At 38.2% G+C, this 72089-nt stretch overlaps 1 pseudogene; it reads left to right on the top strand.

Annotated features, from left to right (window-relative positions):
• The first annotated feature begins 22024 nt into the window (after window positions 1–22024).
• On the top strand, window positions 22025–22834 carry LOC147626302 (eukaryotic initiation factor 4A-6 pseudogene; annotated as a pseudogene).
• Window positions 22835–72089: the final 49255 nt, after the last annotated feature.

Genomic DNA, 72089 nt, shown 5'->3' on the forward strand with positions numbered 1-72089 from the left:
GTTAAAGGATCCACAACACTCCCACAATCAATGGAGGCCTAGCATGAATCACTTCTACATCGCATAACACTTTCCAAACTACCTAAATAAGATGTCTAACATTGTTATTCAAAGCTTCCCATCACCTTGCCCTATATTTGGTTGTCAATTAGTTGCAAACTATACCACTTAACCTCGGTCCTCACTAACTCCCTAGCGTATCCTGGACCATTCACTTTCTAGTAGCTTCACCACCATTAACTTGGGTGATGCGAGGATGTGGTACCATTAGGAAGGGGGCTACGTTAACCACTCTATTGGTTAACATGGTTTCACCATCCCATTTACCGTAAGTCACTTTACCATCTTACCTGTTAAAACAGACACTTAACTTTTGTAAGATGGTGCTGGAACATATAAAGCAGCCTTAATGTGAAATAGGGAAAGTACGGACTTAGTATACATAATTGCAAGACTAGTTTAAATAAAGGTCCAACCATTTTTAAGTGTCGTTGACCTAGTGTAAAAAATAGTTTGTGACACACGAAGGTAGGGGTTTCCCTTATGTAAATGTTTTCCTTTCATCTATTTGTTGTGGCTTTACATAGTTATACGGATCACAAACAACCACTTTCTCTTAACCTATGTCCTGGCCCAACTTATGGGATGAGACCATAGGGGTTGAATGAACATGTTTGGATGGCCCACATATATGAGTGTTCTTATGCATGGTTTATTTTGATAAATTGTGATTAAGTTATTAATGACCTAAATTAGTGGAAAATATTTTTGACCAAAATCAAGTTCTCTCCAAAATTTGAGATATTAGTTTCTTAAATAGGACTACCAACCATGTCTACAAACTTGAGAATAATTGTAAGTTCTTGAAAAGATATAGTTGAACCTAGTGAAGGCTCAACTTATGGGATGAGACCATAGGGGTCGGATGAGAACATGTTTGGATGGCCCACATATATAAAAGAGTCCTTAATCATGGCTTATTTCAATAAATTTTGATTAATTATTAATGATCTAAACTAGTGGAAACTTTTTTCTAATCGAAATCAAGTTTTGTCCAAAATTAGTTTCTAAAATAGAAATGCCAACCATGTCTGCAAACCTAAGAATAATTCCAAGTTCTTGAAAAGATATAATTGAACCTAGTGAAAGCCCAACTATTGGGATGAGACCTTAGGGGTTGGATAACCATGTTTGGATCACCCACATGTATGAAAGAGTCCAAAAGGATGCTTTATTTTAATAAATTATGATTAAGATTTTAATGATCTAGTGAATGGATACATAGCCTAGTGTGGTAAGGTGAATGGATACATAGCCTAGTGTGGTAAGGTGTTGAAGTTCCATGCATGAGGTGTTGGGTTCAAAACCTGCTGGTTGTTGATGACGGCATGAAAGAACACACGCATATGAGCACAAAAGATCCCTAAAAAAAAGATTTTAATGATCTAAATTAGTGAAAAATAATAAAGATTAAGATCTTTTGAGTTAGATTGGTACTGTTTTGAGTCTAAGGGGTTAGAATGTTGAGTGATTAAATTATCTTATATCCCAGAGTGCTAAGAAGTTGGTAGAATAATGATTTGTTACAAAAAAAATGATTTTGACATAATAAGCTAAGGTTTTGACCTTGATCTTGTTAAAAGTGAAACATATGAAAGTAGGTAAGGGCCATCGGATTGAGAATGATGACCCTCACAATGGGCTATAGGACCTAAGCATGATTTGCAATGAGATCAAAATCATTGTTTTAATATATGTTTTTGAGATTGATAATTACAAAAATGTGACATTTTATGGTTTTAAAGGAATATTTGTGCATTGTTGAATGTATGTAAGTGTGCAAGCATAATTAAGTTTTTATTTTTAAATAATATTTAAAACATGAACTTGTGTAGTTTTCTTGTAATGTATGGTTATAGTGTGACGGCATTGCATACAATTTGATGTATACTTGTCACACTTTTTCTAGTGGGGGTAGTCCTTAGTGACCCTGCCCATTAGATAGGGATGGAGGCTGAGGGTCTTTGGACCACCTTGGCTATGGGCTGCAGGCGATGGGCTGCAGGCGAGCGTGATCTTGGATATGCTTACAGGAGACTAGGAAAAGTCACATGAGTGTGTTATGCTTGGCTAGTATTGGCCTACTAGGCAAAGTGGCCCTTGTTGAAATAAGTGATGCTAGAGTGCCAAGTCATCTAGCCAAAGAAATCCCATAAGCTCAAAGCAAAAATTAAAGCAAGATCCAAGCCTCTCTATGAGTACAATTCTCAATCTACTAACCTAATTATAATTGATTCTTTTACGTAATTAGTTTAGCATTTAATCATCACAATTATGCCTAGGTGTCACCCACCTGAGATAAGTTTAATCACTAGATTAATGTAATACTAGCACTAATCACACCATAGCCATACACATGCACATAGTATCCATGTTTCCCAGCTTGGTATGAGAGCCTTACCTCTCCTCATGAGCTTCTCCATTGCACCAATATCCACTTCATTAGCTTAATCACATCATTAGTGTGCTTAAACCAAATCTTATCATTTTCCCTCTTCTCTTGTGGTTGATCTTTGAGTGGCCTATTCTCTTCATCCTCTTCATGTTTCCCAACTTGGTATAGGAAGGGATGAAAGAGAACACCTCCAACACTACCCGTTTTCTGGATCACGACATATCATTAAAGTGTAAAACCAATTTCTCAATGAAATAGATTGAATACTTGCACAAATTGTATTTCCTAGGCCAACTAATTAGTATCCTATATATCCATATCAAACTTTCATATGCCAGATAAAAAAGTTGAAATCCATTTCATGCTTTCCTATATAAAAATTATACATGTGAATCCATAAAAGATGTTATATAATGCATTAAACATGTTATGCCTATCATGTAGATAAAAAAAAAGATGTTATATAATGCATTAAACATGTTATGCCTATCATGTGAATCCATAAAAGATGTTATATAATGCATTAAACATGTTATGCCTATCATGTAGATAAAAAATAATAAGAGGGTAAAGCTAAAGTTAAATCATAACCTCTAAAGGCATAAATATGACAAAGGTTATGTCAAAAAGAGTTTTTCCAAAAGCTAAAGTTCATGTCAAAATACAAGGATTACATGACACTAAGAAGGAATATCAATATGTGGAATGTCTGAGAGGATTGCGTCAATACAAGAGTGTCACTCTCAATGCTATATAGTTTTAAATAATCTCATTTCTTTGATTCTCGAGCTTCCCTCATCAAAAAAAAACACTCTCATCAGTGAAAGTACTAAGTAACCACCTAGAAGGACATTATAACTTGTATAATTCCTTACAGAACAAGGAGTAGCCACATAGAGGATCTTATGGGATACTAGTAACTTACTTATACAAATGGAGTGACCGATCTGAACTTCCATGAATGTAGACACCGCCCACCTTTGTTCTCTCAAAAGGGTATCAATGACCGGATTCACTTATCAAATTTCTTTTTACGTTAAAGAGTATAGGGTATATTGTTTTTCCTTCCTCTGTATCGTTCGGGACATTGTACTTCCCCCATCAAAACAAAGCAGCTTGTAATGTCTTGATCTATCAAGAAATTTACTGGAAAAGCTTTAAAGTACTTGGCTTAACCTTCCTATATACATATTCCTAAACCAAAAATAATGTTTTCACTACTATTGCAACTCTAGCTCTATGACTTGTGGCCCCATGTTTGACTTTACCAAAGAACATGAAAATTTCACTGGCATGTAAATATCCAAAGATTTGACAACTTTAAAGAGGCTACCTAATCTTAGTGAAGGCTAGTGAAGGCTCAACTTATGGAATGAGACCATAGGGGTCGGATGAGAACATGTTTGGATGGCCCACATATATAAAAGAGTCCTTAATCATGGCTTATTTACTCACTGTCCCCAGCCATTCTGTTAGAGACGGAGATTTTCAAGGCTCAGCGAAAATGATAGTAACTCTCATAATGGGTCCCACAATCCTGCTAAGCATTCTTGTGGCTCACTTTGAATGATTGTTAGGCTTAGATTCAAGGTTGACCACTTAACAACAGGATTGGCAAAAAGAACCCATTACACCGGCATATGACCTCTTCATTACATAGCACTATGCATTAAGCACAACTGTTTTACCCCATGCACATACATAATGCAATTATGCTTTGAAAAACTAATAATCTTATACTCTCTACTATCTTGTTGATAAGCCTTTTGCCCATCAAAAGCACATAAGCATATTGTTCATGCATCCCTCCTCAATCATATAGTGGTTCGCATCATGAGTCATGCATTAGGCATGACTGCATACATTGAGACCCGAGCAATAAGAAGGTGAACATAAACAAAAGATAGGAGAACTCTAGCAAAAAGCACCAAAAAGAAGTGAAACGTGTAAATCACTTATAAAGTAAAAAAACAAACGTGTCATTCTGAAAATGCATCATTCGACTAACATGCCTACTACAGAGACATCAAACCTTGATTTTTGACATAGTTCATTTTTATCTAGAGTTCTCAAGTCTACATCAGCCTTCCAAGCCATGTGTCGATCCTTCCAAAGCTCCAGAAGGCCAAAGAAGATTTAGGTTCAATCCAAACTCTGGGCTTGGTGGTCGTCGATACTTACACATGCATCATAGAATATGATCTTCACCCTACCTACCGTCCACAAGGCATTGTTCTCCTACATCTCCGGATAAAGGCACTGAAGAGGTAGCTTGGATCGATGTTTTTCATCACTGAAGAGGTAGCTTATCCCGACCAAACGGATGAGTAGGTCAATGATGCAAACCAATCCTATTCACATTATATCACAAGGTTGGATGCCCATTTGCAAGAAAGGCCACAATAAGCAGTCCGAGTGCCCACCCCTCTATAGAGCCAAGCTTCAGAAGCCATTAACGAATCCTCTACACAATAATCTGATAGAAGATTTTGGATTTCCATCATAACACAAAGGTCAAAGAAACCTGAATAAGGTTGCAGAAGCTAGGACAAGAACCATTGCAGGTTGAGCTGGTGTCAGTAAGGTTAAGCAACTCATGTCCCCCCTAAGAATTTTGCACCAACAAGGCAATCGGGTAAAAATAGAGCACTAGGCTCAAAGGAACCCAAGTATTCAAGGAATCAATGCAAAACTAACATGCTCACTTATCTTGGTGTCAAAATAGCTAGGCCAAGAAAACCTTGTTCTAAACAACGTCGACAACAATGATTGGAATGACATATGATTAGACTAGTACGATGAGAGGCCAAGATGAAACAAATTCATGACAATCAATGAAATCGACCTCCTTGACGATTGAAATATCACTATGAACTCTTGGGAATGTGACACTCAAGAAGGCCATTGTAAACCTCAGTTGGATTAACATATCTAGTATATCGTACTATCGTGGTAAAGCCATCTTCCATTCTCCGTGCTTTAACACAATCATTACATTAACATGGTAGAAATTATATTAATGGAAGACATGTTTAAAATACAATATTTGTATTGTGTCTAACTTTTTGTTATGCTTACTAGATATAGACCAAAAAGAATGTCCAATATAGACCAAAAAGAATGTCCAATATGCATCACAGAGATCAATTTCAACGTAAAGAATAAATGACAATAGGCTACCATTGCATGCCAATAGTTTGTTTTGATATGGGATAACTATTTTGTTAGTTGTTAAAACAAATATTTCACAATGACAACACAACAAAACAATAAAATGTAATGAATGCAATATTTTTTCAAACAAATATTTCAATACAACAAAAGCAATAAAAAGTAATGAATGCAATATTTTTTCAAACAAATATTTCAATACAACAAAAGTAATAAAATGTAATGAATGCAATATTTTTTCAAACAAATATTTCAATACAACAAAAGCAATAAAATGTAATGAAATGCAATAATTTGATCCCTTTTACCGTAATGAGAGTTTTGGCGTCTGCCTTGTCGAGGTTATTGAGAACCATATCTAGCATGACTGTCCGTGCGCCCTCCTGGGATATCCCAGGCCTATCCTCGCAGTCACGAAGCAGGCCCTCGAGGAGGACGTTGATGGCACGGAAGCGGTAAAGCTGTCTACGCCCTTATAGCATGCCACACTTCCACACACGCATGCAAACACACCAGAACACCAGACCAGAGAGCATGAACAAGACTCATATTTCAAAACAGACCTTGACCTTTACAGAGGTGGATATCCCAAGATATCCCAGACACCAGCTTCACCAAGCACCTGCTCGCAATTAGCCTGCTCCAGCTCCTGGTCGATCCAAATCCCTTCGTTCCTTGCTTTTCTGCAAGCCGACCTTCTCGTTCTCTGCTCTGCACCTCAGCTGAAGGTCCCTCTGCTACACTTCGTACACTGCCAGTTCCCCGAGCATAGAACCAGTCACCCTTCTGACCTTATCACAAACCCAACAACCAGCCCAAGCTACACAACACCAAAGGCTCACCAAGCCTGCACCCCTCTGCACTTCGCCTGCCTGTAGAGCTGACTCCTCAGTCGCCTCAGCAATTCAGACTCTTCACTTGATAATCCAGGTGCCTTCAACTAGCACCAACACCAGCCTATGCTTATTCCCTTTACACCAGAACCAGTCATCTACGCTGGCTGTCTTCACACCTCTGCCCAGCAGCTTGCCTCCACACGGCAGCTCACACTCTCAACCACACAAAGTAACTCCTAAGCGGCTCCCACACGGCCCACATGCAGCTCACACCTTGCGCTTATCTGTTGCAACACCACACACAAAACTCACGGGTCTCCTCTCCTCGTGCTCTCCCAGCTGCGCCTAGCTGCACTTTGCCTGCAGCCCGTCACACCAACCTTCAGACCAATCGACGTCTCCAGCACCTGCTCCTTTGGCGGATCCCAGAGCCTCCCCTTTAACACCCCTTAAACACTCGCGGGGCCTTTGTCCTCGTCGGCTCCCAGCCGAATCACCCCCCCCGGCTGCTCCAGCTACCCTGTTCCACGCTCCTCTCTCAGCGTCTGTGGCTGCAGCTAGCCACCAAAACCAGCGCCCCAGAGAGTCTCCCTTCCAATAACACGACCCCCTCTTCGCCTTCCAGCTGCGCTCTCCAGCGCATGTAGCCCCTCTCCACGTAATCCTCCTCGCCAGCTTTTGGATCCTCTCGAAGAACTTCGCTGGCGGCCCTCCCAATTTCCACGTAGCTGGCCACCCCAGCTGGCTACGTTTTTTTCACTTTATTTTTATTTCATTTGGAAAATGGGCACTATAATATCTCCTTTCACACTAATGCCCATATCTCCATACCTTTTTCTGCCCATGCCCACATACCTCAAATGCAACCTTGAGTGCCCACTCATTTGGACACGCATACAACTCAAGTGGCCGAACAGTTGAGACCATCTCCAGCTACGTTCCGGACGAGCTTGCTTCCAGAATTTCAACGTTGTCTCTGTACATTCACTTCCATCAAAACCCATAGCCTGACTGCTGCATCCACGATGCCCATACTGAGTCAATGGGTGCTCCCACGACTTCACCACAACACGAACAACACTCATGTACACATGTACAAGTTGAGTCTGAGGTTCTCAAAAAACTACACACATATTTAGCAACCCCCTTTTTTCTGCTGGGACATTTATGTCCAGCAGCTGCACAATCAGAAACCACTTATCCCCTTGGATCAAACAAAAACCTCGGTGCATCTACCTTCCAATCCTTCAAGCATTCTCCTCCATCAAACAACCATTGGTACACCCTGCCATGATTCTCCGCTTTCAGCAACCCCCTTTGCTCTTTGTACATGGCCTCCTCACCAACTACTTTTGCACTTCCTCCTCCAGACCAGCTCACATAACCTTGTAATGGAGACCACCACTCCTCACCTCTACTCCCCTCTGATATATCTGACTGCCACTCATAATCATATACCGAGATAACACACATCTCATCATCAACTCTCATCTCATGGTCACCCAATTTGCCACCCACATCACTGGCTTCCAACCCTTCCTCTGGGCAATCTGCCAGACAACCAAACCGCTCATCCATATGCTGAGCATCCACACGTGGTGTGTTCAATATACACTCACTTCCTTTCAGCCCATCAACACCAAACACAGTAACCTCGTGCACTGCAGACTCATCATTGTCGCTTTCCTGCAGTTTCTCCAGCTTCAAGACTATTGGCGATCCTGCAAGATTCTCCACATCTTGCACAGGCATCCCTACCAAGTCTAAGCTCCCCAAACTCCCAGGCAAAGCATCTTGGTCCCCCTGACCAACAACAATAGCCTCACATGCATCCTCACCACTCACAACCACTTCATTCTCTTGGGCATGACAAGGAACACACACCTTATGATCAGCATCCGCACCTGCGAAATCTATCGCACCATCATCCAAAGGAGCATCCAGCTCACCATCAGTCACACCATCATTCCCCTCCTGCTGCACAACTGGCATGCAAGTATCTGTTTCCTTCTTCAAGGAAGCCATCTCCAACAGATCATCTAGTGCACTATCAAGTACACTGTCCAGCTCATCATCCACACTCTCACAACAGGCTGCAATATCCAACTCATCACTCAGATCATCCATACGGACCCCATCCATAGTACCTTCATTAGTAACACCTTGATCATCACACTCCACCTTGACTGGCTGAAGTACTAGCACCTGCAAGTCATTACTCTTTTCTGAATCAAAGAGATCATCCAAGTCATATCCATACTCAAACTCATCAGGCTTCTCAGCACTAGCATCACTCTCACAATCCACAGCACCATCAATACTTCCATCCTTCTCCTCCTCACCTTCTGAAGGCTCTTTAGGGCTGATTCCAGAAACCTCACCCTTCTCCATTCCCAACAGGCTAACCTGTCCCATATCCTGCTCTGCAAATGTGACCTCATGGGCTTCACAAACATGGGGCTGAATTGCATCCTTCACCTGCAAATAAGGGCCCATCACCTTATCACTCATTCCCATAGGCAATTGATATATACCACCATTAGCTTTGACTGGTCTCTCACATTGTGGACTCATATGACCCCACTCACCACAATTCCGGCATTGCACATCACATGGATACCCTCTCTCTCTTCCAATATCGGCTGAATTTCCTCCAGAACCAGATGATGCGTCAGTCTTCCTCCCCATATCACCTATGCCCCTTCCTCTTCCTGCAGACTCTACCCAGTTCATGCTTAAAGACTTCATGAGCTCCACTGCATCATGAACCTCCCTCTTCAAAGAATCCTCCTGTTTAGGAACAACAGCAGCTTTTCTTCCAGGATGCATACTCTCAATCTGTGGCACCTTCACAAACCTCTTCGGCTCTTCCTGCATTCCCATCTACCTCAGACACTTCACCTTCCACTCCTTCTCACGAGAAACTCTGACAGCCTCCTCAAAGCTATCCTGGTTCTTCAGCTCCACCTTCAAACGGATTGTTGGCTCCAGACCAGCCACAAATCGCTCCCTCTTTATCATCTGCGGGGGTACTTCAGGAATCAGAGCCTCACACCATAGACTCCACAGTCTACCAAACTCTATCAAATACTGATCCACATCCTGACCGTCCTTCTGCTGAATGTTACACAACTCTTTCCACACTTCATTCGGACTCTTCACATGGACAAACTGTGCCAAAAATGCAGCTCTGACTACACGGTACTCATGATCCTGTCGATGAACACTCCTGTGTGCAGTCACAAACATCTCTAACCATACTTTTGCATCACCCTGCAAGCAATAAGTCAAAATCCGAGAAAGGATCTCCGGGGTTGCCCTGTCTTTCATCAAGGCTGTAAATTCCATCTTCTCCAGAAACCTGGTTGCATTCTCCTGTGGCAATCCCCAATACTCCGGAAAATCCTGAGCCATTTCCAAAACCTTCTTCACACAGCCCTGTTCTCTTTCACAAACCAGAGGAAATCTGCTCCTCTGTGGAGGCACCAAAAAGTGATGGCACGGAAGCGGTAAAGCTGTCTACGCCCTTATAGCATGCCACACTTCCACACACGCATGCAAACACACCAGAACACCAGACCAGAGAGCATGAACAAGACTCATATTTCAAAACAGACCTTGACCTTTACAGAGGTGGATATCCCAAGATATCCCAGACACCAGCTTCACCAAGCACCCGCTCGCAATTAGCCTGCTCCAGCTCCTGGTCGATCCAAATCCCTTCGTTCCTTGCTTTTCTGCAAGCCGACCTTCTCGTTCTCTGCTCTGCACCTCAGCTGAAGGTCCCTCTGCTACACTTCGTACACTGCCAGTTCCCCGAGCATAGAACCAGTCACCCTTCTGACCTTATCACAAACCCAACAACCAGCCCAAGCTACACAACACCAAAGGCTCACCAAGCCTGCACCCCTCTGCACTTCGCCTGCCTGTAGAGCTGACTCCTCAGTCGCCTCAGCAATTCAGACTCTTCACTTGATAATCCAGGTGCCTTCAACTAGCACCAACACCAGCCTATGCTTATTCCCTTTACACCAGAACCAGTCATCTACGCTGGCTGTCTTCACACCTCTGCCCAGCAGCTTGCCTCCACACGGCAGCTCACACTCTCAACCACACAAAGTAACTCCTAAGCGGCTCCCACACGGCCCACATGCAGCTCACACCTTGCGCTTATCTGTTGCAACACCACACACAAAACTCACGGGTCTCCTCTCCTCGTGCTCTCCCAGCTGCGCCTAGCTGCACGTTGCCTGCAACCCGTCACACCAACCTTCAGACCAATCGACGTCTCCAGCACCTGCTCCTTTGGCGGATCCCAGAGCCTCCCCTTTAACACCCCTTAAACACTCGCGGGGCCTTTGTCCTCGTCGGCTCCCAGCCGAATCACCCCCCCCGGCTGCTCCAGCTACCCTGTTCCACGCTCCTCTCTCAGCGTCTGTGGCTGCAGCTAGCCACCAAAACCAGCGCCCCAGAGAGTCTCCCTTCCAATAACACGACCCCCTCTTCGCCTTCCAGCTGTGCTCTCCAGCGCCTGTAGCCCCTCTCCACGTAATCCTCCTCGCCAGCTTCTTCTGGATCCTCTCGAAGAACTTCGCTGGCGGCCCTCCCAATTTCCACGTAGCTGGCCACCAGCTGGCTACGTTTTTTTCACTTTATTTTTATTTCATTTGGAAAATGGCCACTATAATATCTCCTTTCACACTAATGCCCATATCTCCATACCTTTTTCTGCCCATGCCCACATACCTCAAATGCAACCTTGAGTGCCCACTCATTTGGACACGCATACAACTCAAGTGGCCGAACAGTTGAGACCATCTCCAGCTACGTTCCGGACGAGCTTGCTTCCAGAATTTCAACGTTGTCTCTGCACATTCACTTCCATCAAAACCCATAGCCTGACTGCTGCATCCACGATGCCCATACTGAGTCAATGGATGCTCCCACGACTTCACCACAACACGAACAACACTCATGTACACATGTACAAGTTGAGTCTGAGGTTCTCAAAAAACTACACACAACGTCCAGGTCCTTATGCACCGCGTCCAATGATCGTTTGAGCCGGCGATCTAGGAAACCCAGGTAAGGTATGAAGTCACCTATCATGGGGACTTGGAAAAGCTGCGTCGCTTTGTGCACCGTCTCTTTCATGTTGACGCCCAGGGCTATGTCTCTGACTTCGGAGAGCGTTTTTCCTAGCAGCATGCGGGACGCGACAGTCTCTGTGAGCGTGGCTATGGTATGGGTGAAGTCAATGGCGGCACCGGGGTTTCTTGCTTGATTGTGTTTAAGCTTTTGGATTAGCAGACTGATCTCTTGCTGCTGGAGGGGCTGAAATTCCTTGACCCTTCTGTTGGTGAAGAGCTGGAGACTGCAGAGCTTTCTGACGTGTCTCCACTGGGGGCCATATGGGGCCATGCCAATCCTCCCATTCCGACCAAACTCCAGGCGGCAGCTGGCTTCAGAAGGTGGGCGGCTTGCGAAGATCTTGTCATTGGCGCCTAGAAACTCTTTGGCCAGAGACGCATTTGAAACTACCACGGCATGCATGGATCCCAGGCGAAGGTAGAAGATGGGGCCATACCTCTCGCTTAGCTTTGCAAGAGTTCTGTGTGGGAGGTGCCCAAACAAATGCAGCAGATTCCCCACCACCGGCAAAGCCAAGGGCCCTGGCGGTAGCCTCCAGCTTCTCGCACAGAGGTAAGCTAACCACAACCCTACCAACGCTACCACAATCACCCCCCCCCCCCCACCGGGTTGCAGAAGCAGCTCCATTTCTTGCCTAGAATCACTCACACACATACAAACACCTCTCTACCGCCTTATATCAAAGATCAGCGAGTAAATTGAGCATTTTGCAAAGGGTAATGTTTTACATGTGCAACACGGACTTTTAGATAAGCGCCCAACTCTGAAGGGTTGAAATTTGCATCCTTGCCTTGGACTTCAAAATTATAGGCCACTTCTATCACTCACCCAGGGACTAATGGATAGTCCCACTTTGAAAAGAACGCCCACAAGGTTGAAATTTGCAACCTATGGATAGTCCCACTTTGAAAAGAATACCCACAAGGTTGAAATTTGCAACCTGCTAAGGACTTCCAAATTATAGGCCCCTATCACTCATTGACCTCAAAGCATATTATATCAAGGATAGTGAGAGTAGGTTAGAAAGATGTCAAAAAGAGGACATGACATTCAACGTATTCTCAAATGCCCATCCTTTCCTACATGTAGAGATTGCCATGCCTCTTATTGGACTCCTCCCACTTTGAAAATGGTGCTCAGTATGGTTGAAATTCACAAATCTACCTTGGACTTTAGGTATGGAGGCCTCATCACTCATAGACATTCAAAGACTTTCCTCCTTCCCACAATGACTTATATTAAAGATCAATGCGTTTTACAAGGTACTTTCCATGGTAGGACACAATATGGAAAGTTTTGGATGCCCATTGTTTACATGAGGTAGGGGTGACATTAGGGTAATAGGGCCCGAGTTGGGACATACAACAAGGGTCCTTACTTTGGGATCAGGTCGTGCAAATGGGACACTGTTGATATAACTTGAGTGGAGATAAGACAGTAATGAGATACACACATGTGTTGATACGAATCTAGAACACTTAACCTCAACTCGAGGTCATACGATTCCACCATGGCAAGGTAAGATCTTGCCTTCGTTCCTGTGTGGTGTTACGTTTTATTCCATTGAGTCTGACCTTGTTAGGATCCCCCCATTGCTAACTATCTTACGTGGCGCCAACAGATATACCTCGAGTCAAGGTACAAAATAATATGCACATGTACATCATATATTAAATCCAAATCATTGAATACCTCCAGTGAAGGTGCAAGTTGATCCTATCTGTTTATCCAAACCACAAGTCGAGGTCCACATACAAGATAGGCACAACATACTTGTTCATTGAAACTTGTCTGTTATACCTTGTTGAATACCTTGTGCCAAGGTCTACCTTTATTGTAAGAGTTAACTCTTTGCTGCCTCAAGTCAAGGTCTGAAAACATGACTTGCATACTCACTACAACACCTTGGGAGCATAGCAATGTTTTCTAGTAGTGTTTATTTTGTCGGGATGTTAGGGATTCCGCTCGCTACCCCGTGGGCGAATAGCACTGCCCAACATCAAAATTTCACTGCTAAGGAGCGCCTATCGCAACGAATTTACGTTGTTCAACAACGCTCATAGTAGTGCTTCTTCGCTGCTGAGCAATGCCTATAGCGGTAAAATTTCACTCTTATACTATGATTTCATTGTTGTGCAGTGAAAATAGCGGAACATATATGTCATATACCCACATAATTTAATGATTTATAGTTTTAAAAAAACATCCATTAGAACCCTTGGAGCTACTTTTTGAGAAAAAAAAAAGATAGCTAAAAACTTTTGAGAAGCGAAACAATGTTAAGATCATGAATCTATCCCATCTTGTAATAAATCTATATATGTTACTCATCAATGTCTATATCTAATGGAAGCTCAATGGAAAGATGGGATTCTGTATCAATATCAATATCACTATCATGATCTAATGGACCATTGTCATGATTGATAGGTGACTCATCATTTTCTTCAGATTGATGTTCCTCATGCTCTTGATCGGCCCTCTCCAAATGTTTTCTTCATCGTCTTCATCCAATGAGTTGATTTAAGGTAGTACTTGCACCTCATCGAGAGATTCAACCTTTGAGTGTGTATTTCCCAGCATAAAATTGCGAAGCCTCGAAGCAAGTATTCTTTGTGAATGTGTGGGAGAGGTAGGAGCTTGCTCTTGGACAGGTGGTCTGTCCATGCATTGAGGTTTAGGTTCTCCTGTCTGGAGGTTAGAAGTTTCTTATCTCGTACTAGGGTGGTCTTTGCTTTCGTTGGTGCAGTCAAAGATGAGCATCATTTTGACTCCACGCGGTATTGAATGATGGGTGCAACCTTATAAATAAGGGAGCTTTAGGGGAGTTCACATCCTCAAAAAGAGGGTTGTTTCGTAGCAATTTACTCGAGCATAGGTGCATGGAAATGTGGAATTGTTGTGAAGAATCCCCCTATGAAAAGTCCTTTTTTTTGTGGGAATGGTATGGCCGTACGCTTTGCTAATGGTACGAGCGTATGCTTTCTAAAGTTGAAAGGAACGGGCGTATGCTTATTAGAGGGTAGATGGCATGTATGTTTGCTTTCTGAAGGACACGAAAGTTGCTTCACAAAGGAATTTGCATGCAGTTTGAGATGGAGAAGGTACGGACATGGCAAATGAATGGTACAAGAGTGGTAAGACTACCACGGGTGTACGCTTCAGGTAGAACAACTATGCGGGCATTTGCTTTGGATAGGACAATTGGTACGGGCATGGCACAAGTGAAAAAGTCATACACTTTCTAACACCGGTGCAAAAGAGAATGGCATGGCGTGGCAAAACTTACACGATCCGGCAAACAGAATGAATGCTTTGGAACAAGCCTACCCTTTGGGAAAGAACGGCCATGGCAAATGTGGAACGGCTCTGGCACTGTCAGAATCAGAGATTTCTCAAGATTTTTGAGCAGATGGAATGGAGTTTAAGGCTATAGGTCTGATGCGACCTACTATATTCCTTGACAATTAAGTTGTACCAACTTTGTTGAATGAAATCGAATGCTCTTTATGCAATTATTCCATTTTTAATGTAAAATTCCACATTTAAGGATGAAGATATTTCCAAATTTGGTGAATGAGAATAGAACGGGCGTGGCAGAAGTGCCACGGCTATGGCCTGTAAAGAGAACCGCTATTCGCTTCTCAGAAATGCTTGCAGAATGTGATTTTCACTTGGTTTTTCCCTGAGATTCCTACTAATTCAGGTATCTTTCCACCAATTTTTTGTGTTTTTGATTCAATAGAGACCAAGAGGTGGTTTCAAGCTATCTATTTATTCCTATAATGCTTAATGAAACTTAAATAAGATTAGTTTGTTGATTAAGCTAAGGTGTAATTTTGATGAAAAAAGAACAAAAATCAAAGAGTTGCATGAATATCAAGGGCAATGTTTGAGCACTTACTTACTTCTCCCATGCTTGGTGAAGATCTCAATGCTCCAATGCTTGATCGACCTCCATTGCTCCATGGAATCAACATCAACAAACAAAACAAGCTCAAAATTAAGCAACCAACTCGTAGACTTCACTCCATCCAGACCAAATAATGACTCTAGCAAATGAACAAAGTGGAAGACCCTAAGTTAAATGCATTTACCAGAAACGGTGCCAAAGATGTTAAACCTAACATACTACCTTGCACACAAGAGAGAGAAAAAAGAGAAGAGACACAACATGCAAGGGTCGAGGCCAGAGAGTTGCAGTTCACCAACCCTAATGAGGGTTAACTCATCGTTGTAAAGCTGCTAGGGACTCAGTCCACCTCTACTTGTATCACCCAAGTAGGGATTCAATGGCTAGGTAAAGAGCAAGAAGGAGGGAGCTATGGAAATATCAACCTTCACCTCATGCCACATGCATACAAGAGGGACTTGGTAGAGAGCAAAGAGAGGGGAGAGAAGGTGAGAAGCTAGAGCATCACCATCCCTACAAGCACATACCAACAATCAAGCATGTAAGCACAACAAGCAAGCATACAACCACAAGCTCATGAGAGTGAGAGAGAGAGAGAGAAAGAGAGAGAGGGAAGACTCCAATGAGACTAATGAGATTTTTTCCTTTTCATATTTCAGTAAATTTCTTATATACAAGAGCTCATAGTTACAATGGCTGGCCGCCCATTTACAATTGGCAACCCAAAACTATTCTTCCTAGCTCTATGTATAACTATTCCTTTTATGACCCAGATATACAAAAGCCATAAGCTTGGTCATTCCATGTATCTTTTACATTAATCGCTTTGCATGGTTACAAAATATGAATACAGTTAGCATAGCCACACTTGAAAAGTAATGTTAGACTAGAGTGGTTAACATACTTATGACGGGCATTACACAAGCCGTAAGCTCGATCATCCCATGTCTCTTTTATATTAAGCACTTTGTGCGGTTACAAAGGATGAATACAATAAGTGTAGCCACGCTTGAAAAGCAATGTTAACCAGAGTGGTTAACATGCTTTAAAGACCAACATGCCATATTGCTTGGTAATTATTACCTTGTACGAAGGTGGTTTGATGGATTGGAGATTGCTAGTGATGTACGCCATAAAAAGGACAAATGTATCTTTAAAGTTCAATGGAGCTGAGTATATTTGGAGAGAAGGAGATATTTATGGGTCGTGGGTCTCCTCCAAACAAGCAAAGGGAAAGTATAGCAAGAAAAAGATTCTCCCTTTTTTTATTTCATGCTTTGATGTAGTCCTTTGAAGAACCCTCTCTTTTTGAAGGAGAATAATATGACAAAACTTGTGCACCATTTAAGGTGATTCAAGACTTTAAATCTTCTTACTTTCTTGTTTAGAAATGAATTATTGATTAGTTTTGAATATATATTATTTTTAATAGATGGATAGATTCATGTTAGAGACAAAGAGCTTTGCAGGATTGCAACATTATATCTCCAATGAGGTGGGTAACATTTAGCCCTCATCATGATGGTTTTTATTTGGAGATACTATTGTTATTTCCTATGTTGCCTTACATAAATTGTTAATGGTAGGACTCTTATAATGACGACACAATGGATGAAAACAATTACACATCATTTGTTGAGTTTCTAAAACATGGCACATCTAAAAGAGTGAGAGCAGTCAAGGATATTTGTGAAGTAGAAGAAAGAATGCATGTCATGTAAAATCAAGAAAAGGTTTGAATATTTCTCTATTTGAAATCTTAATGACACCTCAAGTTTTCTCATAAGCTTTTGGTATATTTATAGAAATCAATGCTTGAATTGGATGATAACACCAATGAAATTTCAAGAAAAATTCAAAGAAAACCAAACGATAAGAATTGTCAAAAAGAAAAATTTCAAAAAAGTCTATGTTTACTCTTGAATAAATAGCTTAGTATCCTTACATACTATCACTTACTTCTTTCTTAAGACATTGTTAATGCTTATTTTCTTGATTTTATAGATCAGTGAAAAGATGAGGATCCATATGCAACAAAAAAGTGTGCAAAGAGATGAAGATGCCAAAAGAAAACATTTTGAGGTATTCTTATAACTAAATCATGTTTTCTATCAATAACCAAGCTACTTTATCTTTATTTTAGTTTCAAGGTAATTTTGGTCTTTTTTTTCAATAAGGATTTAGAAGATATCGAGAGATCAAACATAGGGATCACTATCGCTCCAAGTGAGATATTTAGAGTGAGTGATATAGTATTAACGTAATGCATAATTAATCAAGTTACGAGTTTTCCTTTGCATAACTTATATACTTTGAGACTTAATATTTGGTATTATAGACCTACGTGCATGATATCTCAGAGGAGAACATGGAGACAATTATTTTGAAGTACTGTACTTCTCTCAATAGTACATATTTGGGTCTTCAGAAGATAAATAGTAGTTTTAGAAACTACTGCAAATACACTAAAAAGCTAGGGAGTGAAGTTATGATTATTGGGATTGTGAATTTGCTTATAGAAAATAGAAAAAATAGATTCAATTCACAATGTGATTGACTTAATTTGAAAGATGTCAAGATTTTGTCATGATATGTTAGTCAACTTAATTAACTACAATATCAAAACATTATAGCTTTTTTAGCTATCTTCAACTCTCATTTAGTATAGCCACCCCTTGCACCCACCCCTCTCCACACCCCCTCATTTGCCACTTTTCAGATAAGGCAATTTTCCTTAACTCTTTTTCCCTCTTGCTAGGAGGCAGTCTCCTTAACTCTTCTCCCCTCCCCCGTGAAGAGACTTACAGCAGCCTTCTCCCCGTTAGCAAAACGTTTTTGTGTTAAGGACATCTCACAATCCCCCCCCTCCTCCCTCCATTTTGCGTGGACTTTAGTAAGAGGTTTTTGCCTTAGAGAGGGTTCATGCACTGTGGTCTTTTGCTCATATGGTCAGCAAAACGATCTCAGAATTAAGATCTGATTGGAGTGTTTCGACCGCAACAGTGAGCCCTGCAAGACGATGTCCAAGATGGCCCCTTCCCAAAAATGTCAGAATATTACATCCTCGAGAGAAGTGCGCAACAACGAGATTAGAGAAGATGCTCCCGATGCGGCTCCAACCCTCCCTTTACAAGCTCCTGAAGGAAATGTGGCCAGGTTAGCTTGGTTATCTTTTAAAGAAGAGTTTTATATATATATATTAGTGTTAATAAATGTGTATCTTTTCCTTTTAAAATAATGACATAAAATTGTATAAAGTTACGAATTGAGTGATGCTGTATTCAATGAATTGCATTGAAATTGTTATCTTTAAAGAGTACAAGTTTTTCCTGGCTTCGACGCTAATTCCGTTCCATGCTTGTGTAGCCGGGTGGCATCGTTAGCAAAGCCCGGGAATGGCCCAAGGTATCCCTCATACCATTGGGAGAATAAGGTTCGCCAATTGAGGCAAGGGATTATGATGCTGTCTAGTTCTGAGGGCCCAAGCTAGTGCGGTGAATACGCCCACCCTAGTGTGCAGACATTCCTCTGAGGGGCGGGAGGATCGAGCAATGGAGCTTGAGAGGGCGACAGGCCGGCTTGAGTCCTCGCTAGCAGGGCTGACGATGAGGTGTATGGTCCCGTAGGGTTTTGCCCAACATGTAGAGGTTGGAAGGCCAAATTCTAGATCATCCTCGGCACTATAAAGGAAAAGAATAAGAGGGCCGGTTTGGCTTGTATGGAATTGATTCATGTATAAACTTTTTTTATATATCTTGTCTTTGGCATTAATGTATTGTGGAAAAAGACTATTTTAACAAACCTTGTGAGAAAAGGGCCTTAATTAAGGAACATGTTTATTTATGTCAAACAATGTGCTAGGATTAATTAGAAAACAAATTGATGCATGAGTAGGGTGGAAAGTGGGAGGATGGAATGCCCCGACGGCACCATCCTACGGACGGCGGGTGGACCTGATTAGTTGGGTAGCTTTCCAACAGATTAAGTGAAAGCCCTACGCTAGATAAATAGGTTCTTGGGTAACTCTATTCTTGAAGACTAGGCCAGCGCGGCTGTGCCTTGCATGGATGAGGAAAAAAGCGTTGCCTCTAGAAATCAAGTCTAGTAGTTGCCCAGAATATGATCAATTACCCTATGGGTGATTTGATTTTTAGAAGATCACGCTCCTCCTACGGGATAGGACTAGGTCTTACCTATGAATCGTATCCTTGAATATCTACATGGTCAACGTGTCGATAAATAGGAGATTTTCTCTTTCCCCTATTTTAGAAGGGGGGAACCTTAAAATCTAAAAGAGTGAGAGTGGTCAAGGATACTTGTGAAGTAGAAGAAAGAATGCATGTCATGTAAAATCAAGAAAAGGTTTGAATATTTCTCTATTTGAAATCTTAATGACACCTCAAGTTTTCTCATAAGCTTTTGGTATATTTATAGAAATCAATGCTTGAATTGGATGATAACACCAATGAAATTTCAAGAAAAATTCAAAGAAAACCAAATGATAAGGATTGTCAAATAGAAAAATTTCAAAAAAGTCTATGTTTACTCTTGAATAAATAGCTTAGTATCCTTACATACTATCACTTACTTCTTTCATATGACATTCTTAATGCTTATTTTCTTGATTTTATAGATCAGTGAAAAGATGACGATCCATATGCAACAAAAAAGTGTGCAAAGAGATGAAGATGCGAAAAGAAAACATTTTGAGGTATTCTTATAACTAAATCATGTTTTCTATCATTAACCAAGCTACTTTATCTCTATTTTAGTTTCAAGGTAATTTTGGTCTTTTTTTTCAATAAGGATTTGGAAGATATCGAGAGATCAAACATAGGGATCACTATCGCTCCAAGTGAGATATTTAGAGTGAGTGATATACTATTAATGTAACGCATAATTAATCAAGGTATGAGTTTTCCTTTGCATAACTTATATACTTTGAGACTTAATATTTGGTATTATAGACCTAGGTGCATGATATCTCAGAGGAGAACATGGAGACAATTCTTTTGAAGTACTGTACTTCTCTCAAGAGTACATATTTAGGTCTTCAGAAGATAAATAGTAGTTTTAGAAACTACTGCAAATACACTAAAAAGCTAGGGAGTGAAGTTATGATTATTGGGATTGTGAATTCGCTTATAGAAAATAGAAAAAATAGATTCAATTCACAATGTAATTCACTTAATTTGGAAGATGCCAAGATTTTATCATGATATGTTAGTCAACTTAATTAACTACAATATCAAAACATTCTAGCTTTTTTAGCTATCTTCAACTCTCATTTATGTATGAAGATTTCAAGTTTTTGATTTGAAGTTTTTAAAGTAATTTAAAACTTACCATTACTTTGTTTAAAAAAAAGTTTGTCTTTGATCTTATATTAATAGTTCATACTATATTTAAGTACTAAAAATTTGAGTTAATGCATAGTATAGTGTGATAGAAATTATAGAGAAAAAATAAACTATTTCTTTATGTAAAATTTAAAGTTTAAAATATACTCGTAGACTATTTGAAAGCTTTGAAATATAGAACATTTTGCTTAGTAGCTTTTACCTGTGTTGATATATTACCTATATAAACAAAAATACCTATATTAATTGAGTATTTAAATATTTATTATATATAAAAAAAGGTGTATTCAGTAGATAATTTCCTAGATGTAAATAGGCATATGTAGGAAAAGTGCAAAATAGAGAAAATACAACACTAACTCGATAATTTGTAACTAGGAAATGTAAAAGATTTTCACTATATAGAAAACATTACCTATATTGGGCACATTTTCTATATAGAGAAAATTACGAAATTTTCACTATATTGGAAAAATTATCTATATTGGGTATGTAATGAGGATTACCTATGTTGAATCCATATTTCCTAATTAAGCTATCTAGTAAGTGTTCCATATTTTCTCTTGTTTGCACTTTTCCTAGATATGTTCAATTCTACCAAGGAACATATCTACCGAAAACCTTTTTTTTTCCAGTGTAGAGAATAATAAAAAGCTCCTTATGCTAGTTGGAGCAAGAGTACTCCACACTTGGCACCACTCAGGTGGCGGAGAAACATGACAAGGTCATTCAAAAACCACTCGAGCTCCCTCATGATGACGGTAATCTCTCATAGAAAGCGCCTCAGTTTACGAACAGAATAGGTCATCAATTCTGATGCAATTTCCAAGAGTCACAAATGGTTTAGAATCCCTCTATGAATGGCTAAAGGTGCACATAATTTTGTACCGTGCCTTGACAACCTGGCACAAGAGGGGATGCATGCATGCATGTGTCAGTGGTACAAGTGTAAGAGAGAGGCCATTTGGATCCTTCTAAGCAAGGTACGTGTGCTAGTCGTCGAGGCTGGGTCTACGACATGCTTGATTAACATCATTGGACCTCTGATTACATAAACATTTTTTATCTTAATGAAGCCAAGGAGTCGAGGATTCAAGGACCGGACCTATGCTATCTTTCACCACCTACTCCCACTACAATGCTGGCCCCCAAAGGTTTGAGAAACTTCCTGAACAAACATGTGAGACTTCTTGTCAATCAAGAGGGATGAGCTGACATTGGAAGGTATCACGCAGCCTAGGTGGATATGAGTATAGAGGATTGGAAGATTGATACCTTGTGTGATCTTTATGAAACCCTTTCAATCACCCAAAGCATGATGTTTGTCAACACACTAGGAGGAAGGTGGATTGGCGCACTGACAAAATGCGAGCAAGAGAACACACGGTCTCTACACCTGCACATGGAGACATTGATCAAAACACACTAGGAGGAAGGTCGATTGGCTCACTGACCACACGTTCTCTACATCACATGGAGATATTGATCAAAACACACGGTCTCTAGAGTCTACAGCACATGGAGACATGGATCAAAACACACCAGACATCATTATGCAGCAGTTCATATTTGTATCTTCTTGAGTCCTCCATTACCGTATCAGTCTTTTGGCACGAGGAATTGGTGTGTAGTAGCAACAAGTGTCTCTTGTTATCAAATCTACCCACTCAACCTGAGAGATATTCGCATCATATCGGGCGGGGTGGAAGCTTTGGTAGAAAGGCTGTCAATGTGGCTATAAATTTTGTCACAAATGACGATGAAAGGCTACTACAAGGCATTCGGAGGTTTTAGACTCTTGTTGTTGAAGAGCTTCCGTGCAGCGGATGGTAAGATGTCTTCACCTCTTTTGAGGCTGCTACAAGGCATTTAGAGGTTTTACAATGTTGTTGTTTAAGAGATGCCCTCCAATTTACAGACCTTCTCTAAAGCCCGTTATGGGATATAAAGCTATCTTCACCTATTTTGACATCTTCTTGGATGGATAGTAATTTGACCATATCATTTCAGCTTTTTTTGAGATCTTGTATTGCAATTTGATCATACCATTTCACTTGATTACTAAACAAAAAACTTGCTATAACTCTAAGGTCCCTCCTTGGCATTTTAGCTTTTTTTGAGATCTTGTATTGCAATTTGATCATACCATTTCACTTGATTACCAAACAAAAAACTTGCTATAACTCTAAGGTCCCTCCTTGGAGTCATGTTGTTGGGTGCCATAGGCCCCATTTCTCTCTCCCACCAAGGATGGTGTAAAGTGTGGCCGAAACACATTGTTGGACTATTCAAAGTCATGGTATAAATGCTTGCTTGCTTTGTTTGTCAAAGGAAGAGAGTGGGGTAGGGAGGGTGGGAGTGGTTGATTAGATCCTTGAGTAATAGAGCTTGAGAGCTTGAGAGAAAGATAGATTTATTCTTAACCCTGAGAGAGCAAGAGAAGAGAGGTTGGACTTTCCAGCTTCACACTAGCCACCTCGCAACTAGAACACCACACGCACCCCCATAACAAAGACCTAGAGGAGCAAGCTACCAATAAAGCCACCAACCCCTTTATAAGCCAGCCACAACACTGTCACACCAACCCACAAAGTCGGTGCAACCAAAAGCAACCAGCTAGTACAAAAACACCCAATGCTAGCAACAAGGAAAATGCACTACCACAAAACAAGAAGCCACTATCTAAAAGAAGATCGCATATGGCCATCTTTTAGCAACAAGCGGTATTCAATGCAACTCTGTCATCCAGGCACTTCTCGACAATTGAACACCATATTGGGGAATATGGGAATTTCTCACAAGTTTGGGACACGTGGTCAAAAGTTTGGATTAACCATAACTTGAACACCACTAATCCAAAATGAGCGCTTTATAGCTCTTTAGATTCCATTTTTCAAGCGCTTTCCAATGATAGGTCATATGATAGGGTTTTGAGAAACTTACAAACATGTTATCCATGTCCCCTTTTTTAAGTATTCAAAAATGGAAATTGGAAAATTCCCAAATTCACTAATATGGTATTATTTGGTAAGTTTAGGTAAACTCTTCACCCTCCTTTTATTTCTTATTTGTGATCCCCATCACTAAGTGAGTAGAGTGATCCCAACATAGAGTAGAGCTAGTATAGGTGGGATTGTTTGGAGATACATCACTAAGATAGTCCAATTGCCAAACCACTTTCATAAGTGTCACACAAAGTCCTACTAAGGCTAAACCCAAACATGCTATCACTTATAATAACCAAGCCCTGGAAAGTTTTGGGTGTGTTGTATTCTTCCGCCTTCACTCGCATCCTTTTGCCATCGGCACTTTGAAACTTTGACCTACATAGTCCCATTAGGAGAAATATGGACTCTCTTTTTTGCCCCTTAAGGAGTGAATAAACAAATATAGGCCTAACCAATGAGAGAGCTGGGATTCCAGTTCCAGATTCATGTAACATGAATCTTTTAGCCACATCTTGGCCCAAATCTTCCCTCAACAATAAAATAAGGGGAAATGTGGTGAATACAATGCTGTCACTTCTTGAAGGTTTGTGACTTGAATTTTTATTTTTTTTTAATGTTTGACTTTTCATATCTCCCCTTTTCAGTTTTCCCCTCTTTCTTAGGTGGAACTCAAATTTATCATATCTCTTTCCCCACTTCTTCTTTCCTGATGAAATTTTATAGCCTCATTGTTGCTTGCCCTATCTGTAACCTTGTGAAATTTCATTTCATCTACACAATTACAGCGTGAGTTTCACATGTTTTATGAGAGCAAAGCTTGTTCTACCAAAGCCCTGAGATTTTCTTCACAAAACTTGTGAGATCCCTGTTCCCCACTGATCAACGGATTCGGGGTACTAGCAGCAGAAGTAGCACATCATGCGTGGGTAGGGATCTCACACTCGGGGCCTCGCCCACGGATATCCGGACAAGAGACTAATCCGTCGGTTTGTCCAAAACCGAAACTGGAAAAACTTCCTTTACTCGGAAAGCATGGGCGATTCCACCAGGATAACTCTTTACTCTAACGTAGTCAAGATCATTACGGATCAACTGATCTGACTGCACCTTTAACGGTACTTGGTCAAATCAAGGAAGAAACTTGCACTTGGATCATTGGGATCAACGCTTTTTTCCCCATCAAGAGGCACAGCCGTTGATTCCTATCCATAGAACAATTTCTAACCGGGATTTACTTTATCTATCGTAAAAACAAAAGTTGAGTCTCGATTTATGGATCCATCAGTCCAGCCTAACCCCATCCGATCCCATGGGTTAGCCAACCGCCCAACCACTGTAGTGATGGGATCCAATTTGGAATTTGGTTAGGTTTTGTCCCGGGTACCAAGGAAAAGAGTCCCAAGGCCCCCTAGCCGGAAGTTCATGCAAACATAAAACTAGCCACACCACTTACACACCCAATATGAAATTTGCCTTTTTCTTATCATCAGCTAACTTTAAAACAATCCTTTAATGAAACCATAGTACCACTGATCATGATCTTCCAATTTATCCGGTTGATTCATAATTTCCAATCATTCCTTCATCAGAGTATCTATGGCATCATTGGCAACTAGAACGCTCACCACCTGTCCACACAGGGGCCTTTTCAATAGTTCCTAGCCCATAATACTTGGCAATATAATCACTTATAAAAATCAAGATGGACTCTCGTTGAAGATCAGCAAGATCAACCAACAGATCCATATAAAGAGCCATGGACTCATCCATTGAAGACCAGCAAGGTCAATCAACCAGATCCATGCCCGGTTTCACAAAACAACTCTTACTCCTTGTTCCAATATCTTCCACGACGCACGTGTGGGTATCTTCGGCGACCCAGAGCCCGAGCACCGTATGGTCAGCACCCTCTAGGATCCTTCGCAGGTGACCTAGCGCTTCACTCATAGGCCGCTTCCTTGGTCCCTCATCCACCGTACCGGAAGCTCACCATTTAAATCGAACCGAGGCTGGTCAAGACCTCGGTCGACCTTGCTACGCGAGACGTCCTCCATTGACTCTCCGTCTCAGCAGTTGCAACTTTAACAGTTAGGTCTTCATGACCTTAATCCATAAGACGGTCAAAATGCTTCCCCAGCATTCTTGACATAAAACAGTCATTTACAAACAGTCACAAAATACAGTTTCTAAATCGAACTCTCGTCTTTCCACATTATCCCTCCTTAGTCTACATTACTTATTCCACATTCCATTCAATGTGTACTCATTCTCATCCATTTCCTCATATCGACGACACATTAATTCACATACACATTCACCTTCACATCCATACATCCACATTTACATGTATACATCCATTTTCACATCCTCATTTATACGTCCACATCCCATATCCACATTCATACATACACATCCATATCCACATCCAACATCCACATCCACATCCACATTCACATTCACATCCACATTCACATCCTCATTTATACATCCACATCCACATCCACATTCACATCCATACATCCACATCTACATGCATACCTCCATTTTCACATCCTCATTTATACATCCACATCCCTTATCTACATTCATACATACACATCCATATCCACATCCATACATCCACATCCACATCCACATTCATATTCACATCCATATATCCACATCTACATGCATACATCCATTATCACGTCCTCATTCATACATCCACATCCACATACATACATCCACATCCACATTCTCATTCACATCTATACATCCACATCTACATCCACATACATACATACATCCACATCCACATTTCCATTCACATCTATACATCCACATTCATATACATCCACATCCACATTCCCATTCACATCATACATCCACATCTACATCCACATACATACATACATCCATATCCACATTCCCATTCACATCTATACATCCACATCTACATCCACATCTACATCCACATTCACATCCACATTCCCATTCACATCTATACATCCACATCTACATCCACATACATACATACATCCATATCCACATTCCCATTCACATCTATACATCCACATCTACATCCACATCTACATCCACATTCACATCCACATTCCCATTCACATCTATACATCCACATCTACATCTATATCCACATTCACATCTATGCATATACATCTTCATGCATACATCCATTTTCACGTTCATATATCCATTTTCACATTCATACATCCATACTCCCATCTCCACATCCACACATCCACATACATACATCCATTTCCACATTCCCATTCATGTAACCCCATATGCCTTCACATCTAATCTTTTACATCACATCCATTCTCGTCCTATCACAACCCATATGCATCTTATCCTATCACATACACTTCTTACCTCATCCCATACACATCTTATCACATCTTAATTCATCTTATCACCTCTTATCATCTCTTATACACCTCTTATCACATCCTATCACATCTCATATCTATTTATAGAATACAAGAGAACTCTTATATTTGATATAAGATTTCTTTACACATTTACTTATGCATAAATTCCATTTAAGGAGATTAATACTTCCGAAGAAAAATCAATCTTTTATGCATCTTCCTATGCATAAATTCATTTTAAATGAAAATGACACTTTTGAATTAAAATTCAATCTTTTATGCATCTTCCTATGCATAAATTCAATTTAGATGAGAATGACACTTTTGAATTAAAAATCATTTTTTTTAAAATGCATCTTCTTATGCATAAAGTCAATTTGGTAGGAATTACACTTTTAGAATAAAAGAATTTCTCTTATGCATCTAAGTTATGCATAAAATCCATTTATGATGAAAATCACACTTTTAGTATAAAAAGAATATCTTTTATGCATACCTCCATGCATGAATTCCAATTATGATAAAAGTTACACTTTTATAATAAAATAATCAATTTTTATGCATACCTCTATGCATGAAATTCAATTGTGACAAAAGTAACACTTTTTACATTAAAATAATCATCTTTTATCCATACCTCTATACATGAAATCCAATATGATAAAAGTATCACTTTTGATATAAAAAAAATTATCCTTTATGCATACTTCTATGCATGAAAATTAAAAATGATAAAAGTAACACTTTTGATATAAAAATTTTCCTTTATGCATACTTCTATGCATGAAAATTAAAAATGGTAAAAGTAACACTTTTAATATAAAAAAATTATCTTTTATGCATACTTCTATGCATGAAAATTAAAAATGATAAAAGTAACACTTTTGATATAAAAATTTTCCTTTATGCATACTTCTATGCATGAAAATTAAAAATGATAAAAGTAACACTTTTGATATAAAAATTTTCCTTTATGCATACTTCTATGCATGAAAATTAAAAATGATAAAAATAACACTTTTGATATAAAAATTTATCCATTATGCATACTTCTATGCATGAAACAAAAATGGTAAAAATAACACTTTTGATATAAAAATTTATCCATTATGCATAATATTAAAATTCAATTTCTCCATGATTATAATGAAATTCTTTCAATTAATCTAGGATGATAATTCCTAGAATATGGTAGGAAGTCCTCTTTTTATGCTTTGAATGAGATTATTTTATGCATAATTTTTATAAAAATTTTGCCATAGCTCCGCTGCTATGACTGATAAATCTCAATTTTTCTAAGGGATAATGCTTATCATTAAGAAAATAATTAAAATAATCTCTAATTGGATTATCAATCCATAATGGATTGAATCATTAATATACATAAACTAAAAGCATAGAAAAAAGCCATTAATTTGGCCTCAAGCATAGCTTAATCTTGGGTTAAGGAAAAGCTTTATGAAAAGCTTGATTTGGATTGAGAACGGTTCATGAGTATGACCATTTCTTGAGTGAGAGAGAGAATTTACATAAAAATCATTAGAATTTAAACATAAATGAAAATTAACTTCAATAGCATTATGTAACTCTTCACTACTATTCAAACTTCAATAGCATTAAAAAAAACCATACCAATTAAACTTCTCAAGCTTGAGAGGGGTTGAGAAGAGAGAAACATTGAGAAATTATAGAAAGATCAATATTCACTAATTACCTTACAACTTGCTTGATTCTTTGTTCACGGTAGAGGCCCCCAACCAATCAATTGGTTAAGTATGTTGATGGAGCCACTAATGGGGATTGAAGAAAGAGGGAAGCTCCAAAAACTAGTGAATTATTAAATGAATTCACAGTTTCTGGCTTAGGTGGAGTAGAGTAACGATGCATAAACACTATATATTTTTCAACAAGGGGGAGGCTTCTATTTATAGGAAAAATTGAGCTCCTAACCAAACAAACTGATTCTAGAATTTTCTAAATCAGTTTGGTCAATATTTGACCATTTTTAGATCAGTTAAGCTAACTTTTTGGAACTAGACTTGAATGAGGAGAGAGGAGAGATGAAATATCTCAATTTTTATGAGTTTAAAACTCATTCAAGCATGTGAAATATGCACCTCCTTTAAAGAACTCCCCTTCCTTACATATGTGTCATAATGGAATCATTTTAATATTGCTCATAGTTTTTTACTAATAAACCTTGTACATTTTCAACTCTTCATCTTATGTGAAATATGCACCTCCTTTAAAGAATTCATATTTTTAATATTGCTCATAGTTTTTTACTAATAATCCTTGTACATTTTCAACTCTTCATCTTATGTGAAATATGCACCTCCTTTAAAGAATTCCCCTTCCTTACATATGTCATATTTTTAATATTGCTCATAGTTTTTTACTAATAAACCTTGTACATTTTCAACTCTTCATCTTATGTGAGCATTTAAGGGACTCCCCTTCCTTACATATGTGTCATAATAAAATCATTATACCCAAAATATCTCATATTTTTAATATTGCACATAGAGCATTTACTCATTTTTGGGTATTTTCTTTTTACAAGTTGGATTTATCTCCTCCCTACATATGGATTGATGCTATTGGTCCATAGGAACCTTAATTGGACCATAGTCTAAAGATTTCTGAAAATCTAGACCCTTAGGCTAAGGTTCTTTATAGCTATTTTCAATTAATTCCAATTGCACATTGGAAAATTCTTTTTGAATTTCTGTTTCAGGGGAACTCATCTGAATTAGAAGAGATATTTTTCTATCCAAAAATATTCAAAATCTGAATATTCTCTCTCTAGAATATTTTTCTCTCTCTAGACTAAAACAGATAGAAACAAGGTCTTTATATTTCTGAAGAGGGATTGATTACAAGGAAAGATACTAGACATCAAAAAGGGGGTGGGGGAGGAATCTTACATTCTACCCCACTTAAAAAAATGCGAGATGTCCTCATCTCGCAAACTGGGATAATTTCGCAAGATGCACGAATATGAGACTTAGAGAAAAATTTTAATCAAGATTAACCACCAAGATAAGTCTTAAAGAGAGCAAGATTCAAAATACGAACAAGATTTAAACTTTATTCATTCTCGGAACTTATACAGTAAAGATAGAGGAACTCTTTACACTTCCATAAGCCCGTCCATCATATGGTCACAAAAGCAGTCCTCACAAGCTGCACAAGTATAAGGTAACTCATCTATGGGAATGATTCTGTGGGTTATTGCTGCGCCTATCTCAGTGGTATGAGGTGTTCTAACAAAAGGACCTCTGAGAGGCAAGCCAAAAACGGGGTAAAGGCATATCTTCTCATGAGGAAGAAAACACGCCAGTAAGAAGACCCGCTCAGAAAACCCAGGATGCCTTGATCTCATGACGCAGTAGTATCGGGGACCCAAACCCAAAGCTTCAATAACCATGGCCAAGCGGACATTGTTACGAAAGTGCTGCTGACCCCAGGGTGTTACCCTAGTTATGTCTTGATAGGTCCGCCATTTTGTCTGCGCTACAGAAGTTCCCAAGTGAGGGAAAAGTGAGCGCTCATACTGCTCTATAAAATCTTTCTTCACAGACTCCCTTGCGTCTTGAAGGTGAGAAATCATCATGGATAAAACTAATTCTTGTTGCCAAGCCATGAAGGAGATTAAGAAAGAAAGGAGATCGATGGAAGTAAGATTACTGTGAACGACAAGTAAAAGTTACGACTTATATAAAGGAAGGAGCTAGCGTAACTTAGAAGCCAACGGTAACTTGCCACTGAAGTTTTACCGTCTTTCCATGATTTGGGTTTGGCACATTTTTCTATAGAAGGCATTCAAAACTTTGAGATGAGGAGATAAAAGAAGTTCGTAAGCTAAATCACCTACTTTCTTTGGTCCACAATATCTGGGAGATAACTTCTTATACTTCCCAAGAGATAAAGAACTTCTTTTGGGCCGTACTCGAGACCAAAACCTTGATATCCAAAACATCGATTCTCACTTCTGAATCCTTAAAACAGGTGGGACTCTTGAGAAGTATTCAGAGTTGTCCTCTACTTTATGAGATGAGGACATCTCGCACTTTTTAAGTGGGGTAGAATGTAAGATTCTCCCCCAGCCTTCGAGGTATACAGGAGTAAGAATCTCCCTTTTTGATCTTAAAATTATTCCCTCTCAAAAATAAAAGAAAGATTCTGTTTAAAAAAAGGAAGACCCTTTCCCTAGAATACTTCTCAGGAGTCACGCTGTTTTAAGGATTCAGAACAATGAGTTCAGAAGTGAAAATCGGTGTTTTGGATACCAAGGTTTTGGTCTTCATTCGAGTACGGCACAAAAGAAGTTCTTTATCTATTGGGGAGTTTAAGAAGTTATCCCCCAGATATTGTGAGCCTTATCTGAATTCAAAGAAAGTAAGTGACTTAGCTTACGAGCTTCTTTTATCTCCTCATCTCAAAGTTCTTAATGCCTTCTATAGAAAATTGTGCCAAACCCAAATCATGGAAAGACGGTAAAACTTCAGTGGCAAGCTACCGTTGGCTTCTAAGTTACGCTAGCTCCTTCCTTTATATAAGTCGTAACTTTTACTTGTCGCTCACAGTAATCTTACTCCCATCGATCTCCTTTCTTCCTAATCTCCTTCATGGCTTGGCAACAAGAATTAGTTTTATCCATAATGATTCCTCACCTTCAAGACGCAAGTGAGTCTGTGAAGAAGGATTTTATAGAACAGTATGAGCGCTCACTTTTCCCTCACTTGGGAACTTCTGTAGCGCAGACCAAATGGCGGACCTATCAAGACATAACATAATCCGTCGGTTTGTCCAAAACCGAAACTGGAAAAACTTCCTTTACTCGGAAAGCATGGGCGATTCCACCAGGATAACTCTTTACTCTAACGTAGTCAAGATCATTACGGATCAACTGATCTGACTGCACCTTTAACGGTACTTGGTCAAATCAAGGAAGAAACTTGCACTTGGATCATTGGGATCAACGCTTTTTTCCCCATCAAGAGGCACAGCCGTTGATTCCTATCCATAGAACAATTTCTAACCGGGATTTACTTTATCTATCGTAAAAACAAAAGTTGAGTCTCGATTTATGGATCCATCAATCCAGCCTAACCCCATCCGATCCCATGGGTTAGCCAACCGCCCAACCACTGTAGTGATGGGATCCAATTTGGAATTTGGTTAGGTTTTGTCCCGGGTACCAAGGAAAAGAGTCCCAAGGCCCCCTAGCCGGAAGTTCATGCAAACATAAAACTAGCCACACCACTTACACACCCAATATGAAATTTGCCTTTTTCTTATCATCAGCTAACTTTAAAACAATCCTTTAATGAAACCATAGTACCACTGATCATGATCTTCCAATTTATCCGGTTGATTCATCAGAGTATCTATGGCATCATTGGCAACTAGAACGCTCACGACCTGTCCACACAGGGGCCTTTTCAATAGTTCCTAGCCCATAATACTTGGCAATATAATCACTTATAAAAATCAAGATGGACTCTCGTTGAAGATCAGCAAGATCAACCAACAGATCCATATAAAGAGCCATGGACTCATCCATTGAAGACCAGCAAGGTCAATCAACCAGATCCATGCCCGGTTTCACAAAACAACTCTTACTCCTTGTTCCAATATCTTCCACGACGCACGTGTGGGTATCTTCGGCGACCCAGAGCCCGAGCACCGTATGGTCAGCACCCTCTAGGATCCTTCGCAGGTGACCTAGCGCTTCACTCATAGGCCGCTTCCTTGGTCCCTCATCCACCGTACCGGAAGCTCACCATTTAAATCGAACCGAGGCTGGTCAAGACCTCGGTCGACCTTGCTACGCGAGACGTCCTCCATTGACTCTCCGTCTCAGCAGTTGCAACTTTAACAGTTAGGTCTTCATGACCTTAATCCATAAGACGGTCAAAATGCTTCCCCAGCATTCTTGACATAAAACAGTCATTTACAAACAGTCACAAAATACAGTTTCTAAATCGAACTCTCGTCTTTCCACATTATCCCTCCTTAGTCTACATTACTTATTCCACATTCCATTCAATGTGTACTCATTCTCATCCATTTCCTCATATCGACGACACATTAATTCACATACACATTCACCTTCACATCCATACATCCACATTTACATGTATACATCCATTTTCACATCCTCATTTATACGTCCACATCCCATATCCACATTCATACATACACATCCATATCCACATCCAACATCCACATCCACATCCACATTCACATTCACATCCACATTCACATCCTCATTTATACATCCACATCCACATCCACATTCACATCCATACATCCACATCTACATGCATACCTCCATTTTCACATCCTCATTTATACATCCACATCCCTTATCTACATTCATACATACACATCCATATCCACATCCACATCCACATTCATATTCACATCCATATATCCACATCTACATGCATACATCCATTATCACGTCCTCATTCATACATCCACATCCACATACATACATCCACATCCACATTCTCATTCACATCTATACATCCACATCTACATCCACATACATACATACATCCACATCCACATTTCCATTCACATCTATACATCCACATTCATATACATCCACATCCACATTCCCATTCACATCATACATCCACATCTACATCCACATACATACATACATCCATATCCACATTCCCATTCACATCTATACATCCACATCTACATCCACATCTACATCCACATTCACATCCACATTCCCATTCACATCTATACATCCACATTCATATACATCCACATCCACATTCCCATTCACATCTATACATCCACATCTACATCCACATACATACATACATCCATATCCACATTCCCATTCACATCTATACATCCACATCTACATCCACATCTACATCCACATTCACATCCACATTCCCATTCACATCTATACATCCACATCTACATCCACATACATACATACATCCATATCCACATTCCCATTCACATCTATACATCCACATCTACATCCACATCTACATCCACATTCACATCCACATTCCCATTCACATCTATACATCCACATCTACATCTATATCCACATTCACATCTATGCATATACATCTTCATGCATACATCCATTTTCACGTTCATATATCCATTTTCACATTCATACATCCATACTCCCATCTCCACATCCACACATCCACATACATACATCCATTTCCACATTCCCATTCATGTAACCCCATATGCCTTCACATCTAATCTTTCACATCACATCCATTCTCGTCCTATCACAACCCATATGCATCTTATCCTATCACATACACTTCTTACCTCATCCCATACACATCTTATCACATCTTAATTCATCTTATCACCTCTTATCATCTCTTATACACCTCTTATCACATCCTATCACATCTCATATCTATTTATAGAATACAAGAGAACTCTTATATTTGATATAAGATTTCTTTACACATTTACTTATGCATAAATTCCATTTAAGGAGATTAATACTTCCGAAGAAAAATCAATCTTTTATGCATCTTCCTATGCATAAATTCATTTTAAATGAAAATGACACTTTTGAATTAAAATTCAATCTTTTATGCATCTTCCTATGCATAAATTCAATTTAGATGAGAATGACACTTTTGAATTAAAAATCATTTTTTTTAAAATGCATCTTCTTATGCATAAAGTCAATTTGGTAGGAATTACACTTTTAGAATAAAAGAATTTCTCTTATGCATCTAAGTTATGCATAAAATCCATTTATGATGAAAATCACACTTTTAGTATAAAAAGAATATCTTTTATGCATACCTCCATGCATGAATTCCAATTATGATAAAAGTTACACTTTTATAATAAAATAATCAATTTTTATGCATACCTCTATGCATGAAATTCAATTGTGACAAAAGTAACACTTTTTACATTAAAATAATCATCTTTTATCCATACCTCTATACATGAAATCCAATATGATAAAAGTATCACTTTTGATATAAAAAAAATTATCCTTTATGCATACTTCTATGCATGAAAATTAAAAATGATAAAAGTAACACTTTTGATATAAAAATTTTCCTTTATGCATACTTCTATGCATGAAAATTAAAAATGGTAAAAGTAACACTTTTAATATAAAAAAATTATCTTTTATGCATACTTCTATGCATGAAAATTAAAAATGATAAAAGTAACACTTTTGATATAAAAATTTTCCTTTATGCATACTTCTATGCATGAAAATTAAAAATGATAAAAGTAACACTTTTGATATAAAAATTTTCCTTTATGCATACTTCTATGCATGAAAATTAAAAATGATAAAAATAACACTTTTGATATAAAAATTTATCCATTATGCATACTTCTATGCATGAAACAAAAATGGTAAAAATAACACTTTTGATATAAAAATTTATCCATTATGCATAATATTAAAATTCAATTTCTCCATGATTGTAATGAAATTCTTTCAATTAATCTAGGATGATAATTCCTAGAATATGGTAGGAAGTCCTCTTTTTATGCTTTGAATGAGATTATTTTATGCATAATTTTTATAAAAATTTTGCCATAGCTCCGCTGCTATGACTGATAAATCTCAATTTTTCTAAGAGATAATGCTTATCATTAAGAAAATAATTAAAATAATCTCTAATTGGATTATCAATCCATAATGGATTGAATCATTAATATACATAAACTAAAAGCATAGAAAAAAGCCATTAATTTGGCCTCAAGCATAGCTTAATCTTGGGTTAAGGAAAAGCTTTATGAAAAGCTTGATTTGGATTGAGAACGGTTCATGAGTATGACCATTTCTTGAGTGAGAGAGAGAATTTACATAAAAATCATTAGAATTTAAACATAAATGAAAATTAACTTCAATAGCATTATGTAACTCTTCACTACTATTCAAACTTCAATAGCATTAAAAAAAACCATACCAATTAAACTTCTCAAGCTTGAGAGGGGTTGAGAAGAGAGAAACATTGAGAAATTATAGAAAGATCAATATTCACTAATTACCTTACAACTTGCTTGATTCTTTGTTCACGGTAGAGGCCCCCAACCAATCAATTGGTTAAGTATGTTGATGGAGCCACTAATGGGGATTGAAGAAAGAGGGAAGCTCCAAAAACTAGTGAATTATTAAATGAATTCACAGTTTCTGGCTTAGGTGGAGTAGAGTAACGATGCATAAACACTATATATTTTTCAACAAGGGGGAGGCTTCTATTTATAGGAAAAATTGAGCTCCTAACCAAACAAACTGATTCTAGAATTTTCTAAATCAGTTTGGTCAATATTTGACCATTTTTAGATCAGTTAAGCTAACTTTTTGGAACTAGACTTGAATGAGGAGAGAGGAGAGATGAAATATCTCAATTTTTATGAGTTTAAAACTCATTCAAGCATGTGAAATATGCACCTCCTTTAAAGAACTCCCCTTCCTTACATATGTGTCATAATGGAATCATTTTAATATTGCTCATAGTTTTTTACTAATAAACCTTGTACATTTTCAACTCTTCATCTTATGTGAAATATGCACCTCCTTTAAAGAATTCATATTTTTAATATTGCTCATAGTTTTTTACTAATAATCCTTGTACATTTTCAACTCTTCATCTTATGTGAAATATGCACCTCCTTTAAAGAATTCCCCTTCCTTACATATGTCATATTTTTAATATTGCTCATAGTTTTTTACTAATAAACCTTGTACATTTTCAACTCTTCATCTTATGTGAGCATTTAAGGGACTCCCCTTCCTTACATATGTGTCATAATAAAATCATTATACCCAAAATATCTCATATTTTTAATATTGCACATAGAGCATTTACTCATTTTTGGGTATTTTCTTTTTACAAGTTGGATTTATCTCCTCCCTACATATGGATTGATGCTATTGGTCCATAGGAACCTTAATTGGACCATAGTCTAAAGATTTCTGAAAATCTAGACCCTTAGGCTAAGGTTCTTTATAGCTATTTTCAATTAATTCCAATTGCACATTGGAAAATTCTTTTTGAATTTCTGTTTCAGGGGAACTCATCTGAATTAGAAGAGATATTTTTCTATCCAAAAATATTCAAAATCTGAATATTCTCTCTCTAGAATATTTTTCTCTCTCTAGGCTAAAACAGATAGAAACAAGGTCTTTATATTTCTGAAGAGGGATTGATTACAAGGAAAGATACTAGACATCAAAAAGGGGGTGGGGGAGGAATCTTACATTCTACCCCACTTAAAAAAATGCGAGATGTCCTCATCTCGCAAACTGGGATAATTTCGCAAGATGCACGAATATGAGACTTAGAGAAAAATTTTAATCAAGATTAACCACCAAGATAAGTCTTAAAGAGAGCAAGATTCAAAATACGAACAAGATTTAAACTTTATTCATTCTCGGAACTTATACAGTAAAGATAGAGGAACTCTTTACACTTCCATAAGCCCGTCCATCATATGGTCACAAAAGCAGTCCTCACAAGCTGCACAAGTATAAGGTAACTCATCTATGGGAATGATTCTGTGGGTTATTGCTGCGCCTATCTCAGTGGTATGAGGTGTTCTAACAAAAGGACCTCTGAGAGGCAAGCCAAAAACGGGGTAAAGGCATATCTTCTCATGAGGAAGAAAACACGCCAGTAAGAAGACCCGCTCAGAAAACCCAGGATGCCTTGATCTCATGACGCAGTAGTATCGGGGACCCAAACCCAAAGCTTCAATAACCATGGCCAAGCGGACATTGTTACGAAAGTGCTGCTGACCCCAGGGTGTTACCCTAGTTATGTCTTGATAGGTCCGCCATTTTGTCTGCGCTACAGAAGTTCCCAAGTGAGGGAAAAGTGAGCGCTCATACTGCTCTATAAAATCTTTCTTCACAGACTCCCTTGCGTCTTGAAGGTGAGAAATCATCATGGATAAAACTAATTCTTGTTGCCAAGCCATGAAGGAGATTAAGAAAGAAAGGAGATCGATGGAAGTAAGATTACTGTGAACGACAAGTAAAAGTTACGACTTATATAAAGGAAGGAGCTAGCGTAACTTAGAAGCCAACGGTAACTTGCCACTGAAGTTTTACCGTCTTTCCATGATTTGGGTTTGGCACATTTTTCTATAGAAGGCATTCAAAACTTTGAGATGAGGAGATAAAAGAAGTTCGTAAGCTAAATCACCTACTTTCTTTGGTCCACAATATCTGGGAGATAACTTCTTATACTTCCCAAGAGATAAAGAACTTCTTTTGGGCCGTACTCGAGACCAAAACCTTGATATCCAAAACATCGATTCTCACTTCTGAATCCTTAAAACAGGTGGGACTCTTGAGAAGTATTCAGAGTTGTCCTCTACTTTATGAGATGAGGACATCTCGCACTTTTTAAGTGGGGTAGAATGTAAGATTCTCCCCCAGCCTTCGAGGTATACAGGAGTAAGAATCTCCCTTTTTGATCTTAAAATTATTCCCTCTCAAAAATAAAAGAAAGATTCTGTTTAAAAAAAGGAAGACCCTTTCCCTAGAATACTTCTCAGGAGTCACGCTGTTTTAAGGATTCAGAACAATGAGTTCAGAAGTGAAAATCGGTGTTTTGGATACCAAGGTTTTGGTCTTCATTCGAGTACGGCACAAAAGAAGTTCTTTATCTATTGGGGAGTTTAAGAAGTTATCCCCCAGATATTGTGAGCCTTATCTGAATTCAAAGAAAGTAAGTGACTTAGCTTACGAGCTTCTTTTATCTCCTCATCTCAAAGTTCTTAATGCCTTCTATAGAAAATTGTGCCAAACCCAAATCATGGAAAGACGGTAAAACTTCAGTGGCAAGCTACCGTTGGCTTCTAAGTTACGCTAGCTCCTTCCTTTATATAAGTCGTAACTTTTACTTGTCGCTCACAGTAATCTTACTCCCATCGATCTCCTTTCTTCCTAATCTCCTTCATGGCTTGGCAACAAGAATTAGTTTTATCCATAATGATTCCTCACCTTCAAGACGCAAGTGAGTCTGTGAAGAAGGATTTTATAGAACAGTATGAGCGCTCACTTTTCCCTCACTTGGGAACTTCTGTAGCGCAGACCAAATGGCGGACCTATCAAGACATAACATAATCCGTCGGTTTGTCCAAAACCGAAACTGGAAAAACTTCCTTTACTCGGAAAGCATGGGCGATTCCACCAGGATAACTCTTTACTCTAACGTAGTCAAGATCATTACGGATCAACTGATCTGACTGCACCTTTAACGGTACTTGGTCAAATCAAGGAAGAAACTTGCACTTGGATCATTGGGATCAACGCTTTTTTCCCCATCAAGAGGCACAGCCGTTGATTCCTATCCATAGAACAATTTCTAACCGGGATTTACTTTATCTATCGTAAAAACAAAAGTTGAGTCTCGATTTATGGATCCATCAATCCAGCCTAACCCCATCCGATCCCATGGGTTAGCCAACCGCCCAACCACTGTAGTGATGGGATCCAATTTGGAATTTGGTTAGGTTTTGTCCCGGGTACCAAGGAAAAGAGTCCCAAGGCCCCCTAGCCGGAAGTTCATGCAAACATAAAACTAGCCACACCACTTACACACCCAATATGAAATTTGCCTTTTTCTTATCATCAGCTAACTTTAAAACAATCCTTTAATGAAACCATAGTACCACTGATCATGATCTTCCAATTTATCCGGTTGATTCATCAGAGTATCTATGGCATCATTGGCAACTAGAACGCTCACCACCTGTCCACACAGGGGCCTTTTCAATAGTTCCTAGCCCATAATACTTGGCAATATAATCACTTATAAAAATCAAGATGGACTCTCGTTGAAGATCAGCAAGATCAACCAACAGATCCATATAAAGAGCCATGGACTCATCCATTGAAGACCAGCAAGGTCAATCAACCAGATCCATGCCCGGTTTCACAAAACAACTCTTACTCCTTGTTCCAATATCTTCCACGACGCACGTGTGGGTATCTTCGGCGACCCAGAGCCCGAGCACCGTATGGTCAGCACCCTCTAGGATCCTTCGCAGGTGACCTAGCGCTTCACTCATAGGCCGCTTCCTTGGTCCCTCATCCACCGTACCGGAAGCTCACCATTTAAATCGAACCGAGGCTGGTCAAGACCTCGGTCGACCTTGCTACGCGAGACGTCCTCCATTGACTCTCCGTCTCAGCAGTTGCAACTTTAACAGTTAGGTCTTCATGACCTTAATCCATAAGACGGTCAAAATGCTTCCCCAGCATTCTTGACATAAAACAGTCATTTACAAACAGTCACAAAATACAGTTTCTAAATCGAACTCTCGTCTTTCCACATTATCCCTCCTTAGTCTACATTACTTATTCCACATTCCATTCAATGTGTACTCATTCTCATCCATTTCCTCATATCGACGACACATTAATTCACATACACATTCACCTTCACATCCATACATCCACATTTACATGTATACATCCATTTTCACATCCTCATTTATACGTCCACATCCCATATCCACATTCATACATACACATCCATATCCACATCCAACATCCACATCCACATCCACATTCACATTCACATCCACATTCACATCCTCATTTATACATCCACATCCACATCCACATTCACATCCATACATCCACATCTACATGCATACCTCCATTTTCACATCCTCATTTATACATCCACATCCCTTATCTACATTCATACATACACATCCATATCCACATCCACATCCACATTCATATTCACATCCATATATCCACATCTACATGCATACATCCATTATCACGTCCTCATTCATACATCCACATCCACATACATACATCCACATCCACATTCTCATTCACATCTATACATCCACATCTACATCCACATACATACATACATCCACATCCACATTTCCATTCACATCTATACATCCACATTCATATACATCCACATCCACATTCCCATTCACATCATACATCCACATCTACATCCACATACATACATACATCCATATCCACATTCCCATTCACATCTATACATCCACATCTACATCCACATCTACATCCACATTCACATCCACATTCCCATTCACATCTATACATCCACATTCATATACATCCACATCCACATTCCCATTCACATCTATACATCCACATCTACATCCACATACATACATACATCCATATCCACATTCCCATTCACATCTATACATCCACATCTACATCCACATCTACATCCACATTCACATCCACATTCCCATTCACATCTATACATCCACATCTACATCCACATACATACATACATCCATATCCACATTCCCATTCACATCTATACATCCACATCTACATCCACATCTACATCCACATTCACATCCACATTCCCATTCACATCTATACATCCACATCTACATCTATATCCACATTCACATCTATGCATATACATCTTCATGCATACATCCATTTTCACGTTCATATATCCATTTTCACATTCATACATCCATACTCCCATCTCCACATCCACACATCCACATACATACATCCATTTCCACATTCCCATTCATGTAACCCCATATGCCTTCACATCTAATCTTTCACATCACATCCATTCTCGTCCTATCACAACCCATATGCATCTTATCCTATCACATACACTTCTTACCTCATCCCATACACATCTTATCACATCTTAATTCATCTTATCACCTCTTATCATCTCTTATACACCTCTTATCACATCCTATCACATCTCATATCTATTTATAGAATACAAGAGAACTCTTATATTTGATATAAGATTTCTTTACACATTTACTTATGCATAAATTCCATTTAAGGAGATTAATACTTCCGAAGAAAAATCAATCTTTTATGCATCTTCCTATGCATAAATTCATTTTAAATGAAAATGACACTTTTGAATTAAAATTCAATCTTTTATGCATCTTCCTATGCATAAATTCAATTTAGATGAGAATGACACTTTTGAATTAAAAATCATTTTTTTTAAAATGCATCTTCTTATGCATAAAGTCAATTTGGTAGGAATTACACTTTTAGAATAAAAGAATTTCTCTTATGCATCTAAGTTATGCATAAAATCCATTTATGATGAAAATCACACTTTTAGTATAAAAAGAATATCTTTTATGCATACCTCCATGCATGAATTCCAATTATGATAAAAGTTACACTTTTATAATAAAATAATCAATTTTTATGCATACCTCTATGCATGAAATTCAATTGTGACAAAAGTAACACTTTTTACATTAAAATAATCATCTTTTATCCATACCTCTATACATGAAATCCAATATGATAAAAGTATCACTTTTGATATAAAAAAAATTATCCTTTATGCATACTTCTATGCATGAAAATTAAAAATGATAAAAGTAACACTTTTGATATAAAAATTTTCCTTTATGCATACTTCTATGCATGAAAATTAAAAATGGTAAAAGTAACACTTTTAATATAAAAAAATTATCTTTTATGCATACTTCTATGCATGAAAATTAAAAATGATAAAAGTAACACTTTTGATATAAAAATTTTCCTTTATGCATACTTCTATGCATGAAAATTAAAAATGGTAAAAGTAACACTTTTAATATAAAAAAATTATCTTTTATGCATACTTCTATGCATGAAAATTAAAAATGATAAAAGTAACACTTTTGATATAAAAATTTTCCTTTATGCATACTTCTATGCATGAAAATTAAAAATGATAAAAGTAACACTTTTGATATAAAAATTTTCCTTTATGCATACTTCTATGCATGAAAATTAAAAATGATAAAAATAACACTTTTGATATAAAAATTTATCCATTATGCATACTTCTATGCATGAAACAAAAATGGTAAAAATAACACTTTTGATATAAAAATTTATCCATTATGCATAATATTAAAATTCAATTTCTCCATGATTGTAATGAAATTCTTTCAATTAATCTAGGATGATAATTCCTAGAATATGGTAGGAAGTCCTCTTTTTATGCTTTGAATGAGATTATTTTATGCATAATTTTTATAAAAATTTTGCCATAGCTCCGCTGCTATGACTGATAAATCTCAATTTTTCTAAGAGATAATGCTTATCATTAAGAAAATAATTAAAATAATCTCTAATTGGATTATCAATCCATAATGGATTGAATCATTAATATACATAAACTAAAAGCATAGAAAAAAGCCATTAATTTGGCCTCAAGCATAGCTTAATCTTGGGTTAAGGAAAAGCTTTATGAAAAGCTTGATTTGGATTGAGAACGGTTCATGAGTATGACCATTTCTTGAGTGAGAGAGAGAATTTACATAAAAATCATTAGAATTTAAACATAAATGAAAATTAACTTCAATAGCATTATGTAACTCTTCACTACTATTCAAACTTCAATAGCATTAAAAAAAACCATACCAATTAAACTTCTCAAGCTTGAGAGGGGTTGAGAAGAGAGAAACATTGAGAAATTATAGAAAGATCAATATTCACTAATTACCTTACAACTTGCTTGATTCTTTGTTCACGGTAGAGGCCCCCAACCAATCAATTGGTTAAGTATGTTGATGGAGCCACTAATGGGGATTGAAGAAAGAGGGAAGCTCCAAAAACTAGTGAATTATTAAATGAATTCACAGTTTCTGGCTTAGGTGGAGTAGAGTAACGATGCATAAACACTATATATTTTTCAACAAGGGGGAGGCTTCTATTTATAGGAAAAATTGAGCTCCTAACCAAACAAACTGATTCTAGAATTTTCTAAATCAGTTTGGTCAATATTTGACCATTTTTAGATCAGTTAAGCTAACTTTTTGGAACTAGACTTGAATGAGGAGAGAGGAGAGATGAAATATCTCAATTTTTATGAGTTTAAAACTCATTCAAGCATGTGAAATATGCACCTCCTTTAAAGAACTCCCCTTCCTTACATATGTGTCATAATGGAATCATTTTAATATTGCTCATAGTTTTTTACTAATAAACCTTGTACATTTTCAACTCTTCATCTTATGTGAAATATGCACCTCCTTTAAAGAATTCATATTTTTAATATTGCTCATAGTTTTTTACTAATAATCCTTGTACATTTTCAACTCTTCATCTTATGTGAAATATGCACCTCCTTTAAAGAATTCCCCTTCCTTACATATGTCATATTTTTAATATTGCTCATAGTTTTTTACTAATAAACCTTGTACATTTTCAACTCTTCATCTTATGTGAGCATTTAAGGGACTCCCCTTCCTTACATATGTGTCATAATAAAATCATTATACCCAAAATATCTCATATTTTTAATATTGCACATAGAGCATTTACTCATTTTTGGGTATTTTCTTTTTACAAGTTGGATTTATCTCCTCCCTACATATGGATTGATGCTATTGGTCCATAGGAACCTTAATTGGACCATAGTCTAAAGATTTCTGAAAATCTAGACCCTTAGGCTAAGGTTCTTTATAGCTATTTTCAATTAATTCCAATTGCACATTGGAAAATTCTTTTTGAATTTCTGTTTCAGGGGAACTCATCTGAATTAGAAGAGATATTTTTCTATCCAAAAATATTCAAAATCTGAATATTCTCTCTCTAGAATATTTTTCTCTCTCTAGGCTAAAACAGATAGAAACAAGGTCTTTATATTTCTGAAGAGGGATTGATTACAAGGAAAGATACTAGACATCAAAAAGGGGGTGGGGGAGGAATCTTACAACTTTACAGGTATATTGTTCTCTTCCATGGATGTTCTATGGTGAAGTTTTATCTCGTTTGGACAAAACCTGTGCAAGTTATGTGCATTCTCTAACATAAGCTTTCTTTTGTTTTGGTACTCTAGGAGTCTCTTACGGTCAGGAACACAATGATCTTTTAAACACTGAACTTCTTCTTTAACATCTTAGGGTTTCTCTATAAACAAAGTTACAAGTATGTTGTCTTGTTTTTTTATTGCTCCATAGTTAATTTTCATCTCGTTTGGACAAAATGTATGTAAGTTATATGCATACTGAGCTTTCTTTTGTTTTTGTACTCCAAGAATCTCCGAGGGTGAAGAACAATGATTTTTTAAAAACTCAACTTCTTCAACATCTTTGGGCTTCTCCGCCGCAAAGAGAGCCATAGGTATATTGTCATTTTTTAATGTTGCTCCATGGTTAACCTTCAACTCATTTGGACAAAGCCTATGTAAGTCATATACATGCTTTGACCTGAGGTTTTTTTTTTTTTTGTACTCCAGAAATCTGTCAATCAAGGAGCAATGGTCTTGTTATAAGTTTACTTCTTGAACATCTCTAGGCTTCTTTGTGAAAAGAATTACAGGTACAATGTTTTTTGTCAAAAATTTCTCCATGGTTAAATTTCATTTCATTTGGAGAGAACATTCACAAATTACACACATTCTGAGTTGAACTACCTATTACTATTACCTATTACTATTGTATCTTAGGCCCCCATCTCAGTGAGATACACCTATTATCCAGAAATCAATTTCTTTTCTTACAGCCTTATGATTGAGGGCTACAAAGATTCTTAGGTACGTTGCTCTCTATAGGGATTTAATGTGAAATTTTGTTTCACTTGTAAGTTTTTTTAATGAATTATTGTTGTTGTAATTCATTAAAAAAACTTACTGAAACAAAATTTCACATTTAATGAATTATTATTGTTGACATCTAGGTAGGATCGATGGAAAGAAATATCTAGTGTAGATTTGAACATTAAGTTTGTAATGTTAATACATTCTTATATTTATAATCCAAAATTATAATGCTATGAACAAGAAAAGATTTTGTTAGTTTATGATCTCGTTAGGATAATTTTTTTTACATTCTCGAACCATAAAATAGCATGAGATAGTATCAGAGCTATATTACATAATATGTTTATAGTAATAATTTTATATATTATGGATAAATTTACTTACATGTAATAATAAAATCACATAAAAACATGCTGATAGGTAACTTTTGTATTTGGTTATTATAGATGTCTTCACAGAGGAAAAACATCAGTAACATACTTGTAGTGGAGGTCTTCACAACAGGAAAGATAGTGGCGGTAATTGGATTTGTGATAAGTACTATAAGTTGGATTGGATTTTGATGCGCCCAAGTACTCGAGGGAGTTTTAAGGTCAAGCGTGTAAGGATGTTGCAGACCCCAGCAAACATTAGAAAGGTAGAATTTTAGAGTTCAAAAAAGTGTTTAATGGAACAAGTACAGTAACAGAAGTGTTGATCCAACATGTTTATACACACAAACAAATATCTGTACAACATTGAAAAGTTTAAACAAAACAGTAAGTTTTTAAATTTTATCATTGTTTGTTCTTTTGCATCAAAGTTGTCTTTAAAAAATCTTTGCATTGTTCTAATTCAATATTGTTTTACTGAGACAACTCTATATCCATCAACTTTGCATGAATGGCAGAATGTGGAATGTTTGAGCAGCAAGATACATGTTTCGCATGAAGATATAGGTTCTTTGATCTATGATAATAACTCTGCAAGTCAACTTGCAACTCAAAATATCTTTTTTTATAATTCATTGTATGTAGTAGAAAGCCAGAGTGCAGCATATCCCATTGCCGCTACTGTCTAGTGGTGAATGGTTGATTGGTAGCTTGGAGTTGTTAGGAGCATGTAAGTCTAAGATAAGATCTGACATCAATAGTGCTATGAAACCCACCTCACAGGCTCCAAACATGTGCATCTTAGTTGGTTTATTCCATTCTCATTGTTCGCACATTTGTTTGGTTCATGTGATGTTCTGAAGAAAACAAAGATTACTTATCAATGCAAGTGTCCATCCGAGGAATGGATGAGTGAGCCATTGGTTGAGTCTTGGCGAGTCAAAAGAACACATTTTGATGAGATGATTGAGTGCAGAATCAACCAATCTGATCTTAGTAAATCTTTTTTACTATTTTTTATGCCTCGATTTAATTGACATAGGTATTGCTTAGATAAACTATTGTGTTAGTCACATTTACTTAGCATTATTTTTACAGTGTTGATTATAGGTATTTCATTGCTAGACAAACTCTGTGGGTTCGCTTTCGATATAGAAGATGGCGAATTTTGCAAGGGGAGTGGATCAGCTTGGATCAAGATACCACTGCTATCAAATACTTCAAGGTCTACTGGAACGATAACTAGAAACAAAGCTCCTTACAATCTACAACCAAACCTAAGCTAAAAACACAGATCCAATTACAAGGTAGCTTCTCAAAGCATATTGTTGACATTCAGATTAAATGCATCCTTGTTGTTGCGAATCCTACGAACGAGAACCAGATCTATGGGCTTAATAGTGATATGTCACAGGCATGAATGGCTAAAAGTTGACCGTCACTCATTAGATCAATCAAGTAGCTGCTTCCTGGAGAGCAAGCAAGGCTTGGCTTGACCATCACCCTACATCCCTTGCCTGGTTCCTTGAAAAGAACTTGTGATGATGCCCTGGCTGCAGATCTTGCAGTATTTCTCGCACCAACCTAGAGAATGGTGCCTTAGGAATAATCAAGTTGGCACTCTTGGAATTTCCTTATCTCACGTAGCGCAGCTGTGCCTCGTCTCCATCTTCACTTCTTATGTGTTGGAGGATGTGTATTACCAACTGTGGAGGACCAGTAGTGGGAGGTGGAGCAATCGGAGCATGTGGACCACCATTTCTAGACAATGGCAGCCCATCATTTTCGACAGACGGGCTATCATTATTGACCACTTTAGGGCCACCATTGTTGGCCACAGTAGCACCACCATTATAAGTTGTGGTAGGGCCACCATTGTTGGCTCTATCAAGGGGCCATTGTCACTCACAGTACGCTCACTAGATTTGGAAGAGTGTTGAGCTCTTGCTCTTGCATGCGCCTTCTTGATAGGAAGCTTAGAGCATGCCATGGTTGCATGCGCCTTCTTGATAGGAAGCTTGGAGCGTGCCATGGTTGCATGCACCTTCTTGATAGGAAGCTTCGAGCGTGCCATCGTTGCATGCGCCTTCTTGATAGGAAGCTTGGAGCGTGCCATGGCTGCATGCGCCTTCTTGATAGGAATCTTGCATGCACCTTCTTGATAGGAAGCTTGGAGCGTGCCATGGTTGTGATCATGTCGGATAGAAAGGTGGGGGGTAGAGTGAAGAGCAATGGGAAAAAATGAAAGGAGAGACTTGACTTAAATCCGAAACTTTTAAAACTTACTATAGTGTAAATAAACTTCAAAAATATCATTTCATTTCTCCACCCAATCTCTCCCTCTATCTCTTGCCACCCTCCTCGGGCCCCTCTCTCTCTCTTTGGAATTTTCATATATTTGTCTTAGGATTACGAAATCAACTTTTCATAATTTAAAAACATAGTTCGAAATCGAATTTAAAAAACATAAACCCTAAACCCTTTGAAATTTTAAACAAAATTTATAAGACATCTCATGTTTAAGATAGGAATATTGATGAGTCATATCCTTAGTACCTATGCTCTCTCTTGGACTCCAAATGCATCAAAATTATACTCATTATCTGGGTCTCCATTTCTTGCCATCTCTTTCTTGGGTTGCCAACCATTTTGCGTGGCATTGTCTAGCTGTACTATTTTCATATCTTTCTTTTGTCACTTCATATAGTGCCCTACTTATAAATTCTGCTTGAGAGGTTTTGGTCCTTTGTTTTTTTTCCTCGTATCGTATATCTAGTCTCCTATACCACCATTAGAATAATTGCCTCATAGAAGTGGAATCATTGATGCCACCTCCATGATCAGTTGCCTTTTGAAAAGCAGAGCGAGCTTGCCAGTGAGATCTTCCATGCCTTGAGTTGACCATACTGCTAAACTTCCTTGATTTGCAAAGTATGGACCATGTGCCTCAAGTATATGCTACATAAGAAGAGAGATTAGAAACACAAACTAATTCACGATGATGAATTTTTTTTGTAATGATGACATTACTGACCATGTAGTGTGTTTGCTGTTTGTAGTCCATGCCTCCACCATGTAGTTATGAAATTTAGCAACCATCTCTTTAAATGTATTGGCATCACCATCCCTAAACCTAATCTTTTGTAAGAGAGCTGCTAATCTATCTAGGTGTATCCACACTTTTGCCTTTGCAATCCTCATTCATCCCCCGCCGTTGCTCCAATATGGAACAGTGAGGTGCAACTTTTTCCATGCTTCATACTTCTCTGGTTGTTTCACAAGTATATTGCCTTTTTCATCTCGAGGTGGAGATATAAACTTCCTAGCCTTAGATCGGCCAAAGCATGGTTTACAAGGGATATTTCCACTCTTACCCATTTTTTTCTCGTCCTTTTTAATTTCTACTTGGCCCTCGTGCAATCCAACTTTAGAGAGGACTTGTTCTACCTTCTTGCATGTAGCATCAGCTTCTGACACAGGTTGCATCTTGTATGCAATGCTCGATTCATGTGTTATACTCACACGTTCAAGTTTTGGCCCCTTGATAATCTCACTCTCATCAAGTTCGAGGAAAAACTTAAGCTTGCCTCTACATTTTTCCATAGACATATTGTAGAACTTGACCATAGCACAATATGAAGTTGTTGGATGCATTCAATACAAAGGCAACTTCTTTGGAACCATACTTCAATATGTGTGTGTGTTCCACATGTGTAGGCTCACCAATCAGTTCTAAAACTTTCTCATTAATTTGTTGTTTCAAGCGTTCTTCACGTGAAATGGTTTTGGCAAAGGCATTACTCTCTTAGTTTTGAAGACTTGCTTAACACTAGTTTGGTACCAAAACAGGACACTTGAGTATCCTTTTTTGGGGGTTGCGAAAAAAAATCAAACTCCTAATGTAGGCTTTAAGAACCAAAATGCTTCATTGGGCATGTAGAACATAACCCTATGCTTATGTAAAAAATGCTAAACATATAAAATGCCTTTTTATTTGGAAGTACATAAGCAACAAAGTAGCATATGTCTTGAAAATGAACATTTCTCAGGATTTTTCAGGATTTTTCCAAATATGCAACCATCATTCTCTCAAAAAAAAAATCCAATGATATCAATAGCATTTTTCCCAAGATATTTTGATAGCATACATCAGTCAAAGGAGGTAGAAGTTCACCAAAAAAATCATTTTCCTTTCCTAGAATTTTTTCCAAAAAAGTTGTATAAAATCAGCAAAAGTAACGGGTATTATCAAAACTCAATCACGCCACTAAAAAAAATTATAGCCCTATCAATGAGAATGTTGATTATTGGTTTTCATGCTTGAGATGAGATAAATAAGCCATAATTTGATATGTATGACACTAACTTAGCCTCCACTTAAGTAGGTTCTTATCGCCTAGTTCTAAAAAAACTGTAAAAAATAAAAATACAAAATTTGATCATCTTTTTTCAAAAACTAATCATAACTATGCTTGCACAAGTAGTCTACACCTATACTTACAACAAATAATGCACTTACACAGCTTTCCCCTTTGATGAAAATCAAAATTAGGCTCATAATTAGACATTTTACGTATTAAAAACAGGTTGCGCAAAAGGCCATGTATGAGAAGAGGCCCAAAAAGTGGCTCTAAAGTTTTGGAAAATTCTAAATAAAGTAGTATTTACCCTATATAACATGGGTGCACCTCAAGTTTTACATTATTAGCTTGCATATGGAAGGAGAAAAATTCATGCTCCACCTGTATAAAAAACATCATTTCAATATTAGCGAGTCAAAAATTTATCCAATAATTATTGTTTGATGATTCCAAGATTTAGTTTACATCATGGGCTTTCCATCAAGCCAAGTTTCATGATCAAACTATGTCCCTTCTAAAAGTTATGTACAAATTACTACTATTTTGAAAACAGCAAAAATCATGCGTTTTATCAGCATGTGTCTAAGAAAATTAAAATATTGCCTTGCAAAAGCTAAGAAAAGTGTAATTTAAAAAATCTCAAATTTTTTTTGAGTCTTGAGGAACATCTGTGGATGTTAAGCATTTCAAAACTCTTAATAGATTGCCCACAAAAATTCAAGAAAAATGCTAACTTTCAGGACACTTTAGTGTCCTCAGGACACTTTAGTGTCCAATTACAGAACTAGTGTTAAAACCTGTATCCAATTGTTGATAGAGCATACTGTATGACTCAGAACTCATTCCCACCTTGTCACATAATCCCTAAGCATCTGTAAGCAGTAAACAAGTTACTTACATCCCTAAGACGTTCACTTGCGATACCGTCTACAATGTCCGTCAATTTTTGTTGTCTGCATATTTGTCAAGGCTTGATGAACCCCTGCTAATCCTTGTGTGACAAGTCTGCATGTGTATCCATACAATCCTTCATTGCCTTCACAAACAAACTTCACAAATGATGTAAGTCCTTCAAATTGTGGTGGCCTTTTCCATCAAAGACTGCATATTCCCTTGTAATCTTGTCTGCATATTTTTCAAGGCTTGATGAACCCCTGCTAATCCTTGTGTGACAAGTCTACATGTGTATCTATGCAATCCTTCATTGCCTTCACAAATGATGTAAGTCCTTGAAATTGTGGTGGTCTTTGAGTTAGTGGATGAGGTGGATAAATGCACCCATCAACCCAAAGGTCAACATTTTTTTCCCCTGCATTTCTTTCTTGTTGCATTTTGTATCTTATTGCATCATCCCTTTCCACAATTCTTTTGAACATGGTGCATATTCATCCTAGTAGTCTCTTTCAATCTCTCTCTCAAGACAAAAGCAAGAACTCTCATAGCACAAAAAGGGATTGTGTCCATTCATTATTATGAGGAAATGCCTTATATACAATTGGCCCTTATTCACACTTGGGCACCCAAAACTTACTTAACTAAGGCCTTGGGTGGCCAATATCTCCTAATGTACAACTTTTATAGTGCCTTTGCATGACGCTTATTAATGTCCTCAAATGGAGGAGCGCATTTGTTAGTTCAAAAATGGGATTAACGACATCAACCTCATCATCGGAGTCTTGTTTATTCAACATGAGAATGAATGTTAAGATCCATGACAAAAAGTTGGTGTTAATGTTTTCCTTACCTTAAGGGCAACCATCTCATAAGTGGAGAGCACGTTGAAGTTCCCTTCTTCTTGTACAACTTGGTGGTATGTACATAATCTCTTAGGATAGTTTGCATCAATTTTGTTGATGTAGCATAGAAGCTCGCAAGCCACCCAAAGAATGTTACTGTCGAGGATGATCATAAAAAAGGACATTATGTAGGTTTCCATGTACTCCAAGGTCTCCTTGTAGTCATGCTCAGCACAACAAGGAGGATAATAGCTTCGAAGTCAATGGTGCAAGATAAAACATGAAAAAACTCTTGCTAGCGAGCCCGCTCAGTCCTCTCCAGGAAGGTAAGAAAGTTCTCATATGCCATGGAATGATCCATTAAGATCGTGATGAGAGTGCAAGCCAAGAGATAGGGAATATATGTTAGAAAAGTGCACGTGTTAACCCAATTTTATGGTTAACAAGAGCTACCACCAATATCTTATATCGAGGAGTCACGATAGATACACCAAAGGCTCATACATTAAAGATATGAAGCAATAGTGTCCAAAGCCTTAACTTGGAAGGACACCCGTAATAGTGTGACGGAGTATTTATGGTGATTCCCACTTCAAGAGCATGTGGTAGCAAGTTAGGATGAAGTCCTAAGTGATGTACTTCATGGATATATTATGAGAGTAGTCATTGTAATAGCATTAGGCCTCTTATGAGCCTAAGGTGCCTGGCTAGCCATAGTTTGAGTGAGTGTGAACACTTATGGCCATGTATATAAGTAAATTTCTCTTATAATACAACATACTCTCCCAGAGCAATCGAGTCTTTCTCTTGCTAATCTATCTCCTTAATGTATGCTAGTGAGTGTGAGTGAGTGAAGTGAGGTGAGGACGGACGAATACCTGTAGTGCAACGCGACGGTGTGACAACACTCACGGGAGACGCGGTGGAATTGCTTTTCAAGGACTTGTAGAGATTTGAGACCTCAAGGGGTTACGAGCTCGGCCATTGGAAAGATCCTCTCGACAATTGTGGTTCACTTGGTAATCTCTTTTTGGATGTGTTTCAAGGAAGGTTAGGGTGAGCCTTAACATTTTTGGCCCCACTGCTGCTGCCGAGGAGCCATCCCTTGGATTTCTCTATCATTTTTTTGTAATCTATGCATTACTCATTGCCCATTTTCTTGATTAATGGTTTCCCATGAAAAAGATTTGATGGTAATTTGTGTGTGATTTGGTGTAGAATAGCTCTCTTTTTTCTTTTCGTAAAGAATGCTTTTTGCATAATTTTTAGCTTAATTTGCTGTTTTTGTTGTTATTATTGTGTTTTTTCATGTTCTTAGGGCTTGCACATAGTTTGTATTAGGCTTAGTTTACATCCATTTCATTAAACCATGCAATAGAAAGCAATTTTTAGTGAATGTTAGCTGTTAAACATAGAACTAAGATCATTAATTTTAGTTTAATTGTGTACTTGTTGTTGAAATTGTGTGGATTAGAGTGTTAGTAAGAATTAGAAGTAGCTTAATCTTTCAAACAATTTCTTAACACCATCAAAAAATCCTTGACTTTGATTAATTTCTCTTAATGGACTCGTTTTTGTCATTAAGGGTGATTAATTTTGTTCAAGAGGCAAACAAATTAGAAAATATGTTAATTGGAGTCTAAATTGATCATATGAGTAGTCGAAATTAATGTTTTTGAGTGTTTTGAGAGCATCTAGATGCATCAAGACACCTAATTACATCAATTTTTTTATTAATAGGAGAAATTTGACTCTCTTTGCTTAATTTTGCCTGAAAAGAGGAGACCATAATTAAGAGTCTAATTAATCTCCTATTTTAGATTAATTCACACATTTTTTGATGCACAAAGATTAGCATTCCCTTGCTCTATCCAATGATGTGCTCAATTGCAATTGCGTGAATTAATTAGAGATTAGTGGTTAATTAAAGTCTTTGATTAGTGTAAAAGATGGAGAGATTAGTGAAAAGATTAATCATAGATTAATTCTTAATCACTTTTCTACATAACTCATTAAGGCTAATGAGAATTCAATGAGTAGATGCTCATGAGTTGTCGAATTGTCTATTTTGGAGGTCATTTATGAAGGGTGTAAGGAGTGTCATTAAAAGGTTGACTTTTTTGATTCCCACTTACCTTTTTGAAAAAATGTCCATATTTCTTTCATTTTAAATTCAAAAAATATTCCCCCCAAAAAGGGAAATTCATATTTTCCACTAGACTAAAAATAATAATTTAATACTTTTATGAAGTCCGGTTCACGACGTGAACTTTTTTTTGCAACTTTACGGCCAAAGGGTTCACGCCCACGAGAACCGCACCTAAAAATAAATAAATGAATTTAAAACTTCCCTGAAGTTTTGATCACGACGTGAACCATTTTTTGCAACTTCCCAGCCAAAGGGTTCACGTCTTCGGAAATCGCGCCGAAAAAAAATAAATTTAATATTTCCGTGAAGTCAAGTCCACGACGTGAACCATTTTCTACAAATTCAAAGCAGCCAAAGGGTTCACGCCCTCGGGAACCGCACCAAAAAGAAAATAAATTTCATATTTTCGTGAAGTCCAATTGACGACGTGAACCATTTTCTACAACTTTACGGGTCAAAGGGTTCATACTCTTAAGAACCGTGCCCAAAAAATAAAAATCAATCAAACTTTATAAAACCCGTGGTCCGCTTCACGGCGTGAATAGGGGTCCATTTGGAAAACACCCGTGTTTGGAGGCTCGTATCTCCTAAATCGTATATCTAATGAAGGCGCTCTAGGGCTTATCGGAAAGCTGACATCGAGCTCTTTGATTTTTGACTAGGCCGCCAGAAGTCACTGTCTGAAGTCAAAATCGATCATTTTGGCCTCTGACCAACAGCCTTGAAATTCAACCCAAAAATCGAGACAAAAAACTGTCCAAAAACCACGAAAAATCACAAAAAACAGCGCACAAACAATGATGAACCATATTCGGGCTACGTTTTGAGGGTCTAAACGATAAAATCATGGACAACTCAGGGAAACAAAGTTGTAGTACTCCAAAAATACTACAACTCCCTCGTACAGAGTTTTTCAAAACTCTTTTTGTTGGAACACCCTCAAAAACATGCTGCGAAATAGGAGAAAAGTTCTTGATTTTTTATTTCGTCTTGAGACAGTGATGGAAAAAAGGTTTTAATACCTCCTCTTCCATCCAGGAAGCTACTAGCATACACTTTTTCCAAAAAAATTATCTCTAAGGTCGTTCGCGTGCGTATACCTCCTAAGCTAATTAGGGGGAATGAACACCTATTTAACCCAACAAAGAGAACGCCAAGTCTCTTGAGGTTGTAATGGGTTGTGGGAGAATATAGAAAGTTAAAAAATGTGTGCTCATTAAGGAGCATTTACACAATCAGACATGCCTACGATAGAGGGATTGTTGGAAATCACACAAGGACTGGACCCAATGGCCGACATCTTTGAGCCATTGAGATCTATGCTAGAAATGCACCTCCCAATACCATTGCCTATGCCTATAACAAGCATGTCATCGGGTTTTACACCCCCTATCACTTCAATCCCACCTAGCTTTGGTCCCTTACCTAACATTCTCGTAAGTACCAACCCTTTCCTAGATGCCCACACCCTGGAGATATTGGCTAGTCTAGGAAGGGGGTAGCCCAAGGATTGAGTGAGTCTTTCCCAACAAAAGCACTCACATACAATCTCAATGACTCATATAAAAATACGACCGTACAAATTTCTAAAATTATGGGCATATACGACGGAACAACTGACCCTATTCAATTCATTCAAATGTTTGAACAGAGATGTGAAGCCTTTTGAAATCCCAACTGTCCCACAAAGGTACATGCGTTGAACCTATGCTTAGAGGGAAAAGCTAGTCGATGGTTCATCACATTGATGGGCTGGGATCAAGACCAACTTCAAATTTAACCTTAAAATCAGCCTTTATACATGGATTTTCCAGACAAGGTGATTGGTGGAGTACAAGAACAAAACTCTATTCAATTGAGCATCAACAAAATGAATCCATTAGAGATTTTATCCTTCGGATAAAACTCTTGGACTCCCGATGTGAGTCATGGGAAAAATTAAACGATGTTCAATTGAAGAGATGTTTCATGATGGGCTTGAAGAATAACAGCTTACGCAACTTGATCGTTGTATCCAATCCGGAAACATTCGATCAATATTGTGAAGAGGCAATACGTTTAGATGACAACATGCTGGAAGATGATCATGCTACGAGGTGTTTCTCATCTACACCAAGTGAAACAATGGCAAAAGAAAGATCGATCTCGGAATTGACATTCCTCGAATTCTATGCAGCTCTATGCAGCCTTGCTTAAAACCTTTCCATCGACATCTCTCAGACAGAATGAACTCCTTCCAAACCAAACATCCTTAATGCCTCTACAAGTGAGGAAAAAAATGCCTTGTGTTGAGTGAAATCACTACGACCATCCCAATCCCCATTGTGCATACAAGGCACTTGTTCTTCTCTATTGCATATATTGTAAAACCATTAGGAGAAATATGGACTCTCCATTTTGCCCCTTAAGGAGTGAATAAAAAAAGATTGGCCTGACCAATGAGAGAGATGGGATTCTAGATCCAACAGTAAGTTTATATCTCTATGCTTTGTGTTCTTGTGCTTTGAGTCCATGGTTATTAGATAGAGTTTTAATACAAGCATGTTTGTTTCTTGCAGCTTTATATCCATCAACTCTTCATGAATGGAAAAAATGTAGAGTGCTTAAGTAGAAAGCTAAATGTGTTACATGCAGAGATAGGTGCCGTGATCTATGACAACAAGAGTGCAAGCGAATTGGCATCTTAGAATGTTTACTTTTATGATTCCACATATGTTGTGGAGAGACATAGTTTGGAGTACATTCCACTACCACCATTTTCTAGCCAAGAATGGTATAATCCTAGATTAGACATGTCAAAAGCATGTAGGGTAAAGATAAAAATTGATGTTCATGCTACCATGAAACCCTCCACAGGCTCTAGAGATTTGCATCTAAGTTGGTTTGTTCCAGTTAGTTTGTTTGCACATTTGTTTGGACCATCTTGCATAGATGAGAATACCCAAACAAGTAGCTACACAGTTGGAGATATGCTACTCTATTCTTAGCATATGGAGACAATGTATTCACTATATAATTTCTTGGGTACAAAGAAGGATATCTAGGGAAAGTGCAAACTAGGGAAAATAGAACACTTTCCTAGATAGACTAACTAGGGAACATAATGCATAGATTTTCCTACATAGGATTTTTTCCCTATGTAGGCAAATTTTCCTTTCTCTATATAGGGAAATTTTCCTACATAGGAAAATATCTCTATGTAGGAAAATTTTCCTATATAGAGAAATCTATGAACTATATTTCCTAGTTAACCTATCTAGGAAAGTGTTTCATTTTCTCGAGTTTGCACTTTTCCTAGATATGTTCATTTGTATCTAGGGAATTATTTGGTGAAGCCTTTTTTTTTCCTATATAGAAAATGAACAAAAGCTCCTTGTGCTATGCTATCTTTCACCACCTACTCCCACTACAATGCCGGCCCCCAAAGGTGAGAAACTTCTTGAACAAACATGTTAGACTAAAACCCGTTATGGGATATAAAGCTTTCTTCACCTATTTTGAGATCTTGGATGGATAGTAATTTGACCATATCATTTCAGCTTTTTTTTGAGATCTTGTATAGCAATTTGATCATACCATTTCACTTGATTACCAAACAAAAAACTTGCTATAACTCTAAGGACCCTCCTTGGAGGTGCTTTGAGTCATGTTGTTGGGTGCCATAGGCCCCATTTCTCTCTCCCACCAAGGATGGTGTAAAGTGTGGCCGAAACACATTGTTGGACTATTCGAAGTCATGGTATAAATGCTTGCTTGATTTGTTTGTCAAAGGAAGAGAGGGGTAGGGAGGGTGAGAGTGGCTGATTAGATACTTGAGTAATAGAGCTTGAGAGCTTGAGAGAAAGACAGATTTATTCTTAACCCTGAGAGAGCAAGAGAAGAGAGGCTGGCCTTTCCAGCTTCATCACTAGCCACCTCGCAACACTAGAACACCACAGGCACCCCCATAACAAAGACCTAGAGGAGCAAGCTACCAGTAAAGCCACCAACCCCTTTATAAGCCAGCCCCACAACACTGTCACACCAACCCCCAAAGTTGGTGCAACCAAAAGCAACCAGCTAGTACAAAAACACCCAATGCTATGCACTACCACAAAACAAGAAGCCACTATCTAGAAGAAGATTGCGCACGGCCACATTTTAGCAAACAATCATCCACGCACTTCTCGACAAGTGGTAAGTTTAGGTAAACTCTTCACCCTCCTTTTATTTCTTATTTGTGATCCCTATCACTGAGTAGAGTGATCCCAACGTAGAGTAGAACTAGCATAGGTGGGATTGTTTGGAGATACATCACTAAGATAGTCCAATTGCCAAACCACTTTTGTAAGTCTCACACAAAATCCTACTAAGGCTAAACCCAAACATGCTATCACTTCTTTAATAACCAAACCTTGGAAAGTTTTGGGTGTGTTGTATTCTTCCGCCTTCACTCACATCCTTTTGCCATCTCGGTACTTCGAAACTTTGACCTACATAGTCCTTCCTAGCTTCTGGTCCATTTGGCACCCATCCATACACTCATTCCTTTTGTCGATGATCAAATCCATGGTCTCCGCCACACCTTATCAAGGGACTCCCACATCAGATCCTATTCTTACATGCAACATCTGTGGCCCATGCCAACACATTGCATGTTTGCCTTCAATCTAGTTAACTTGCTTGGTTGGATTTATGCATCCAAATGGCACACTTAGAGGTGATTCAATCCACCACAGATTACATCCCCTCTATGGCACCAAACTTGCCTACATCTATGCCAATCAAGCGAGGTAGAGATGCCCAAAAGTTCAAAGCAACCTCATGTGCCCAAAAGTTCAAAGCAACCTCATGTGCCCAAGGTTGACATTGTTTGAAAATACAAATTTCACCTTCATGCCATGTGATAACCCTATAAGCAAGCCAAATAGTCACTATTTATTTAATAAGAGACCTAAGTCACCAAGAAATGCCTAGATCCATTTGATGATGCCTAGCAAACAATCCATAGTTCATAGCTTACCAATATTCCTGCCAACTATTGGGGGGTCCCTAAAATTCTTCCATTCTCACATACAACTCAACCTCATTCCAAGCCGCCTTATTGGCCACCCTTCTAACACCAACCACACCAAGTTCCTATCTTAAATTGTATGCGATAGTCTAATAAAGAAGATTACAAAGTGTCAAAGAAAGCGATGTGTTGGAGTTTTCACATAAGAAGCTTGTACATAAGCCCACCTTTTGCCTAATATCCATGCACACCACTTGCAAAATATACACGGGCTCTACCTGTAATAGACACATATGCACTGTTCTTTAATGAGCTTCATTGAGCCTCAATCATGAATAGACGTCTAGGTACATTTCTTGATAGGCAACCATGGTAGGAAAAATAAATATGGCCCATGGTATGACCTATCTCCTCGACCTTCCTATAATTAATAGGAACCTTTTGTAGCCTCGTCTTTGACGTTGAGATGTCAATCTCAACAAGAGTTGATACTCATGACATGCTTGAGTGACCGTTCCACATTTACACCACTAACGTATTTGTAGCTTACATGATGGATCTTCGTCATTTGGACTACACGAACCTAGTCCAACCAAGTTATGGCATACTTTTCTTGCCATCTTACCTACTTAGTGAGTTCACATTATGAACCACTTGTACATAGTAATCCAGTACTTATATTGGGTTTTATATTGTCTTTTGTAGCCTTCTTTTAAGAGCGAGAAGAAGAAGAAGATTTTAGCCTTCCATCTTTGTTTGTATCTTATCCATTGTTGTGAGAGTGTGTGTGTGCTTGCAAGAGATCAAGTATCCTCTCCTCCCCCAATATTTTCATATTATCAAAGCCTGGTTCAGGCTAAGGAGATGAGCGGCAAGAAAAGGAAGCTATAAAGGCAAAGGAAGCAGGAGTACACGCGTAAGAGCATCATCATCTCTTTCCCTTCTTGTTTAAATATACGACACTCCCTAGGTAGCTCTTGGAGCTACATACATCCGATTTAGGAGCTATCTTTGCAAGTGTAAAGGTACCTATATGGTATGCAATTCTTTGTAATGTAATTTTTTATGATGTTTTGTAGTTAGATTTTCATTTTGAACACGTTTTGACCTACGTTTGCAAGGTGTTTTTGGGCACTTCTGAAAGCTCCAATTTGACATTGTTTCTATTGAAACTCTGCACAGCTCACGTGGAAGAATTAGAAGGTATAAGGCGAGATTGGTCCAAAGGTTATGTTCAGACCTATGACATTGATTATGAGGAGACAATCCCATTTCCAAGATGAAAACTAGGAGACCCGTTATTGCAGTGATTGCATCATAAGTTTAGGTTTTGTGTCATATGGATGTAAAGAATACGTTCTTGCATGGTCAGTTGAGAAGAAGTATATTTGGAATAGCCACCTAGTTGGGAGGATTTGAGTAACCAAGATTATGTGTGCAGGCTACGTAAAGCCTTTGAAGCAAGTACCAAAAGCATAGCATGATAATATTGTACAGTATCTTATCACTGTTGGCTTTTATATGGCAGATGTTTATCATTCACTCTATGTGAAAAAGAGTGATAAGGGGAGTGTGGTCATCACCATCTATGTGGATGACTTGTTTGTTGGGGGTGATAATGAAGAGGAAGTTGAGAATGTGAAGGGTCTCCTTAAGAAGAAATTTGACATGAAGGATTTGAATGAGCTAAGATACTTTCTTGGCATTGAGGTCATCACGATGCCTGAGGGCATATTGATGTCTCACAGAGCTATTATGCATTGGATATGTTATCCAAGTCCATTTGGTATGGATGACTGTAAGCCCATTTCTATACCGTTGGATCAAAATGGAAAGCAGAGTAGAAACACTGGTGAAATTTTGGAGAATGCCACTATGTACATGAAGATAGTGGACAACTTGATGTACATGATGATCACCAAGCCAGACACAAACTACAACTGGATTGGAGAGCCATTTTATGTAGATTCCTTGGAAGTTGCATTTGGATAGTGTGAGGCACACACTAAATGACATGAGGTCCACAATGGATTATGGTCTCTTCTATAAGGTTGTTATACAATTGCACATGTATGGATACAATAATGCAGATTGGGTTGGTAACATCTTGGACATAAGATCTATTAGCGGTTTTATGTTCTCCTTTGGGAGTGGTGCTATTATATGGAGAATAAATAAGCAGATGATTATTTCCTTTTACAGAGAAAGAGTAAAGGGGTGGTACGATGGTAGCATGTGAGGTAGCTTGGTTACGTAAGCTCCTTGGAGATTTGGGGCTGCATGTGGATAGACACATTGTTGTGACAACCTTAGTAACATATAGTTGGCCAACAACCCAATGTTTCATATGTGTACCAAACACATAGAGATCCATTATTACTTCATTGTTGTGACAACCTTAGTAACATATAGTTGGCCAACAACCCAATGTTTCATATGTGTACCAAACACATAGAGATCCATTATTACTTCATTAGAGAGAAGGCCTTGATAGTAGATGTTGATCTTATGTACGTCAACATCATAGAGGAGCAGGTGGCTGACATTTTCACCAAGGCCTTGGGAGTAGAGAAGCTTTGTTGATTCCGCACAATGCTTAGAGTCTTGGAGATGGAGTTGAGCTTGAAGAGGAGTGTTCACATGTCAATCTCAACAAGAAATGAAACTCATGGCATGCCTAAGTGACCATTCCATTTTTACACCATTGGCACATTTGGTAACAGATACAACCAGTGATTCTATAGTTGGACTTTACCTACTTACCAAGTGAGTTATGACATACTTATCTTGCCAGCTCACCTACTTAGCATGGTCATATTATATGTAACATACCCATTGTAAATAACAATGTACTTACTTCAGAGTTGAAAAATATAACTTAGTTTGTTAATTTTTACGATCAAAAAACTTCTATTTTTGGAAAATGAGCTATTTTTGCTTAGAAATTTGTAATTTTGAATCCAAATTTGAAATCTACGCGTAATTTTACGCTTAAAATAGTTTTTTCTGAACTAAAAACGGGTACTCGGAATGGGTTTAATTAAGCTTTTAAGCTTTTAATCTGCGAACTTCCGACCTAAAATAGTAACTATCTAGGCATCTAATCAACGAATGAAACAGGCCCCCATGGTCACGGGGCAAGGCCGGACATTTCCGTCAAAAAATATTTTTGACCCCCCCGGACGACGACGGGCGGCCGGCGTGGGCCCCACCACGGGCGCCGCCCGTGAAAAAAACCGACAATCCGCCCGGGACACCCAAGCGTGTACACGACCTAGACGCACCCTCCAGCACACACCTACACGTACCCCCTCCTCCCAGAACCCTCTATCCACAGGTGTCGCGCTCTCTCTCTCTTGGGGATACCTCCACCCCCATGTGTCACACTTTCTCTCTCCTCGAGACACCTCCACCCCCAGGTGTCTCACGCCCACACTCTCTCCCGGACACCTACACCACCCAGGTGTCACCTTCCCGCACCCGGACGTCCACCCTCCAGCACCTATAAAAGGACCCTCCCAGCCCCCTTCTCCAGACAAGCCCCCAGCAAGCCCCTACGCGCAAGCCCTCTCTCACGCTCTAGGACATGTCCTACACTCTTCTCCCCCCCCCGGTGTGAATAGACTTAAAGTGTGCCTCTCCTCCACCCCTTGCCTTACTCTTCCCTAGGCCTCCCTAGACGTACACTCTTCCCAAGAGCTCTCCAAGTTAAGGACACCCTCTCAATTCCCCCCCCATATGCGGCGACTTAAACTTAGGCTAAGAGGTCGTTCCTGCCCATAAGCCCAACAAGCTTTTCCTACCCCAAACGGACTCCGTTTTCGAATCCGTTTGAACCATTAGAATTCTCTCTTTTCTCTCCACGCTCCCAACCTCTTATATTCACCTCATTTTCTCTCTATCCTCTTAAAACTCTAGTGTTCCTATGGCGCCGAAACGCCGCCGAATTGAAGAACCACGCGCTGCCCAAGGAGGGAATGAGGCGAATCGCGTCCCTGCAATCGACTTCGCCCCTCTTGAAGTGAATAGGCATGAAAACGATAACCAGGTTGGTCATTTAACAAGTTTAAGTAAAATTCTCTCTTATGAAGCTTAATGCAAAGATTCGAAATAATAGGAAAGGAACCAAGGTTAAACCCCTAGTATAGATGGCCTAAAGTACCTTATGGTTACTCTTAAGTAAAGTTATAGGAAAATAATCTTGCTTTTGAATCATTGTCTTTCCGAAACGATGGTTTTCCTGTGAATTCATTGAATAAAGGCTATGTCTCTTTTTATTGGATATACTGTTGGTTTATTGCTAACATGCAGGTACAGCTTCTCCCCCCCCTTAGCTAACTCCGTGCTTGCCTGTGTAGCCGGGCGGAGGATATAGCGAGGCCGAGAGTCGGCCCAGGGCAATCCCCTCCTATGCCACTGAGAATTGGTTTTCACCACCAGGGTGATGTATATATGCTGCCTAGTTCTGTGGGTCCAGGCTAGTGCGGTGACTTAACCCCCACCTCATGAGGAGACGTCCCCTCCGAAGAGCGAGAGGGTTTGGTACAAGCGTCAGTACCTGAGGGGGTGACAGGACGGCTTGGCCCTCATCGGCTGGCTGACGACGAGGGGAGACGGTCCGTGAGGTTTACCCAGCTGGTTGAGGCTGGAAGATCGAATTCTAGATCATCAATGTGGTTGTGGTTGTGGTTGTGGTTATGGTTATGGTTTGGACATGAAGTTGGATTGGAATATCGGCCCGGTTTCAGGGTCTTTGTAAATATTTTTCACTGTAAGTATGTTCGTTGATTTCAATGTTGTGCTAAGGAAGATTTTCTTTAAGGAATCAGGTGTAATTAATTAACAAAGGAATTTGTTTTTAAGTGTTTCACAGTGTGGTAGGACGTAATTAGAAAATAATTGAACGGGTGAGTGCGTGGAAAGTGGGAGAATGGATGCCCTGACGGTACCATTCTAAGGATGGGTGGACCCGATCAGTCGGGTAGCTTTCTACTAGTCGTAACTTACGATACTTAGGGAATAGTAGAGTCACGAACAAGACTTGTTTTAGGGGACCGAGCCAGCGGCCGTGCCTCTTGAAATACGGGGGAAAAAGGCGTTGGCTTCCTTGAACCAAGTGTGGGTCTTGTTCCATCTCCACGCACATTTCGTGCTGGGAATTAGAATTTCCTTTAGGATGACTACGCTTCCCTTGCGAGATAGAGTTAGGTCCGTCCGTTTGCTCGTAGCCTCGTATTTCTACGAGATCGAGGTGTCGTCAATCGGAAAATAACATGAGACTTGACCGTCTATCAAAAGGATTCCCCCGCCCTACGGGTCGCGGGGGCCTTACATTATAGAACTCTTATACGTAGTACTCTAGTAACTATGTTGGGTTTTTGCTTAACTTTTGTAGCCTTCTTTTGAGAGCAAGAATAAGAAGAAGATTTCAGCCTACCAGCTTAACTTCTTTTGAGAGCAAGAATAAGAAGAAGATTTCAGCCTACCATCTTTGTGGGTGTCTTATCCATTGTTGTGAGGTGTGCTTGCAAGAGCGGAAGCTCTTTCTCCTACCCCTGTCTTTTCATTTGAGACCACCCCACCCACTGATTCACACCTCTATCTCATGTGCTTGATACTCTCAAATCAATCAAGCGATAGAGGCTGCCTACTTGCATTGCAGTTGTGGGCACAACAATGTGCAAATACATTGCCATGATTCCAACACTTTAATGATCTTGACTCCCCACCATGAAAAGGGCTATCAACTTAATGTCAAAGAAAGTTGCAAATAGAGTCAAAGAAAGTAGTCGAGTTAGAGAAGTCTTTGGTTGGAGGAGTGTGCACCCATGGGCACACCTCTCCAATATTACCCATATAAGTCATTAGCATGGAGACGTATATGGGTAATAGGCAAACATTTTTCCCATTTCCCATATACGTCTCACTTGCATATTTTACTAACGGGCATCGTAATTTTTTGACTTCTTGCATCTCATGGCACACATAAACACATTCACCTATAGCTAATATCGTCAACTCCAATCATTTAGGTACATGTGTAAATGGGGGACCATGGTGGCACAAGTGTGGCCCCTATGGTATGACCCATTGCCTTGAGATTTTTTGAACTTGCAGGTACCTCTAGCTAGCTTCCATGCCTATATCCTTTGGTTTTACTCCCATTTAACACCAGCAAAATGTTGCCTTGGCTAACATATTTGTCAAGCAAAAGACCAATCTCTAGGCATCACCATATGAGATCCAAGCATAGTACCCAGTCACATGCCAAGCCATCCCAAACCTCCATCTACCCACCATGCCAATTATTCCATGGGGTCTTGGTTCTCACTATGTCAATCACACGGTGTGTGGATCACTTTTACCAACTACCTCATGTTAAAGGATCCACAACACTCCCACAATCAATGGAGGCCTAGCATGAATCACTTCTACATCGCATAACACTTTCCAAGCTACCTAAATAAGATGTCTAACATTGTTATTCAAAGCTTCCCATCACCTTGCCCTATATTTGGTTGTCAATTAGTTGCAAACTATACCACTTAACCTCGGTCCTCACTAACTCCCTAGCGTATCCTGGACCATTCACTTTCTAGTAGCTTCACCACCATTAACTTGGGTGATGCGAGGATGTGGTACCATTAGGAAGGGGGCTACGTTAACCACTCTATTGGTTAACATGGTTTCACCATCCCATTTACCGTAAGTCACTTTACCATCTTACCTGTTAAAACAGACACTTAACTTTTGTAAGATGGTGCTGGAACATATAAAGCAGCCTTAATGTGAAATAGGGAAAGTACGGACTTAGTATACATAATTGCAAGACTAGTTTAAATAAAGGTCCAACCATTTTTAAGTGTCGTTGACCTAGTGTAAAAAATAGTTTGTAACACACCAAGGTAGGGGTTTCCCTTATGTAAATGTTTTCCTTTCATCTATTTGTTGTGGCTTTACATAGTTATACGGATCACAAACAACCACTTTCTCTTAACCTATGTCCTGGCCCAACTTATGGGATGAGACCATAGGGGTTGAATGAACATGTTTGGATGGCCCACATATATGAGTGTTCTTATGCATGGTTTATTTTTGTGAGGTCCCCCTGTTCCCACCGAGCAACGGGTTCGGGTACTAGCAGCTAAAGTAGCACATCATGCGTGGGTAGGGGTCTCACACTCGGGGCCTCGCCCACGGATATCCGGACAAGAGACTAATCCGTCGGTTTGTCCAAAACCGAAACTGGAAAAACTTCCTTTACTCGGAAAGCATGGGCGATTCCACCAGGATAACTCTTTACTCTAACGTAGTCAAGATCATTACGGATCAACTGATCTGACTGCACCTTTAACGGTACTTGGTCAAATCAAGGAAGAAACTTGCACTTGGATCATTGGGATCAACGCTTTTTTCCCCATCAAGAGGCACAGCCGTTGATTCCTATCCATAGAACAATTTCTATTCGGGATTTACTTTATCTATCGTAAAAACAAAAGTTGAGTCTCGATTTATGGATCCATCAGTCCAGCCTAACCCCATCCGATCCCATGGGTTAGCCAACCGCCCAACCACTGTAGTGATGGGATCCAATTTGGAATTTGGTTAGGTTTTGTCCCGGGTACCAAGGAAAAGAGTTCCAAGGCCCCCTAGCCGGAAGTTCATGCAAACATAAAACTAGCCACACCACTTACACACCCAATATGAAATTGCCTTTTTCTTAGCTTCAGCTAACTTTAAAACAATCCTTTAATGAAACCATAGTACCACTGATCACAATCTTCCAATTTATTTGGTTGATTCATAATTTCCCATCATTCCTTCATCAGAGTATCTATGGCATCATTGGCAACTAGAACGCTCACCACCTGTCCACATAGGGGCCGTTTCCTAGTTCCTAGCCCATAATACTCGGCAATATAATCACTTATCAAGATGGACTCTCATTGAAGATCAGCAAGATCAACCAACAGATCCATATAAAGAGCCATGGACTCATCCATTGAAGACCAGCAAGGTCAATCAACCAGATCCATGCCCGGTTTCACAAAACAACTCTTACTCCTTGTTCCAATATCTTCCACGACGCACGTGTGGGTATCTTCGGCGACCCAGAGCCCGAGCACCGTATGGTCAGCACCCTCTAGGATCCTTCGCAGGTGACCTAGCGCTTCACTCATAGGCCGCTTCCTTGGTCCCTCATCCACCGTACCGGAAGCTCACCATTTAAATCGAACCGAGGCTGGTCAAGACCTCGGTCGACCTTGCTACGCGAGACGTCCTCCATTGACTCTCCGTCAGCAGTTGCAACTTTAACAGTTAGGTCTTCATGACCTTAATCCATAAGACGGTCAAAATGCTTCCCCAGCATTCTTGACATAAAACAGTCATTTACAAACAGTCACAAAATACAGTTTCTAAATCGAACTCTCGTCTTTCCACATTATCCCTCCTTAGTCCACATTACTTATTCCACATTCCATTCAATGTGTACTCATTCTCATCCATTTCCTCATATCGACGACACATTAATTCACATACACATTCACCTTCACATCCATACATCCACATTTACATGTATACATCCATTTTCACATCCTCATTTATACATCCACATCCCATATCCACATTCATACATACACATCCATATCCACATCCAACATCCACATCCACATCCACATTCACATTCACATCCACATTCACATCCACATTCACATCCTCATTTATACATCCACATCCACATCCACATTCACATCCATACATCCACATCTACATGCATACCTCCATTTTCACATCCTCATTTATACATCCACATCTCTTATCTACATTCATACATACACATCCATATCCACATCCATACATCCACATCCACATCCACATTCATATTCACATCCATATATCCACATCTACATGCATACATCCATTATCACGTCCTCATTCATACATCCACATCCACATACATACATACATCCACATCCACATACATACATACATCCACATCCACATTCTCATTCACATCTATACATCCACATCTACATCCACATACATACATACATCCACATCCACATTTCCATTCACATCTATACATCCACATTCATATACATCCACATCCACATTCCCATTCACATCTATACATCCACATCTACATCCACATACATACATACATCCATATCCACATTCCCATTCACATCTATACATCCACATCTACATCCACATCTACATCCACATTCACATCCACGTTCCCATTCACATCTATACATCCACATCTACATCTATATCCACATTCACATCTATGCATATACATCTTCATGCATACATCCATTTTCACGTTCATATATCCATTTTCACATTCATACATCCATACTCCCATCTCCACATCCACACATCCACATACATACATCCATTTCCACATTCCCATTCATGTAACCCCATATGCCTTCACATCTAATCTTTTACATCACATCCATTCTCGTCCTATCACAACCCATATGCATCTTATCCTATCACATACACTTCTTACCTCATCCCATACACATCTTATCACATCTTAATTCATCTTATCACCTCTTATCATCTCTTATACACCTCTTATCACATCCTATCACATCTCATATCTATTTATAGAATACAAGAGAACTCTTATATTTGATATAAGATTTCTTTACACATTTACTTATGCATAAATTCCATTTAAGGAGATTAATACTTCCGAAGAAAAATCAATCTGTTATGCATCTTCCTATGCATAAATTCATTTTAAATAAAAATGACACTTTTGAATTAAAATTCAATCTTTTATGCATCTTCCTATGCATAAATTCAATTTAGATGAGAATGACACTTTTGAATTAAAAATCATTTTTTTAAAATGCATCTTCTTATGCATAAAGTCAATTTGGTAGGAATTACACTTTTAGAATAAAAGAATTTCTCTTATGCATCTAAGTTATGCATAAAATCCATTTATGATGAAAATCACACTTTTAGTATAAAAAGAATATCTTTTATGCATACCTCCATGCATGAATTCCAATTATGATAAAAGTTACACTTTTATAATAAAATAATCAACTTTTATGCATACCTCTATGCATGAAATTCAATTGTGACAAAAGTAATACTTTTTACATTAAAATAATCATCTTTTATCCATACCTCTATACATGAAATCCAATATGATAAAAGTATCACAAAAAAATTATCCTTTATGCATACTTCTATGCATGAAAATTAAAAATGATAAAAGTAGCACTTTTGATATAAAAATTTTCCTTTATGCATACTTCTATGCATGAAAATTAAAAATGGTAAAAGTAACACTTTTAATATAAAAAAATTATCTTTTATGTATACTTCTATGCATGAAAATTAAAAATGATAAAAGTAACACTTTTGATATAAAAAATTTTCCTTTATGCATACTTCTATGCATGAAAATTAAAAATGATAAAAGTAACACTTTTGATATTAAAAAAATTTCTTTTATGCATACTTCTATGCATGAAAATTAAAAATGATAAAAGTAACACTTTTGATTTAAAAAAAATTTCTTTTATGCATACTTCTATGCATGAAAATTAAAAATGATAAAAGTAACACTTTTGATATAAAAATTTTTCCTTTATGCATACTTCTATGCATGAAAATTAAAATGATAAAAGTAACACTTTTGATATAAAAATTTTCCTTTATGCATACTTCTATGCATGAAAATTAAAAATGATAAAAGTAGCACTTTTAATATAAAAAAATTATCTTTTATGCATACTTCTATGCATGAAAATTAAAAATGATAAAAGTAACACTTTTGATAAAAAAAATTCTTTTATACATACTTCTATGCATGAAAATTAAAAATGATAAAAGTAACACTTTTGATATAAAAAAAATTTCTTTTATGCATACTTCTATGCATGAAAATTAAAAATGATAAAAGTAACACTTTTGATATAAAAATTTTCCTTTATGCATACTTCTATGCATGAAAATTAAAAATGATAAAAATAACACTTTTGATATAAAAATTTATCCATTATGCATACTTCTATGCATGAAACAAAAATGGTAAAAATAACACTTTTGATATAAAAATTTATCCATTATGCATAATATTAAAATTCAATTTCTCCATGATTGTAATGAAATTCTTTCAATTAATCTAGGATGATAATTCCTAGAATATGGTAGGAAGTCCTCTTTTTATGCTTTGAATGAGATTATTTTATGCATAATTTTTATAAAAATTTTACCATAGCTCCGCTGCTATGACTGAAAAATCTCAATTTTTTCTAAGGGATAATGCTTATCATTAAGAAAATAATTAAAATAATCTCTAATTGGATTATCAATCCATAATGGATTGAATCATTAATATACATAAACTAAAAGCATAGAAAAAAGCCATTAATTTGGCCTCAAGCATAGCTTAATCTTGGGTTAAGGAAAAGCTTTATGAAAAGCTTGATTTGGATTGAGAACGGTTCATGAGTATGACCATTTCTTGAGTGAGAGAGAGAATTTACATAAAAATCATTAGAATTTAAACATAAATGAAAATTAACTTCAATAGCATTATGTAACTCTTCACTACTATTCAAACTTCAATAGCATTAAAAAAAAACCATACCAATTAAACTTCTCAAGCTTGAGAGGGGTTGAGAAGAGAGAAACATTGAGAAATTATAGAAAGATCAATATTCACTAATTACCTTACAACTTGCTTGATTCTTTGTTCACGGTAGAGGCCCCCAACCAATCAATTGGTTAAGTATGTTGATGGAGCCACGAATGGGGATTGAAGAAAGAGGGAAGCTCCAAAAACTAGTGAATTATTAAATGAATTCACAGTTCTTGGCTTAGGTGGAGTAGAGTAACGATGCATAAACACTATATATTTTTCAACAAGGGGGAGGCTTCTATTTATAGGAAAAATTGAGCTCCTAACCAAACAAACTGATTCTAGAATTTTCTAAATCAGTTTGGTCAATATTTGACCATTTTTAGATCAGTTAAGCTAACTTTTTGGAACTAGACTTGAATGAGGAGAGAGGAGAGATGAAATATCTCAATTTTTATGAGTTTAAAACTCATTCAAGCATGTGAAATATGCACCTCCTTTAAAGAACTCCCCTTCCTTACATATGTGTCATAATGGAATCATTTTAATATTGCTCAAATTTTTTTTTTACTAATAAACCTTGTACATTTTCAACTCTTCACCTCATGTGAGCATTTACTCATTTTTGGATATTTTCTTTTTACAAGTTGGATTTATCTCCTCCCTACACATGGATTGATGCTATTGGTCCATAGGAACCTTAATTGGACCATAGTCTAAAGATTTCTGAAAATCTAGACCCTTAGGCTAAGGTCCTTTATACCCATTTTCAATTAATTCCAATTGCACATTGGAAAATTCTTTTTGAATTTCTGTTTCAGGAAAATTTATATTAATTATAAGAGATATTTTTCTATCCAAAAATATTCAAAATCTGAATATTCTCTCTCTAGAATATTTTTCTCTCTCTAGGCTAAAACAGATAGAAACAAGGTCTTTATATTTCTGAAGAGGGATTGATTACAGGGAAAGATACTAGACATCAAAAAGGGGGTGGGGGAGGAATCTTACATTCTACCCCACTTAAAAAAATGCGAGATGTCCTCATCTCGCAAACTGGGATAATTTCGCAAGATGCACGAATATGAGACTTAGAGAAAAATTTTAAT

Source organism: Cibotium barometz, chromosome 22, assembly GCF_041138505.1.
Source record: "Cibotium barometz isolate CiBa-2024 chromosome 22, ASM4113850v1, whole genome shotgun sequence".
Taxonomy (NCBI): domain Eukaryota; kingdom Viridiplantae; phylum Streptophyta; class Polypodiopsida; order Cyatheales; family Cibotiaceae; genus Cibotium; species Cibotium barometz.